At 46.0% G+C, this 63,469-nt stretch overlaps 4 protein-coding genes and 1 pseudogene across 8 annotated transcripts; 4 read left to right on the plus strand and 1 right to left on the minus strand.

The window, feature by feature from the left end:
- Positions 1–17,653: 17,653 nt before the first annotated feature.
- On the minus strand, positions 17,654–21,138 carry LOC136543074 (UDP-glucuronic acid decarboxylase 2-like; annotated as a pseudogene).
- Positions 21,139–23,022: 1,884 nt separating this feature from the next.
- LOC136543063 (peter Pan-like protein) lies at positions 23,023–34,412 on the plus strand. Its single transcript, XM_066535629.1, has 8 exons — positions 23,023–23,148; positions 23,311–23,592; positions 23,702–23,932; positions 24,033–24,125; positions 24,212–24,399; positions 27,713–27,777; positions 33,779–33,907; positions 34,003–34,412. Exons 2-8 carry the CDS (start codon positions 23,365–23,367, stop codon positions 34,113–34,115), a joined length of 1,047 nt encoding a protein of 348 aa, XP_066391726.1. The 5' UTR covers positions 23,023–23,148; positions 23,311–23,364; the 3' UTR covers positions 34,116–34,412.
- A 1,150-nt stretch (positions 34,413–35,562) lies between these two features.
- LOC136496928 (uncharacterized) lies at positions 35,563–36,460 on the plus strand. Its single transcript, XM_066492711.1, has one exon. It carries the CDS (start codon positions 35,868–35,870, stop codon positions 36,258–36,260), a length of 393 nt encoding a protein of 130 aa, XP_066348808.1. The 5' UTR covers positions 35,563–35,867; the 3' UTR covers positions 36,261–36,460.
- Positions 36,461–39,671: 3,211 nt separating this feature from the next.
- LOC136543082 (serine/arginine-rich splicing factor SR34A-like) lies at positions 39,672–44,379 on the plus strand. 5 transcript variants are annotated; one of them, XR_010780792.1, is made up of 16 exons: positions 39,672–39,818; positions 39,986–40,086; positions 40,465–40,530; positions 40,652–40,726; positions 40,811–40,922; positions 41,005–41,051; positions 41,134–41,191; positions 42,220–42,269; positions 42,481–42,537; positions 42,621–42,706; positions 42,779–42,874; positions 43,205–43,251; positions 43,383–43,435; positions 43,520–43,891; positions 43,973–44,047; positions 44,130–44,379. XR_010780792.1 is itself a non-coding variant. In XM_066535641.1 (14 exons), exons 2-14 carry the CDS (start codon positions 40,000–40,002, stop codon positions 44,142–44,144), a joined length of 858 nt encoding a protein of 285 aa, XP_066391738.1. In that variant the 5' UTR covers positions 39,672–39,818; positions 39,986–39,999; the 3' UTR covers positions 44,145–44,379. The 5 variants fall into 5 exon arrangements, 1 of the variants encoding a protein (XP_066391738.1); XR_010780791.1 differs by having other exon boundaries at positions 43,205–43,435; XR_010780789.1 differs by lacking the exon at positions 43,205–43,251 and having other exon boundaries at positions 43,324–43,435.
- Positions 44,380–47,511: 3,132 nt separating this feature from the next.
- LOC136543101 (protein LAZ1 homolog 1-like) lies at positions 47,512–54,622 on the plus strand. Its single transcript, XM_066535656.1, is given in 9 exon segments — positions 47,512–47,621; positions 49,846–49,902; positions 50,683–50,791; positions 52,002–52,186; positions 52,280–52,368; positions 52,567–52,822; positions 53,504–53,718; positions 53,720–53,738; positions 53,827–54,622. Coding segments are annotated over 8 exon segments (1,224 nt in total). The 5' UTR covers positions 47,512–47,621; positions 49,846–49,857; the 3' UTR covers positions 54,133–54,622.
- Positions 54,623–63,469: the final 8,847 nt, after the last annotated feature.

The following is a 63,469-nucleotide window of genomic DNA, read 5'->3' on the forward strand; positions in this document are numbered from 1 at the left end:
GGTGGCATGTCTATTTTTAGCATAATTAGGAAACCCTAATGAAAAGTGTCAAGCAACAGATTTCACATTTTTCCTAGCATCATTCTAGCATAAGAATAGCACTCACCAAATTTTACCTTTACTGGATCTATAGAAAAATTATGAAAATTCACACAATATCCATCCATGCAAACAAGATAATTTTCTATCTCCTACAAATAGTGTCCAAAATTTATGAAAATTTAACTACAAGCTATTCATGATATGAGCAGTACACCATAAAAATTTCATGCCATTTGGAACTACCTAGAAAAAGATATAATTACCCCTATTTCTTGCATGATTAAAAGAGATAAATAGAAACTCCCATTTTCATAATAGAACATGACATGGATTATATTTTTAATAGAAACTAGACATTATCATGAACTCAACAAAATTGGAACCACATCATTTGGATCTACCATCTAAGAGCTACATATTTTTGAATATATACACAAATCAGTGAAAAGAATAAAACAAAACACAAATAAGAAAACCTATCTCAGCTACTGGGCCGGCCCGAAAGAACGGCGGCCCGCGAAGCGCGCGCTGGCGTGGCCCAAAACGCGGCGCAGCCCATGCTGGCTCCCGCCTTCGGCTCGGTGACTGACGTGCGGGACCCGCGCAACAGAGAGATAGACAGGGGAGGAGAAGGAGACGGCGGCGCAACTCGTCGCCGATGACTCCTCCAGCGAGTCTAGCAGTACTACGATGTTCGCCTCATCTGCGCGCATCTAGCGGTGCCCTCAATCGAAACTATTGTTGCGGCTATAGAGGGTGGCAACGAGCATGGCGGCGCACGGCCACGGCAGGGCCGGCTCCGGCGAGACTACCGCGCCACGGCTCGAATGGGTGACCCTACGAGCATCAGTGGCTTGCACTAGACCTAGCGCAAGGCAGAGGAGGGATGGCAAGGGCGCGAGGATAGTTGGCCGTGTGGAGCGCCAACTCTGGCGAGGTCAGCCATGGCGGCGGTGGAAGAAACGACGAATTCGTCCTTACCAAGGCTCAAGTGGACCGACTAAACGGTGGAGGTGGTAGAGGGGATCACGGCGAAGCTCAGGGCGAACTGGGCAACGCGTTTTTGCCAAGGGGCATGAGCTAGGCGAGGGTGAAGGTTCGGCCGGCAATGGCGGACGGCTGTGGCTCGGTGCTGCGCGCGGTGAAGGCGAGAGAGGGGCAAATGGAGCGGGCGAGCGCGTCGGGCAGGCACTGGCCTTCTTCTGGAGTGCGGACGCACGACGTGGTGGCGTCGGTAGACCATGAACGCCACACGGTGAGCGGCTCTTGCGCCGGTCGGCCACCGTGTTCACTGAACGTTTTTTGAAACTTTGCGATTCTGTGCTCGATGACTATGACTGACAGCGTGATTTCAACGATGCATAACTCCCAAACGGTGGCGATCTGGTTCATGGTCTAGTTAACAAAATTGAAGACCTAAGTGAATACTACAACTTCTTCAATTGGAGCTCTAGTTGGTTCGGCCTGATTAGGGAGATACAAGCCTCCAAACATTGGTACACGAAACTGTAAAACACTTAAGGACTTAGAAAAATTTCTAAGTATGAAATCAGCATGAAATTCTGACTTGTGGGCCATGTTTGAGCTTGTTCTAGCCATTTTAATGAGATGATCATAAAACAACTTTTGTTCCTTGATAAATTATCAACAACTTTGGTAAAGAATGCACAGCCATGCAAGATCCCTAAGTTGGACTTTTGAATCAGTCAAACTATGGCACTCTAAGGGTCAATTCCAGTCAAACCTCCACTTGAGGGCATTTTTGTCATTTTGATCTACATGAACAATGTCCAAACAATTACCCTAAGTGTAGTTAAGGTGTATTAGACCATGATCAACCACCTTACACAATTGTTATACCATTTCAAATGATCACATGTGATGAAACAACAAAACAAGCAATTCACCCAATGTTGCAATGCAATGTTTCACATGTTTCATGACTTTGTTGTCATTTTATACTTGTCACATTACTACCATATTACCATGTTTCAAAGTATGAGAAATTCATGTTACATTCACAGGTTGCACTACTACCATTCCTAAGCAAACAAGTATGAAGCAAGCAGAATTTGCGAATGTTGCATATGTGTGTTTCAGTGACAATGGCATGATAACATAGGTGATGCATATGTTTATGAAATGACATGCAATTTAGTGGAAGCCAAACACCTAGGGTGTTACTGTCCTCCCCCTTAGAAAAATCTCGTCCCGAGATTTGGAAAGCGTACCAATCAGTATAGAAAGCCGGATAGTTTTTGCTTTAAATAATCTTCCCGCTCCCAGGTTGCATCCCGTTTGCTATGATTACTCCAAACTACCTTGTATAACTTAACTACTCGCGTACGAGTCACTCTTTCTTGAGTATCCAGAACCTGCACGGGCTTCTCCTCATAAGAAAGATCAGATTTCAAGTTGACTTTCCTTGTTGCTATTCTTTCCTCGGGAATACGGAGACACTTCTTCAGCTGGGACACATGAAATACCGGGAATATAGCTCCCATCTCACATGGTAGATCGAGCTTATATGCTACTCTTCCACTTTTCTCGATAATGCGGTAAGGTCCAACATATCGAGGCTCAAGCTTCCTTTTAATTCCAAAACGCTTGACTCCTTTCATAGGGGATACCTTCAAATAAACATGATCACCTACTTCAAACTCAATAGGTTTTCTTCTCTTGTCAGCATAGCTCTTTTGTCCAGCATGAGCGGCAGTCATCTTCTTCTGGATAGTCCGGACTTGCTCTTCGGCTTCTTTTACAAAATCAATACCATAGAATCTTCTTTCTCTGGGTTCCACCCAGTTCAAAGGAGTTCTACACTTGCGGCCATAAAGAGCTTCAAAAGGAGCCATTTTGATACTCTCTTGATAACTGTTGTTATAAGAGAATTCAGCGAGAGGCAACCAGTCCTCCCAAGAGCCTTTGCAAGAGATAAGACAAGCTCTAAGCATGTCTTCAAGAATTTGATTAACACGCTCAGTCTGTCCTGATGTTTGCGGATGATAGGCAGAACTACGGATTAGATGAGTGCCAAGATTCTAATGTAAGCACTCCCAAAAGCGAGCTGTGAATTGCGGTCCTCTATCTGAAACAATTGATTTGGGTACACCATGGAGACGTACCACTTGTTGAAAATAAATCTCAGCATAATTGTGAGGGTGATAGGTAGACTTGACCGGAATAAAGTGAGCGGATTTAGTTAGACGATCTACGATAACCCAGATGGAATCACAACCCTTTTTGGTAGTGGGTAATCCAACAATGAAATCCATACTAATTTCTTCCCACTTCCAGCCAGGAATAGAGAGTGGCTGCAATAATCCGGGCCTCATGTGAATAGCCTTGACTCTGCAACAGTTATCACACCTTGCCACGTAAGCTGCGATTTCTTTCTTCATCTTGGTCCACCAATAATATAGCTTGAGATCTTGATACATTTTACTGCTACCAGGATGGATGGACAATTTAGAAGAATGGGCTTCAGCCATAATTTGATTTTTAAGTTCTTTGTCTTTGGGTACTACAAGCCTATCATTAAACTAGAGAATTCCTTTGTCATCGACCCTAAAGTGCTTGGTCTCTTTCTCTTTCATCTTTCGCTTGATGTGAAACACACCCACATCAGTCTTCTGGAGTTCAATAATTCAACTTCTAAGAGAGCAATCCACAGTGATATTGTGGAGTACTACAGGATGAAGGAGGTGTGCCAGATGAAAGTCTTCACTAACTAAGGAATTGCAATGGGCCTTTCTGCTTAAGGCATCAGCAACCACATTCGCCTTGCCAGGATGGTAGTGTACTTGAAGGTTGTAGTCTTTGATCAATTCTAACCATCGTCGTTGATGCATGTTCAACTCGGGTTGAGTAAAGATGTACTTGAGGCTTTTATGGTCAGTATAGATGTTGCACATATTACCCAGCAAGTAATGTCTCCAAATCTTCAGGGCATGAACAACCGCGGCTAGCTCTAAGTCATAGGTAGGATAATTGATTTCATGCTTTCAAAGCTGGCGCGAAGCATAAGCAATGACCCGGCCTTCCTGCATAAGAACACACCCCAAACCGGTGCCACATGCATCACAGTAGACATCAAACGGCTTCTCGATGTCAGGTTGTGCCAATACAGGAGCAGAGGTTAGTAAGGTCCGCAAAGTGTGGAAAGCCTCTTCACACTTTGGAGTCCACACAAACTTCTCATCCTTTTGAAGTAGTCGAGTCATGGGCTTGGCGATTTTTGAGAAATTCGGGATAAAGCGACGATAGTAGCCAGCCAAACCCAGGAAACTTCGGACTTCTGTGACTGTAGTAGGTGCCTTCCACTCTAGGACTTCTTGCACCTTAGTAGGGTCAACCGAAATTCCATCTCCAGATAACACATGACCTAGAAAAGGTATCTTGTTCAACCAGAATTCGCACTTGCTGAACTTAGCATAAAGCTGGTTGTCACGTAGCCGAGTTAAAACAATTCTCAGATGTTCAGCATGTTCTTCTTCATTCTGAGAATATACAAGGATATCATTAATGAACACGACGACAAACTTGTCCAATTCCGGCATGAATACTGAATTCATCAGGTACATAAAGTGTGCCGGAGCATTTGTCAACCCAAAGGACATGACAAGGTATTCGAACAAGCCATAACGAGTAGAGAAAGTTGTCTTAGGTATATCTTCAGGACGAATTTTGATCTGGTGGTAGCCAGACCTCAAATCGATCTTGGAGAATACCTTAGCTTTCTGATCAAACAGAATATCGATGCGAGGAAGAGGGTATTTGTTCTTGATAGTAACAGCATTAAGGGGGCGATAATCCACGCACATGCGTAGAGACTCGTCCTTCTTCTTCACAAATATAGCCGGACAATCCCAAGGAGAAGAACTAGGCCGAATCAAACCTTTCTTTAGTAGCTCATTTAACTGACTCTTCAGCTCAGCCAACTCATTGGGCGGCATTCTATAGGGCCTTCGGGAAATAGGAGCTGTACCCGGAATGAGTTCTATCTTGAATTCTACATCATGGTCCGGAGGTAATCCAGGCAAGTCATCAGGGAAGACATCTGGAAACTCACAGACAACCGATAGATCCTCAATGGCTTTAGCTAGGGTAGCATTGGCTGTATTGTGGATAGAGATATCACGAGGTAACTGCACTAGAAAACCCTTCTTATCCACAGGATCCCTCAACATTACCACACGAGTTGATGTATCGATCAACACTTCATTCCCGCTCATCCACTTCATTCCTAGGATTACATCGATTCCTACCCCCGGTAGAACTACAAGATCCATAAGGAACTCTCGATCCCCAATCTCAATCTTTACATCTTTAACTACTTGGTTAGTCAGGATATTATTTCCAGCAGCACTAATACAATAACCACCCTTGACAATTGTAATCACATTCATCTTATGCATAGACGCAAAAGTAGAACTCACAAAGGAATGTGAAGCACCCGAATCAAAGAGCACAACTACAGGGTGATCATTAACAAGGAACTTACCAGCGGTGACCACTTCACCAGCAGGAATTTCCTCCACAGTAGTGTAGTGAACACGCCCCTAACGGACATTTCCCTGAGCATTCTGCTTGGAAGGATAGGGGCACTTATTAGCCCAGTGACCAGGCTGGTTACAGTTCCAGCATGGCCTGTTTGCTGGTGGAACATTGGAGCTGCCCTGCCCAGAGGTATTCTTTGACAAGGAAATTGTGTACCCCTTGCGGAAACTAGTTTTAGCTTGATTCTTCTTCTGAGGTGGGCGGTACCGGACATTAGCATTGGGTGGACGATACTGGGTTTTGGATACCACTGGTGCTTTAGACTGAGAAGCACCACCTCAAAGCTTCTTTTACGGTTCTTGGAAGCAGCATATATCTTATCATTATTCTCCTGAGTCAGGGTGTCACTGATAAACTCATTGAAGGTGACACACTTACAGTTGCCCATAGACTTCATCAGTTTAGGGGAAAGTCCCCTCTTGAAACTAGCTATCCTTTTGGCGTCAGTATCAACGAACTCGGAAGCATATCTCACCAGGTTGTTGAATGCCTAGAGGTATTCATTAAGACTCTTGTTGCCTTGGGTTAGCTTCATAAACTCGGTATGCTTAATGGCCATGAGACCAGGAGGGATAAAGTGTCCCCTGAAAGCTACCTGGAACTGATCCCAAACTATCTCAACATTTGCAGGGAAGGTGGTCCTATGATGGGTCCACCAGATGCCTGCAGGGCCTTGGAGCTGGTGTCCTGCATACGAAGCCTTCATACCTTCTGTCAAACGGAGCAATCCAAACCTTTGCTCTATCATGCTCAACCATTCATCAGCTTGTAATGGTTCTTCTGCCTCTCTAAAGATAGGAGGCTTTGTGTCCATGAAGTCCTTAAAGCTGCTGTACTGGTTCGGCTCGGGTCCCTAGCGGACATGTCGATCATCGCGGTTAGCCATATGGTGCATAGCCTCAGCTAGCATACGCTGACTTTCAACGACTGTCTGCATTAGCTTGGCTGGTGTGGGCGGTGGAGGAGGTGGTTGTTCCTCATCTCCCATGCTACGACCGCGACGAAGGTTATAAGCCATCTGCAAAATGTATAGTCAATGAGCACTGACGATGTGGAAATTTTTGTAGATGAATTGTATAATTATGCCAAACTGAGTCCATTGGAGAGAATGCATTTATATAATCAATAGAGGCACAATCATTCATCACAATCACACAACTCATCAAGCGCATCAATTGACACATAAATGCGATGAACTTAACCAACAACGAGATCTATAGACCGCAAAGACGAAATTTAACAAAGGCTCACATACGTGGAGCATAACACGTTCGATAGGTTACATCCAAGCCATAGAGGTTCCAAACTTACATCATGGGTAACATAGGGTTCGATATTACATCCCAACGATTAACTCATTACAAAGCTACTCGTTCATGCATGAGGATCAACAAAAGACTAGCGCTAGCGCATTAGCTAAGTAGGAAGCTAAACTACGCATCGTCCTCGGAGTCGGTGTCGAAGATCTCTCCTCCATCTTCATCACTAGCAGGCTCTAACTCCTCATCTTCCTCCTCTTTAGGTGGAACGTCCTCAGGTCCATTGACCTCCATGTCATCATCACCTTCAGCCATGATGACACCAGAGCCCATCTCATCCTCATCATCAGGTGGCAGGAGAGGGTGAAGTTGATTGTGTAACAGGTGAACCTCCTCATGGAGATGGTCATTGTACTCTTCGGCAACTGCCAATTGCTGCTCTAGCTCCACCTGTCGCGCTCTCAACACATTCTCTTCGTGCCAGGCTTCATTCCATTGGTTCATCACGTGAATCAACATACGTTCATAGTTGCGGTGAGCAACTGTCAACCTCTGAACCTCTAGGGTCTCTTGGTCCTGTTCCTGTGTTACTTGCTCCAAACGCTGCTGAGCCGCATTCCTCTCAGCAGTCACCCGGGCCAGCTCTGCCCTCAACCTTTCCGCCTCAGTAGGCTCCGGACGGGGCTCATGAGGAGCTAAACGGTGACGAGGCGCCCTGCCTCCAGCGGACTTGCGAGCAGTGAGTTTCGTGCGCGCCATCTGTAGCAAAAAGTTGCAACGTAAGGGGAGAATCATTTAAGGGATACAAAATTTAATTAGTCAGGACAATCATATTTTAAAGGAGGGAGTAATGCAAGAAATGCCATGTATGCTTGAACATGATGCATGCACGATCCGTACGTCCTCACAAACCTAGAAAAATTTAAAGGCTAGCGAAATATACGGTGGCATACATACGTTCTCTCGTATACGGTAGCTAGTCGATCTACAACGATACGTTGTTAGTGTACCTACAGAAAATTTCATTTCAGCCCAATAATTTCCCAAAATGCATGTAAAGTAAGCAGTAAACTAAATACTTTCATACATACATTCCCCGATGTATATATTCTAGTATCACAGCTACCCGTCAGAGATACCCACATTTAAGTACTCTCATAGATACATGATCGAACATGTAAGTATGCGAGCAACCACAACTACTCTCCCCTAGACCGACGATTGGACGGTCATGCTCTCACAACTCCCACTTACCAGAGCGTAGAGGTATTTTGATCCATACATTACCGCCCAAGCGGATGGCATCCATACAATAGCACGCCGTATGGACGACGAAACAGAAACAAGTAGGAACCCCCAAGTTAGTACTTTAATAAGCCACCTAAGAGTCCTTATTTGGGCATAAGGGATATGACCACTGGCAATACTTAGTATTTAATTTAGGATTTTCACAAATACTTTTGTTTTAAATACACAAATGACATGTTTAGTGTTGAATCTTGCTCTGATGCCAGCTGTAACAGAACCGACCAAATCATAAGAACGTAAGTACAAAAACAATCACCGAAGCGATCAAATTCCTGTACTTAAGCTCCCATAATCCCGGTAGTCCAGAAATCACGAAGGATTTCAACCAACTCTCGACATACAAACCAAGACCGTAGTGATTCAACACAACATATCATTCGTTACAACATTTCACAAGTAGCATTCGGAGTACATCCATCAGAGTTCAAATAAATATTACAAACCAAGTTTGAATTTGCGGAAGCAACATAGTTTAGTACATAACTTCATAGTTTCAAATACATTGCCAGACGTCAGTCATGTCCCACAAAAGCATCATCAGGTACGAGAACTAGTAGAGACCGCACCCAACGGTCTAGTCTTCATCCCCAGCTGGGAGAAGGCAGTACTTGCAGCAACCAAAGTAGAACTGGTCATCTACAACAGGTGGGACATAAACCCTAAGTATGAGAAGGTACTCAGCTAGACTTAACCGACAAAACTAGAAATAAAAGACACCAAGGGTCATGCAAGGCTTATGAGGTGGGCTAGCTTGACACAGTTGCATAAAAGAGCTTATGATTATAGTAACCAATTTAAACTTAGCATCAAGCTTATCATCATTTACCTGTCCACTAGATTAGCACCTGTACTAGAGCACTCACTTATTAGGAGCAAACAATATTAACCATAGCAGGTATAATAAGGCTGTCATCATCATATCATCATTTCCGAACCATTAGGTTATTTAGTGTATCTACTTTGGAGATAAGCCCGTCAAGTTCTCACTAACTGGGAGAGACGGCGACTCGAATCGAATTACAACTCAGCTGAGGGGGTATTCCTAACTCTCACCCTGGCATACTTTGCAAGGGTAGCCGTGGGTCACCTTTGGGACAACTCAGGAACCAAATTCGCGGGTTCGATCAACGCCAGCGCTCTCAGGGATTACCCTTCTGCCAGGATGTTCAGGACTTTTAAATCACCTGCCCTTGGACTCACGCCTACGGCTCCCTTCCGAGGCGTACTTTATACTTATTGACTCCCGGCCTGAGTTGAGCTACTCGGCTTCGCGGTCGGTCTTCGGACACGGCCAACTAAGAGAGAGGCATGCGTTCAACATGAACAGGAAAGGCTCCAAGATTCAGTCCTTAATCGACACAGACGGAGTCACTACAAACCGGCAAGCCTCCGTCTGGTCTCCATTTCAAATTAAGACTGGTTCTTTTCCACGATAGCAAATATAGCCAACCGTGCCATATGTATCTTCCTATATCTCACAGGTGACAGGAAATCACCTGACTTCTACCGTGTTTAAGCAGGGCTAAGCACTACATGAGCCTGAACTACATAGGATTCAGGGTAACAATATCTGGACAAGGATTGGATAACCAATGCAGCAAGTGTTTGCATCCAACACCTAAACTTAATGCAACAATATATATATAACAATAATACTTTAACTGCATTTCGGAAATTAGGAGGCTTAATATGCTCTAGGGCTTGCCTTTCACAAAGTTGCAAGGATGGTGATCCGGGCACTCAACGGCGACCTCGTCTGGCACTTCTCCTGAAGGCTGCACCTCCTGAACCTCCGGTGTCGGCTGCTGCTGCTCGCTCGGTTCCTCGAATTCCAGCAGTGTTACTCCCTCTGGTACACCTATTGCATGCTGATGCACAAGATAAATATCATGGATGCATAAGGAATGACATGATGCTCATGATGAATGAATCACAGTAAATGTTTAACGAAAACATCACTGGACACTCGTTTACCGAGTAAAATAGCTCTATTCAAATCACTTTAAAACATGTATCTCACTTAACTTGAAGAACGAGATCTACTTACCTAACTTGCATAACCTAAGATAAATGTGCTCATCTTCAGTTAAAGGCCTAACAGCTAGGAACATTACCACAAACTTAGAAATAGTAAAGGCATACGCAAATTAACATTTAAAGTTTCATATGCACACAAGTAGTCCCTTAATTCAATCACAACAAGAGTTCTACAATTCCAAATGACTTGCATGAGGACATTCTGGAAAGCTTATGAAATTCTCTACAGATCATTTGTAAACATCAAAGCATGATTCTTACGTTAACCAAATCGAATTCCAGTAAACCTAGAATCTGTCCAAAAATGACAGGGTTACTAAATTAAATATTTAGTGATGATGCAAAAGCATAATTGGACCAAACCAGGTTTACCAACTTGTTGTGCATACCAGGGGAACATTAGAAAGTATAGTGCCAACTTCTAAATAAATTATTTAATATCCTTTTCTAATTTATTTAGTTAATTAGGTGATTAAAGCAATATATAGTAAAACTATTTAGAAAAATCTACAAAAATTACAGTAGCTATCTCATGCTTCACATAGACTACCATAAAAATTTCAAAGCCATTGGACAAGCAGAACTTGTTGTATCCAAAATAACAGGTGGCATGTCTATTTTTAGCATAATTAGGAAACCCTAATGAAAAGTGTCAAGCAACAGATTCCACATTTTTCCTAGCATCATTCTAGCATAAGAATAGCACTCACCAAATTTTATCTTTACTGGATCTATAGAAAAATTATGAAAATTCACACAAGATCCATCCATGCAAACAAGATAATTTTCTATCTCCTACAAACAGTGTCCAAAATTTATGAAAATTTAACTACAAGCTATTCATGATATGAGCAGTACACCATAAAAATTTCATGCCATTTGGAGCTACCTAGAAAAAGATATAATTACCCCTATTTCTTGCATGATTAAAAGAGATAAATAGAAACTCCCATTTTCATAATAGAACATGACATGGATTATATTTTTAATAGAAACTAGACATTATCATGATCTCAACAAAATTGGAACCACATCATTTGGATCTACCATCTAAGAGCTACATATTTTTGAATATGTACACAAATCAGTGAAAAGAATAAAACAAAACACAAATAAGAAAACCTATCTCAGCTACTGGGCCGGCCCGAAAGAACGGCGGCCCGCGAAGCGCGCGCTGGCACGGCCCAAAACGCGGCGCAGCCCAGGCTGGCTCCCGCCTTCGGCTCGGCGACTGACGTGCGGGACCCGCGCAACAGAGAGACAGACAGGAGAGGAGAAGGAGACGGCGGCGCAACTCGTCGCCGGTGACTCCTCCGGCGAGTCCAGCAGTACTACGATGTTCCCCTCATCCGCGCGCATCTAGCGGTGCCCTCAATCGAAACTATTGTTGCGGCTACAGAGGGTGGCGACGAGCATGGCGGCGCACGGCCACGGCAGGGCCGGCTCCGGCGAGACTACGGCACCACGACTCGAATGGGTGACCCTACGAGCATCAGTGGCATGCACTGGACCTAGCGCAAGGCAGAGGAGGGATGGCAAGGGCGCAAGGACAGTTGGCCACGTGGAGCGCCAACTCCGGCGAGGTCAGCCATGGCGGCGGTGGAAGAAACGACGAATTCGTCCTTACCAAGGCTCAAGTGGACCGACTGAACGGTGGAGGTGGTAGAGGGGATCACGGCGAAGCTCAGGGCGAACTGGGCAATGCGTTTTTGCCAAGGGGCGTGAGCTAGGTGAGGGCGAAGGTTCGGCCGGCAATGGCGGACGGCTGTGGCTCGGTGCTGCGCGCGGTGAAGGCGAGAGAGGGGCAAATGGAGCGGGCGAGCGCGTCGGGCAGGCGCTGGCCTTCTTCTGGAGCACGGACGCGCGACGTGGTGGCGTTGGCAGAGCATGAACGCCACGCGGTGAGCGGCTCCTGCGCCGGTCGGCCACCGTGTTCACTGAACGTTTTCTGAAACTTTGCGATTCAGTGCTCGATGACTATGACTGACAGCGTGATTTCAACGATGCATAACTCCCAAACGGTGGCGATTTGGTTCATGGTCTAGTTAACAAAATTGAAGACCTAAGTGAATACTACAACTTCTTCAATTGGAGCTCGAGTTGGTTCGGCCTGGTTAGGGAGATACAAGCCTCCAAACATTGGTACACGAAACTGTAAAACACTTAAGGACTTAGAAAAATTTCTAAGTATGAAATCAGCATGAAATTCTGACTTGTGGGCCATGTTTGAGCTTGTTCTAGCCATTTTCATGAGATGATCATAAAACAACTTTTGTTCCTTGATAAATTAGCTACAACTTTGGTAAAGGGTGCACAGCCATGCAAGATCCCTAAGTTGGACTTTTGAATCAGTCAAACTGTGGCACTCTAAGGGTCAATTCTAGCCAAACCTCCACTTGAGGGCATTTTTGTCATTTTGATCTACATGAACAATGTCCAAACAATTCCCCTAAGTGTAGTTAAGGTGTATTAGACCATGATCAACCACCTTACACAATTGTTATACCATTTCAAATGATCACATGTGATGAAACAACAAAACAAGCAATTCACCCAATGTTGCAATGCAATGTTTCACATGTTTCATGACTTTGTTGTCATTTTATACTTGTCACATTACTACCATATTGCCATGTTTCAAAGTATGAGAAATTCATGTTACATTCACAGGTTGCACTACTACCATTCCTAAGCAAACAAGTATGAAGCAAGCAGAATTTGCGAATGTTGCATATGTGTGTTTTAGTGACAATGGCATGATGACATAGGTGATGCATATGTTTATGAAATGACATGCAATTTAGTGGAAGCCAAACACCTAGGGTGTTACAAATCCTCCACACAAGAGCTACTCCTTAAGGTGCACCTGCAACAGGGATAAAATAAACCCTGAGTACACAATATACGCACAGGACTTACCCGACTGGTGTGAATAGTTTCCCGACTCTCAAGGATATGATAGGCAATATAGGTTTGATATTTTCTTTTTATTTGCGAAAAAGCATTACTAATTGTTCATCCTTACAATCAAGTTTTATTAGCAGTCATGATTATTTTATTAGCTAACCATTCTAGGTAAGCACTTGTTCTACTTTCAAGCACGGGTTGAGCAATCGGAACTATTTCACCATTCTTTCATCTTTTAGTTCTTACTACGGTGCTAGACCATAGGCAAGTCGTATCGTCTCACAGAAATGATGATTCACGAACCAATGTATCCTAGCTGGGTACCTAAAAAGAAAGTCAGCAGTTAACCGGAAATTTAGGAAAATTAGCACACGCCCCGTTTGTACCCATTCCACTCATGTCACGGGTCCAGGTCCCCGTCCAAACTTAGACTCCAAGACCCCACACTTAAGACCTAGTCTCAGTATGGTGCTTAGACCTCCACCTTTCCCCGCCTCCAACTAGTCGGTCCGGAAAGAGCCGGAATCCACGACAAGAGCGTAACGAGCCTTCCTGCTCCCATAAGCAAGTATGTGCTCAGAATAATAAGTCTGTGACCTGACTACCATCCACAGCAACGAACGGTCCTTAATCGACACGAGCATGAAACCAAGCTAAGCCCCGTTGGTCACGGGACATAACCTATTACACCGACCAATCCCATACCATATCCCTACCCTGTCTCTATTTTTCTTTTCATCATTTTATTATGAGAATAGTAATAATAATCACCTATTGAGAGTAACGGCCGGTTACTCGCGCTACCGAAAACCTAAGCATAGCAGCTACTCGAACTTGTACTAGTAGGACTCATAGGACATGTATATTTATACAGGTGGTTTTCATAAAATTCCTGTAACGTAAATGCACATGACATATATAAACAGTGATTATAAAAAATAAAGGGTTATGCACCAGGGTTTGCCTTGGGCAGGCGCGGTGTCAGCTGAGTGAGTCAGTGGCGGCTCCGGGACCTCCTCTTGCACGAGAATCTCCTCCTCGTACTCCTTGACGATCTCCTCAAACTCGCGATCGCCGGTGGTCACGATCTCCGCCAACTCGTTCTCTACATACATGCGATGATGATGCAACACTTAGCATTTATGCAACAATAACTCTTAAAATAAGAACACGCATACTAAGCTACTAAGCTAGCTCTAATGACTAAGGTACTAAGCTAACTATCATCTTTTCTAAGCAAAGTGTTGGTTTCAACTAACAAACACCTAGATTTACAAATGAAGGATACATCTTTATTGCTACTAATGATTTAATGTATATTGAAACAAAGAGAATTTAGCTAACCTAATTCTTAGTCTATTCTAAGGCTACAAAAATTATAGTGAGCACATAATAATACCATGAAGCTACTATAAAAATTATCAAGACTAAAGCTATCACCAATTTACCACAAAAATTCCTATAATAATTAACTTAATAATATTGAGCACTCTCAAGCGATTTAATAGCTCCTGGTATCAACATATAGATATATGAACTAAATACACTAACAGATAGAGCACAATTTTAGGAGCCTAACAAAATTTGTTTCACAATTTTTAGACACCTACATGATTTTATTTGATTTATCAAAGATCAGCTCAAAAATTAAATTAGAAAACTATTTGTAATTCCTTATGAAAAAGAAAAATAAATTCTCCTGCGCGGCTCACACGCGCAGCCCACGCGACGCGGTGCGCGCGGCGGCCCGCGGTGCGGCCACGCTAGGCCGGCCTGTAGCGCAAGACGGCCCGTGGCGGGCTGAATCCCACGCGCACTGGCGATTTTCCTAAGAGACCTCATACTTTTCCCGAATTACAACTAAGTACTAACACTATTTCCCCTCCCTCAAAACTTCTCACTTAACCTCCTGGTCTTTCTCTAATTCACCTGCGCGCACCCTCGGCAACTCAGTGCACGGTGACGTGGTGAGCGGCGGCACTGGGCGCTTACGCCGGCCCCCTAGGACCTGCGCGGGCCCACCTAACGAGTCGGTCACCATGTCTGACTCGAGCGGCTATACTAAGTGGCAGTGTAGGGTGACACGACTAGCTGCAGCGGCGCGCGGCCATCCACGACGGCGGCGCCACTGTTTCGATGGGCTAAGGTAGCTACAGGCCAAATTAGTTAGCTCGTGAGCATCAGGAGGCTACCATGGACTAGTCCGAGGTGATGATTGGGGCAGAGGATAACGGAGGAAGGCTAGCCACGTGCGACCGAGCCGTGCAGCGGCGCACCACGGTGGCACGGTCGCATCAACGACGAAGGGGAGGCGGTAGCGGTTCGGCTAAGGCACGTAGGGTGAAGAGGAAGTTAAGACGATGCTAGTGGTGCAGGTGAATTGGCTCGGGAGGGACGGTGGGAGGGCTACCCACATCCACGCCCGGACACAGTCTTATCGGCACGGCGGTAGGAGAAACTCCAAAATTAGAGCTTGGTCGTGCTCGCTTCAAAGCTGGGTGGGGTCGGGCAGCGAGAGGACATGATGGTGAAGCCGTGGATATGCTGAATTGAATGTAGGTGATCGTTCGCTGGGTAAATTGAATGGCGCGGCTCGTGGCGACAATAGAGGGAGAAAAAGAGAAAGAGGGAGATGGGGGTGTTGCAAGTGGCTCGGCTCGTCCTCGCCTTGGCGGGATGCGGTCGGCGAGATCGTGGAGGCCCACGTGTAGGCGCTAGCTGATAGGCATGCGTGCTTCCGACCGGCATGGCTCGTTCGGTCACAGTGACTTAAATGACAAGATGAAGGTGAGCTCGGCCACGTGCGCACGGCAGTGGCGGCCTTGAACTGTGCCGACAGTGGCGCAGAGGGTACAGCGGATAGGCGCGGACGCGACGACGATGTGACGGCAGCGGCAGCATCGCAGCGTGAGGCGGGTCGACAGTGCGGCGAGGCAGCAATGCGCGGACACGACGGCAAGATGATAGCGCCGGCAGTGGCTTCGTCATGGCGCGGGGCGGGTGGCAGCAGCTCTGCGCGGCAGGGCCAACGACAGCCGGGCCACAGCTAGGCCAGAGGCAGCCACGGTCGGCCACGCGCGGTAGTGCGCGCACACGCGACCAACTCGGCGACGTAGAGTGCCCGAGCGTGGTGACCGCGCCCACGCGGCCAACCAGCCCGAGACCGAGTCATGCACGAATTTTAAAGCACATATAAAAACTAAACAATTGCTTCAGGAGCCAAACCATCTTCACCATGCTCGAGAGGGCATATGAGACTACCAAATCGAGCTATAACACTACAATCTCTCAAAATAATTTGCTAAACATAGCAATGTCTAGCTGTTGACAGACTTAGAAATTTTCTAAGTTTGAGCTGAACTTGATTTCAATTTACAATTTCTAGGCTAGTAGAAATATTAGCTCATAATATCATTTTTCAATAGTAAGTATTTTACTGTCATCTACAAAGTTTGTACTTCAAACTTTATTTAAGTACCATACACATATTCTATATTTTTTTTTCTTAATAAAAATTGATTTTCAACCCTACTTGATATATATGAGCTATTGAATCAACTTTTATTTAGCATTTTTATTGATCATTTTAAGTTACAAGAAATTTATCTACACATTCTATCACATACATTAACACATAAACATGATGCTCATGATATGTTTTAGCAAATGATTTAGGGTGTAACACCATTTTCTTGGATTTATTTCAGGATTTAATGGCGCTATGCTTTTAGTGGTAGGCGATGTCTCTGTTAACAGCGAGGCGCCAGTGGTGACTTCGTGAATCTCGAGATCTGTCGACTCAGTCCTTCGGAGGTGCTCATAGGAATAGAGTTTGCGTACGTGTGTTCATAGGGGTGAGTGTGCGTACGTGTTATGAGCGTCTGCGTTATACTGCGTGGGGGGTGTTTGGCAGGGCTCCTCCGGAGGAGCCGAGGAAGAGCCCTGCCAAACAAGCCCTAATTCTAAAAAACACTTTATAGGGTCTTGCTAAAATCCAGATGCCTGAATTTTAGCTTACTTTCAGACGATCATTATTACATATATTTTATACTAAATTGTAATTTTAGCTGTTGCAATTTATGTATGAATAATCTGCAATTTCATATCAAGAATAAAAAAAAACAGTTACACAAAACCACAAATCCGACAAATCATAATCTGGGTTGGCATAAAGACAACTAACAATTTACAATTGTTCTTATAGTCAGACAAGGAAAAAAATGATATGTTATGATATAAAGACAAATAACAAATCATAAAAGTAACAATTTACTTGTAGTAGTTAGTTGTATAAGAGTGTTGATTGAAATCATTTTAAAATCCAGACACTTGAAATATAGGAGAAGTGCTTTTTATATGAAGTCCCAGATCCATTGCCATGGCCAATGCGTCCTATTGTAAGTCATGACATGTGTTCTTGTTAGCATCGCCATTGGCATCCAGCGAAGAGAGCTCTTGTTTTTTGGCAACTAAAGTTACAAAATCATGCTAAAAAGCAAAAATCACATGTCCATCAGGTTCAAATCAACGGTCTAGGTTCTTTGCAGTGGAACACCTGTCCATCAGGTTCAAATCAACATCTCGTATTTTCTAGTTTTATCTTAGCATTTGACGACGCTATTTTTTTAATAATATTCTATGATACATGAAGGGGGACTGACGAACACACGGCCACAACGCCAAGGCATGAACAAATCACAATGGCACAACAGCACAAGTGATTTTTCGTAACTGCTGCCATGCCCATATGTTGCACACTTGCACTACATCCTACTAAACTCAGCATGCGTGCGTGCTGATACATTCCAGCACGAGTTACAATTACGCATGCAATTTGCTCGCTACACATCCACATAATCAAGCACCCCAAGCTCGTGATGCTCGCCACATGCATGATCTTCGAATTGCACTGCATTTGCGGCTATTCTGCTTGCTTGGCCTACCCTAGTTTCTACATATACCCTGCAAATCTTCTGAATTCAACCGATCTTTCCCCCCTCGCACTGCACTTGGCGGTGAGGGCACGCAGGCCGGCTGATGGGACGTCTCACTCTGAGCTGGCCGCGCGCACTTTGAATCGAACCATTGAAGGCCTGCATGCACCGTGTTTCTCATGGCCGCGTCTCGGTCAGGAGCGAGACTGGAGTGGAGTGCGACGGGATTGGTAAGGGAGTACGTGTTGCGTCACTCATTAACATACGATAAGGCTAAGCGAAGGGGCTGTGTCCTGTGTGATCATACTCCTATTAGTTTGTGGGCCTCGAACGCGTGGTTTGAGAGATTGCATTGGCATTACCAGGTCGGACACGTACTGGAAGCTCCTCGTCTGCTTGCCGTCGCCGTACACCGTCAAGGGATCCTTCCTCAGCGCCTGCAGTCCACGCAGCATGGAATGGCATATCAGTCGCTAGCTCGTATGGTTGCGTTCGCGTCCTGCGGCGGCTGTGGAGTGCGTGGCCGGAACCGGAAGCCCGGAATCACGACTCACCTGCGCGACGAAGTTACTGACGACCCGGCCGTCGTCGATGCACATGCGCGGCCCGTACGTGTTGAAGATCCGGGCGATCCTCACCTGCACGCACGCACGAACGTGCCAGCAGCCGGTCGATTAATTGGACGGAAAATGCATCATGCAATTGGCAACCGCAAGGATGGATGCATGGCGACGCGACGACGAACCTCGAGGTTGGCTGCGCGGTGGTAGTCCATGGTCAGCGTCTCCGCCGTGCGCTTGCCCTCGTCGTAGCAGCTCCGAACACCTGCATATATAATCATATATATAGAAGATCGATCGATCGGACGTGCATGCAGCGACGAACGTGTTGAACGAACGAAGCGAGATCGAATGTGATCGATTAGCCAGGCCATTGTCGTGGTCTTACGTACCGATGGGGTTGACGTTTCCCAGTAGGTCTCCACCTGCGGGTGCTGCAGCGGGTCCCTGTACACAGTGGCGAAGATAGAGCAAAATAGAGGGTACGGTGGTGCAATTACAAATAAGTGATTAAGAGGTTTACCAAAAATAGGTACCATTAGGATGGTAAAAAACATCAACAGAGGCAAAATATATATCATTCAACTTCAAATCATGAACATCTTCGACAATTTGATGGCCTAAAAAAAGAAAATGAATGAATCGTGGTTCAAATTTCATTTTTTTCAACCAAATAATGAATAAATGAAAAGAAATATAATCAATTACCTTTAATCTTCATCTTGAAATCTACGTCCTTGCATTTTCATGAAGCTACGAACCACGGCCTGATTCGTGACTTTCATCATCTCTTCTTTCTCCACATAGCAAATAAGGCAATTATTCATAAATTCATCACCAATGCGATTGCACAAATTTGTTTTCACAATCTTCATGCCGGAGAAAATCCTCTCAACTGTAGCAGTTGCAACCGACAACACTAGTACAAGCTTCATGAGTTGATAAACTAATGGATATCGTTCATGTTTTCTAGTCTCCACCATTCTTTGAGAAAGCTCAACGACAGTTTGTAGGTTAGAGAACCTATCATCATCTTTCACATCAGATGTGTAGACACCAAGATGGTGGCCAAGGTCCCTCAATTTCCTAGAATCAAAATCATGTGGATAAAGCTTTGCATGGCTCATCAAATTCTCCAAATTAAAATCATCCAAACAAGAATTCTGGAGATTATTGGTACTACCAGGCTCTGGTGCTTTCCTTTTGTAAAATCGTTTCATCAATTAGCCTGCCATTAACACGTATAAAAGGAGCGTAAATATGTACTGCACTATTGCAAGTCTTCAACCTAAATAGCCTAACGATGGGACACAGTTCGAGCTCTAATTGTATATGAAAAATAGATTAATTTGAGAAAGAGAAAAAGAAAACATGAAACGCATCTAATCTTACCTTAAAATATTGTTGGGTGATGCCGTGCAGCCGTGATGGGGATTGGGGAGCTGTGGTCTCCTCTCGCCCGTGCTCCGCTGTCCGCTCGGATCGGATTCACGGAGCTTGCCGGCTCCTGCTAGATGCGTGATGCGTGAGGGAGAGAGATGAGGGAAGCGAGACGGAACGGCGCAGTCGCGGAGTCGTGAATGCTGGCCGCGACGGCGCAACGGGAAACAAGTGACGAAGCTAGAAATTAGGATTTAGGAGACAATCAGTGTCTTTCCTGGCTTCCTTGATCCGCGTTAGCCTTTGCTGGCTGTGGGTGGTGCAGCTTATCGGGCTTTGGGGGGTGCATATAGGGCCAAAACTTGAGTACTATAAGGTGAAAACAAAAATCAGGGTGGTGCATCTGCACCCACAACACACATTATGCCTTCGCCCCTGGCCGTACACCTCGCTGGTGCTGGTGAGCAGGAACCTGGCGCCGACGCGCTTGGCGAGGCCCAGCATGTTGAGCGTGCCCATCACGTTGGTCTTGATCGTCTTCACGGGGTTGTGCTTGTAGTGCACGGGCGACGCCGGGCACGCCAGGTGGTAGATCTGGTCCACCTCCAGCAGGATGGGCTCCACGACGTCGTGCCGGATCACCTCCAGCGCCGGGTGCCCGGCCTGGTGCGCCAGGTTCTCCTTGCGGCCCGTGAAGAAGTTGTCCACCACCAGCACGCTGTCGCCGCGCTCCAGGGGCCGGTCCACCAGGTGGACGCCCAGCGGCAGCCGCGCCGCGCGCCGCTCCTGCTCGCCCACCGCGGCACCAAGCGCCGCGTTCGCGGACCCGCCGTACTGCCGCCGCGAGAGACTACCACTACTCGCCGCGGACGACTCGCCCGTGGCGGCGACGGCGCCTCCCCCGTTGGACGACGATGGGACCGTGAGGAGGACCGCCGAGGTGAGGGCCATGCCCACCAGCGCGAACAGGAGGCGCTGCTCCTCCAGGAGGTACCGGAGCGGCCACGCCAGCGGCTTGTGAGGCTTGGGTGTGTAACCGGGGGCGCCCGTGGGGAGGGACTCCTCGTGCCCGCGGAAGATCGGCTCCGACGCCATCGCGGAGCCCGGTGGTCGTGCCCTCTGCAGGCTTCGCGCCGTGTCTCCGCCGGCAACTCTCTTCCCCCCCCCCCCCCCCCCCCCCCCCCCCCCCCTCCTGTGCAGCTGTGCTGTGCTTGTTGTGGCCGTGTGCTCGGCCGTGCGATCTGAGACGCGGGCGCGATCTGCGCGGTCGGAGGTGGCGGGTGGCCGATTTGACGGAGCGCGCCGCGCCAAGGGGTCTCGGGTGGGCCGTGGGCGTAGCAGCGGCCGCACACGTGGAATCAGAGGTGATTAGTTTCAATAGATTTGTATAAACTAATAACTAAGAGCATCTCCAAGAGTTTTTCTAAAACTGGCTCTCTAAATCACTATTTATAGAGCCGCATAAAAATCGATTTCTCCGACAACTTTTCTATATCTTGAGCACACTCTACAGAGTCATTTTCGCTATTTATCTTTGGCTAGCGAAAAATACAGAATAAAGAATGACTATATTTAGACAACCATTTAGCCAAGCTGTTGGATGATAGTTTTTCACTAAAATATTTATTCCTAACATCTAGAAAGGATTTAGAGAGTCTCTTAGAGTTGCTCATAAGAGACCCTCTTGATTCAGAGCTCAAACAGTTCGAATCAAAGTGTTCTCTACATTGAAACCTCTTAGTCAAGTTTAATTTCAATGAACTTTCCAGCGACCCTCATGCCCTCTAGCAACTTTCTCCTTAGTAACCTCTATGTTCCCCATGAGTCCCTCGCAGAGTTCACCTTCTGATCTCTAATAGCATTGTCACAGTGTTCATCTAAACGGATTAAACGGCCGTTTAAACGGTAAACGGTGGTAAACTGTTTTATTTAAGGGGTAAACGGAAATGAAACGGTTGACCGTTTAAACGGTAAAAAAACGAGAAAAACGGTCTAAATGGCCTAAACGGAACGAAGATAAACAGTATTAAACGGGCTAAACAGCTGTTTAAACGGTTGTTTAAGCGAACACGAGGTAAATCTAGTTCAGTTTTATATGGATAAATTTGTATACTTAAGTTTATTATATTTATAAATGTGTACACTTGATATGTTACATGCATAAATATCTACACATACCATAATAATTGATTTTTACTCAGATAAATATGTATAAATGCTAGAATACTTGATTTTTTACATGCACATATATAATTATATGTATTTTTTTAAAAGTACAAAACCGTTTAGACCATTTAAGTTTGTGTTAAACACCGTGTAAACAGCCTACAAGCTAAATGAAGGGCGACCGTGTAAAGACCGTTTACCGTTTAGGAAAACATCAGGTGACATAGTTTTCCAAAGGTCCATATAAATTAAAATTCGATGGTAATTTCATGTTTTAATACATTGAAAGCTTGAAAAAAATGCTCCAATTGACTAAATTTGGATGACTTTTTTCTCGAATAACATTTTTTAACGAATTAGAACAATATTTTATTGAGTGGAAGTATGTTCCGAGCTCGCTAGAAAAAACTCAAGCTCAAGAAGAAATTATAAGTTTAGGAGAAAAGTGTCATAGATCATGGGGCAAATTTCTAGGTCTACAAAAAATATTTCAGTTTTATTAGAAAATGTTGCTTGCTTCAATAGGGAAAAGATGTTCCACATTAATAGAATAAAACATGCTCTTTTTGCTCATTTGCGATATTGCGTTAGATATTATTATTATTCCACAAATTTAAAAACCAATGTTTAACTAGTCATTGGAAGTGTTCCAAGAAAAGAATAAATATGAAATCAAGAAGAATAAAAAAGAGAAAGAAAACTTTTTTTTCGAACAACAAGAGAAAGAAAACTAAGAAAAACAAAGTAACTGCTAAAGAATTGCGTGAAAAAGGAACGGCCCAGGAAAAACGGCCCAGGAGAAGCCCGCGTGGGTGCGCTCCCCTCAGACAAACAACCCCCGGAGGCCCGGACTGGGGTTTTGGCTACCGCCGACGCCGCTCACCCCTCGCACTCGCGCTCGCTCTGGCTCTCCTATCTGCGACCACTGGGCTATAAGCCTATAACGCCGCCGCCGCCCTACGCCTGGGCACTTCGCCGGAGACGAGCACCCACAAGGTATGCCCGCCCCTCTCTTCCCTTACCGCTGTGCGAAACCGAGTACCCAAACCCTAAACTTAAGCTATTTGGCTATTTGTATTCGGATCCGATTTCATTACAGGTAAACGTATTATGGCTACTAACTTCGTTTTTTTTTCTTTGCAAAAATATGGGGTGTAGATCCTCAATTAGGGGCTTCTTCCATCATTTGTGTGTTCGTTCAACTGAGCCGCCATGCGCCAGCCACGGTCCGGGCCGGGGAAGAGGCGGGGCCGTGGGCCGCGCATCCCCGCGGCGACGCTTCGGAAGCAGAAGGCGGCGCTGGCGAACGTTGACCAGATCACCGGCGCCAAGATTCCCAAGAGCTTCGTCTTCTCCCGCGGCAAACTCCCCCCCACGCTCCGCCACCTCCAGCAGGACCTCCGCAAGGTCATGCTCCCCTACACTGCCGTCAATCTCAAGGTCCATCCCTAGTTCCCTGTCCCTATGCCATACTAGCGTATATTAGCACTGGATGGATGATTGCCCCCATTCGTGTGCCTCACATGCTTATAAAACAATTAATTGGCAGGAGAAGAAGCGAAATAACCTCAAGGACTTTGTCAATGTTGCCGGTCCGTTGGGTGTGACACATTTCCTAATCCTCTCAAACCCCAAAAGCCTGCCACATTTGCGCTTTGCCAAATCACCGCAGGGCCCAACATTCACATTTCAGATAGAGGAGTACTCACTTGCGGCAGACATTGCAAACTCCCAGAAGCGCCCAAGGTGCCCACCAGGGACATTCCAGAACTCACCATTGGTATATGAAACTGCTGTGGATAATTTTGTATCAGGGTAGCTCTAATGTGGATACTGTTCACTGATACCTTGTTTTAATGTTGAACTCATGGATTGGGTAGGTTGTACTCGGTGGGTTGACAGGTCTCGGCAACCCTTTCAGGAGTTTGGTTGAATACTTCCAGCATATGTTCCCTGCTGTTGACCCAAGCACTGTAAGTATCGGACGATAACATCATGATGAAACTTAATGCCTTCTTTCTGGCATAATCAGATAATTAAACAGTATTTTGCATAATAGGTCAAGCTGGCAACATGCCAAAGGATTCTGTTGTTAAAACATGATAAAGAGAAGGATGTTATTGAATTCCGGCATTACTCCATCAAGCTCCAGCCTGTTGGTGTCAGTCGCAGGATTAGAAAGCTCATGCAAAACAATCAAGTGCCTGATCTACGAGAATATAAAGATGTTAGTGATTTCGTGACAAAGTAAGTACTATCTTGCCATTTTACTATTATATTGCAATGATATATTTTTGATTTCCGAGAAAAGATGATTTGCATAGAAAAACCGTGAAAGCTAACAACACAGATTTAAACTAGTACATGGGATGCCAGTAAATGTTGTGATAAATTAATGCTCCTTGGGGGCACAATAGAAGTTCAACATAACAACAGTCAGAAGTGCAGATGGTTTCGCGAAATAACATGAAATACTTCATATTATGTCAATATCATTATCATCTTCCAAATATTATGTAAGTGCTCTCTGGTTTGGGTTTTTTGTTGCGGGTTGGGGGTGGGGGTGGTTTTTTTTTTTGCTTTAGCTTATTTATTAACATCTCTCTCAGCTAAATAGGCAATACTCGCCCTCATATCTCATCTGAATAACGTTGATAATATTATTTTCATACTATTCACTTGTTACTAATGTTTGTGAAGTTTGTAGTAGTCAACCCAGTTAAGTCCAAAAAACTGGTAGAAAGGAAGTTACTGTAGAGCATAGAATTTGGGGAATGTGCTGTACTAATGCAGCTCTAGTTTTATAGTAGCATAACTTACTCTAAAAGAACAACTGAGATGGGCTCTGCAACTTGAATAAGTTGGTGTTTTAGTTTACAAGTTGTTATAGCACTAGAAGGGTTGCACAGGCCTGGTAATGGATCATGATCCAGCCCTAACCCCACCTCAGCCCTAAATATTTCAGAAGTGCCTTGATCCTAATCCAATTCATATTTTAATGGGTATATAATCCGATCCAGTTCTATCCATTTAAAAGTATATCCTGCTCCCGTCCTGGCCCTTTTAGATCCTTGGGCACGATCCTTTTCTAATGTTTGAGTCCAATCCTTTTACAATGTTTGGAATCCATCTAGTCTGCACTCGCTGGTTGATGTGTTGTTAGGGCTGGCCAGCCGGCTGGCTGCATACTAGTAAATCTATGCGTCCGTTGATTACCTATGCAGCGCATTGACTGCCTGCTTTCAGTTTGAGTAAGTGCTTACTTTATTAGTCACAAACAAAAATACAAAAGTGCTTATTTGCTTACAATCACAAATAATATTATGAAATTACTACAGCAGTCTGCTTAAATTTTGCATAAATCATAATAGCAAAAATAGAAGAACGAAAGGCCATGAATGCTCAAAGTTTCACTCCTCCTAAGCTCCATTTGAAACTGAAGAAAGGGAAAAGAATGAAATAATAAATTAATACTTGCTGGCTATAAATAAGGCACAGATTTGCCTGAATGTATAGTAAGGCATACCTTTGTACTTAGAAAAATGACCACTAGCGAGTTACAATGTTTGCTGTATTAGTAGCATTGAAAAAGATCAGCAAGGCTGTGCAAACATACACATCTTCTTCATGACCATGAGTGAGGTGGCAATTGGCTCCATCACCAGCAACAGTACATAACATGTAGTCCTTATTAAAACATTTAAAAATATAATTTCAAAACAGCATCCCAAAAGGCACCAGGGAAACTGCTTTGTGGTTTTTGAACTCCTGGAAGGCTGGAAGTGCTAAAAGCCAGCTCCAAAGTCTGAACAAATGAACAGCAAAGAACAAAGACAAGCTGGAATGTATGTTTTATGGACACATGAATACAATACAAGATCCTGAAGGAAAGAAATAGCTTTTACAGAAAAGGATATGGGGAAAGAGTACAAGTACTTCTTAGACATCACCAGACCTTGTTTTAATTTTTATGCCAACACTAGAGAGGAAAATAGTCTCCCAGCTCTAAATTGCTAAAACATGGTCAGGGGATCAAGAACACGCAGTTGGATTCGTTCCCCGTTCAAGAACATGGGAGCAATTATCTGTACCTGGGTTGGTCACTAATGGTGGAGAGGCCAAGCCTGCGGACGGAGGAGCTGACACCCTGGATCAGATGGCAAGGGATCTCAAAGAGGCAATGCCTCACTGCGATGCGCTGTCGCCACTGTGATGCCCTAGCACTGGGAGGCTTATCTCCTATCGGAGAGGATGGAAGAGGCACGAAGGCCCATAGCTCCGATCCAAGGGCCGACTCCTTGTAATGATCCACGCGGCTACACGGGCCAACATTGAGAATCCGATCCATGTAGAGTCCTTCCAAGTTCCAAGACAGTCTGATCCAATCCAGCCCTTTCTTTGTATGCCCATATATAATTCATAAAAGACGGTCCACGAGTTGGGGTTCGAGTTTGGCCCTCGGATTTTCACAGCCCATTACCAGGCCTAGTTGCATGGTAGTCGGGTACTACTGTATTTGACATTGCCCAAACAGATACTGATCAATTATGTGCATTCGCTATATTTGACACTGTTCTGCTAACACACAAGCTCTTCATACAAGAAGTCTTGAAGGCCAAGCAACTGATCAGGCCTTCCATTCATTAGCTACAGTGGTGGCATGTTAAGCTCTACATGTAAAACTACACTTGATCTCAAGTTCTCAACATAGGTGGCATATGCAGAAGGCTTCAGTCAAAAAGAGTAAATTAGTAAATTGTGTTCATGAATGCAACGGAAACTATCAAGTGCTTTAGTTTTGAGAATATAATATTACTGACACCTCTATAATCTGAACTTATGATCCAAATAGATTTGCTATGACCACCTATTTGTCGAATTCTAGAGCTATATATGTTGCACCCATTGCCTGAACTTTAAGAAATAGGATATGTTTTGTTTTTAGCAAAGAACAGAGGAGTAATAAAGTAGAAAAAAGGAGTAAAATATATGGCCGACATGATTTAGTTACTATAATATAATCATTCCATTCAATGGATGCAAATTAGCAAGCAAAATTTATATTTAGATTAGACATGATAAAATATTGGAAATACCAAAGTAGGATCATGTCAGTGTATGAGATGGAAGCTACGAGGTAATCACATGGCTAACTATGTACAGTTGAGCATACCTTTATGAGCCAGAAAACTAAGTGAAAAGACTAGGCATTGGACTCGGCACCTAGCAGGCATTGAACTTCAGATAGTGAATTTTATGTTTTAGAGAAATGGTAATGGGTAAAGATCTTTTGACTTAGAGTCAGCAAGTGTCTCGTTTTTCATCTGAAATGCTCTCTGGCTGTGCATGTCCTATAAACCATTAATGCCATTATCTTTTACCTTTCAAATTTTCATTTGCTAGTTTGCTGTCCACAGATTATTTTGGTCCAGGTTGTTACTTTTATAGGTTCAATAACTGCGATCCAACAAATATCATCACCTGGTGCTGTGTTTTTGTTTAAAAAAGCAGTGCACCAATATATTTTGCTCAGATTTAATTTTGTGTACACATTTGCCAGAGCTGGGTATGGATCAGAAAGTGAAGTAGATGATGAAGCAGCAATGGTAAGCCTGCCAAGTGATGTTGACTGATGGATAAGTCTCATGTGTGGCTGGTCTTTGTGGGGCTATGATGCTCACATGGTCATGGTCCTTGTGGCTGTTTTTCTGTTTTTAGGACAGCATCTTAGACTAGAGGACAGCATCTTAGAGGACAGCATCTTAGACTAGAGGACAGCATCTTAGCTAGGACAGCATATTAGCATCTTAGACTAGCATCTTAGACTAGCATCTTGGCATATGCTTGGCTGGCTAGCAGCCTATAAATATGTAACCCCAACCCCTTGGGTTGGTATGGCATTTGTGTGAGCTTGTGTGAGAAATAGACAAGAAAATTGCCCCAACTCCTAGTGTCATCCTCTCTCGATGAGAGTAAGAATTCTCCTACTACCAAGAGTGAGAATTCAGCGACTAACAAGTGGTATCAGAGCCGTATTATCCTGTAGCCTGAGCATCTCTTGCTCATCTTCTCTCTCAGCCCCACAACAGCCCCAGCCGTTGGCAGCAGCAGCTCCTCCGGCCGCTCCTGTTCACTCCTCTCCCAGCTCGTCTGAAGCAGCCCTCTCCCCACGCAGCAGCCCCCCGGTAGCGCGTCATGTCCGCAGGGCAGTCTCAGCGCTCGGTCGCCTCGAGCACGCGGCGTCGGCAGGAGGCCGAACTTGCCGCGGCAGAGGAACGCGAGCGAGCGGCGGCAGAGACCGCTGCGGCGGCGGCAAGGGCGTCGAGGCTGGCAGCAGCGGAGCTGGCAGCAGCCAGAGCGGAGGCGGAAGCAGCGGCGGCGGCGAATGCAGCGCGTGCGGCGCGACGGCGGAGGTCGAGGCTCTGCGCGGCAGCATCGGCAGCTCCATTTCCGCTGATGACACCGCCGACGCGGACCTCGAGCTGCTAGAGAGGGACGCAGCGCGAGCGCGGGCGGCGCAGTGGGCAGCCGCACACGTCCACGAGCGTGGCGGCAGCCCAGACAGGCGCGGACGCGCTGGCGGCGCTCCTGGAGGAGGCGCGCACGGCGGTGGCGCTCCTGGGGCAGCCGCGCACGCCCACGAGCGCGGCGGCAGCCCAGACAGGCGCGGACGCGCCGGTGGCGCTCCTGGAGGAGGCGCGCACGGCGGCGGCGCTCCTGGAGGAGGCGCGCACGGCAACGGTGGCGGACGGGTCGATGGAGAGCGCGGCCTTCACAGGCAGCGTGGCTCTCTCTCCCCGGATCGGTACCGACGGGTCGATGGAGAGCACGGCCTTCACAGGCAGCGTGGCTCTCTCTCCCCGGATCGGTACCGTGGTTACCACGGGCTCCAGGCTGTTGTCAGGGACGTCGGTCCCGGCGGTGGGTGGCCTACCCTCACCAAGACCAACTACGTCGAGTGGGCTGCGGTGATGAGGGTAAAGCTCCAGGTGCGGCACATGTGGGAGGCAGTCCGGTACGGCGACGTCGACTACGACCTAGATCGACGGGCGCTGGATGCTCTCATCGCTGCAGTCCCGCCCGAGATGCAGTTCTCGCTTACCAGCAAGCGGACTGCCAAGGAGGCTTGGGACGCCATCGCTGCGGCACGCATCGGCAGCGACCGCGCCCGCAAGTCCACGCTGCAGGCACTTCGCAAGGAGTGGGAGAACCTGGCCTTCAAGCCAGGTGAGGACGTTGATGACTTTGCTCTCCGTCTCAACACTCTGTTGCAGAAGATGGTGCAGTTCGGCGACGACACCTACGGCGAGGAGAGAGCTGTCGAAAAGCTCTTCCGCTGCGTCCCCGAGAAGTACAAGCAGATGGCTCGCTCGATCGAGTCGCTGCTGGATCTCTCCACGATGTCGATCGAGGAGGCGATAGGTCGCCTCAAGGTCGTCGACAGTGATGAGCCACAGTCCCTCTCGGGGCCCATCACCACTGGCGGGAAGCTCCTTCTCACTCGGGAGCAGTGGCTTGCCAGCCAGGGTGACCGGAGGAAGGGGGAGCCTTCTTCCGCGACAGGCGGCCGCAAGCGTGGCAAGCCGCGCAAGGCGCGCAGAGACGCCCAAGCCGGGGCGCGAGGACGTGCCGAGGGTGATGCCCGCGGAGGCGCCCAGGGCGGCGCCGCCGGCAGGCACAAGCCGGCACGAGACGACACCTGCCGCAACTGCGGCCAGCTTGGCCATTGGGCCAAGGACTGTCGACAGCCACGACGCGGCCAGGCCCACGTCGCACAGGCGGAGGAGGAGGAGCCGGCTCTGTTCATGGCACATGCCAGCATCGAGCTACCTCCAGCGGCACCGGCCGCAGCGGCTCTCCTCCACCTCGACGAGCCAAAAGCACACGCCCTCCTCGGCGACAGCTCCGGCAACGACAAGACTGACGGGTGGTGCCTCGACACCAGCGCCACCCATCACATGACCGGTCGACGGGAGTTCTTCACCGAGCTTGACTCTAGCGTCCGAGGCTCCGTCAAGTTTGGGGATGCCTCCGGCGTGGAGATCAAGGGCGTCGGCTCCATCATCTTCACCGCCGTGTCTGGTGAGCACAGGCTGCTCACCGGAGTCTACTACATCCCCGCGTTGAGGAACTCCATCATCAGCTTGGGACAGCTGGATGAGAACGGTTCGCGCGTGGTGGTTGAGGACGGAGTCATGAGGATTTGGGATCGTCGTCGTCGCCTTCTTGCCAAGGTATCCAGAAGCGCAAATCGACTCTACGTCCTTAACGTGCAGGTGGCACAACCCCTCTGTCTCGCTGCTCGTCGGGACGACGAGGCGTGGCAGTGGCACGAGCGTTTCGGGCACCTTCACTTTGAGGCCCTGAAGCGGCTCAGTGCCACGGAGATGGTGCGAGGCCTGCCGTGCCTCGACCATGTGGAGCAGCTCTGCGACGTCTGCGTGTTGACGAAGCAGAGGCGACTCCCCTTTCCCCAGCAGGCGAGCTTTCGAGCCAAGGAGAGGCTCGAGCTCGTGCACGGGGACTTGTGTGGCCCGGTGACACCGGCCACACCGGGAGGACGACGCTACTTCCTGCTGCTCGTCGACGACCTCTCCCGCTACATGTGGGTGATGGTCCTCGGCAGCAAGGGAGAGGCTGCGGACGCCATCAGACGCGTGCAGGCTTCTGCGGAGGCGGAGTGCGGCCGCAAGCTGCGCGTGCTGCGCACCGACAACGGCGGCGAATTCACGGCGGCTGAATTCGCGTCGTACTGCGCTGACGAGGGCATTCAGCGCCACTACTCCGCGCCGTACAGCCCGCAGCAGAACGGCGTCGTCGAGCGGCGCAACCAGACGGTTGTGGGGATGGCTCGGGCCCTCCTCAAGCAGAGGGGGATGCCGGCTGTCTTCTGGGGAGAGGCGGTGGTGACGGCCATCTACATCCTCAACCGCTCGCCTACCAAGGCGCTCGACGGCAGGACGCCGTACGAGGCTTGGCATGGGCGCAAGCCGGCGGTCTCCCACTTGCGGGTCTTCGGCTGCCTCGCGTTCGCCAAGGAGCTTGGCCACATCAGCAAGCTCGACGACAGGAGCACTCCGGGAGTGTTCATCGGCTACGCGGAGGGCTCGAAGGCCTACCGCATCCTCGACCCGAAGACACAGCGTGTGCGCACGGCGCGCGACGTTGTGTTCGACGAAGGGCGAGGATGGGCGTGGGACAAGGCGGTGGACGATGGCTCGGCTCCGACTTACGACGACTTCACTGTCGAGTACGTCCACTTCGAGGGAGCTGGGGGAGTAGGCAGCTCTTCTTCGGCGAGCGCGTCTACCCCAGTCCCCGAGCCTCCACCGACCCCGGCGCCTGCTACTCCAACAGCTCCACGCTCTCCAGCCAGGACCTCGGCTGCGATGAGTTCTTCGCCGGCTTCACCACAGCCGGCAACGCCACGCACTCCAGCACCGACAGGCACCTCTCCGGGCACGTCTACTCCAACACCAGCTCGTGTCGAGCACAGCCCGGTTGAGCTCGCTACTCCGCTCTCTCACGACGAGGAGCGCATCGACGCGTACCACGACGGCGAGCCGTTGCGGTACCGTACGATGGAGAACCTTCTCGGCGACCAGTTGGTGCCGGGACTGGTGCCTCATGACCTGGAGGACCTGGAGGCGCAGTTGCACCTTGCGTGTGACGACGGCGAGCCTCGGTCGTTCGCAGAGGCCGAGAGACACGCGGCATGGCGCGCCGCGATGCAGTTGGAGATGGATGCGGTTGAGAAGAACCGCACCTGGGAGCTTGCTGACCTTCCTCGTGGTCATCGCGCGATCACCCTTAAGTGGGTGTACAAGCTGAAGAGGGATGAAGCCGGTGCCATCGTCAAGCACAAGGCTCGCTTGGTGGCACGAGGTTTCGTGCAGCAGGAGGGGGTCGACTTCGACGACGCCTTTGCTCCCGTGGCACGGATGGAGTCCGTGCGACTCCTCCTTGCGCTAGCTGCCCAGGAGGGCTGGCGTGTTCATCACATGGACGTCAAGTCGGCGTTCCTTAACGGCGACTTGAAGGAGGAGGTCTACGTGCACCAGCCGCCGGGATTTGCGATCCCCGGCAAGGAGGGCAAGGTGCTCCGCCTGCGCAAGGCCCTCTATGGCTTGCGGCAGGCACCGAGGGCGTGGAATGCCAAGCTGGATTCCACGCTAAAGGGGATGGGCTTCGAGCAAAGCCCGCACGAGGCGGCCATCTACCGACGGGGCAATGGAGGTAATGCCCTGCTGGTGGGTGTCTACGTCGACGACTTGGTGATCACCGGCACCAAGGATGCGGAGGTGGCGGCATTCAAGGAAGAGATGAAGGCCACCTTCCAGATGAGTGACCTGGGGCCTCTCTCCTTCTACCTGGGAATCGAGGTACACCAGGATGACTCTGGGATCACGCTTCGACAGACCGCCTACGCCAAGCGCGTCGTTGAGCTAGCTGGGCTCACCGACTGCAACCCAGCTCTCACTCCGATGGAGGAGAGGCTGAAGCTGAGCCGCGACAGCACGACGGAGGAGGTGGACGCTACGCAGTACCGGCGTCTTGTGGGGAGCCTTCGCTACCTCGCCCACACACGGCCGGACTTGGCATTCTCCGTCGGCTACGTTAGTCGGTTCATGCAGCGACCGACGACGGAACACCAGCAGGCTGTGAAGAGGATCATCCGCTACGTTGCGGGGACTCTCGACCACGGCCTCTACTACCCGAGGTGCCCTGGGGCGGCACACTTCGTCGGGTACAGCGACAGCGACCACGCCGGCGACATCGACACCAGCAAGAGCACGAGCGGGATCCTCTTCTTCCTCGGCAAGTGCCTCGTTAGCTGGCAGTCGGTCAAGCAGCAGGTGGTGGCCCTGTCCAGCTGCGAGGCCGAGTACATAGCGGCCTCCACCGCTTCGACTCAGGCGCTCTGGCTTGCTCGACTGCTTGGTGATCTCCTCGGCAGAGACACTAGAGCGGTGGAGCTCAGGGTGGACAGCAAGTCCGCTCTGGCCCTGGCAAAGAACCCCGTGTTCCACGAACGCAGCAAGCACATCCGGGTGAGGTACCACTTCATCCGAGGCTGTTTGGAGGAAGGGAGCATCAAGGCGAGCTACATCAACACCAAGGACCAGCTTGCGGACCTGCTCACCAAGCCCCTTGGGAGGATCAAGTTCCTTGAGCTCTGCTCCAGGACCGGGATGGTTCAACTCTCCCACAAGACGACGCACAAGACTTAGGGGGAGAATGATGGATAAGTCTCATGTGTGGCTGGTCTTTGTGGGGCTATGATGCTCACATGGTCATGGTCCTTGTGGCTGTTTTTCTGTTTTTAGGACAGCATCTTAGACTAGAGGACAGCATCTTAGAGGACAGCATCTTAGACTAGAGGACAGCATCTTAGCTAGGACAGCATATTAGCATCTTAGACTAGCATCTTAGACTAGCATCTTGGCATATGCTTGGCTGGCTAGCAGCCTATAAATATGTAACCCCAACCCCTTGGGTTGGTATGGCATTTGTGTGAGCTTGTGTGAGAAATAGACAAGAAAATTGCCCCAACTCCTAGTGTCATCCTCTCTCGATGAGAGTAAGAATTCTCCTACTACCAAGAGTGAGAATTCAGCGACTAACATTGACAAATTAAACCGGGCATCGAGAAAAAGCGCTGTCAGACTCCAGGAGATTGGACCAAGGATGACTATGCGCCTAGTTAAAGTTGAAGCTGGGCTATGTTCAGGAGATGTCTTATACCCATGGCCTGGTGAGTTCCATTTAATGCTTTGAACACCTTAAATTGTTCCCAAGTATTGATGCATCTTTGTTATTTTTTTGACTGATTTCCTTTTTATGATACAGTGGAGAAGGAAGTGGTGGGAAAGAAAGGAACAGAAACTGGGGAAGAAGTAGGACAAGAAGATGAGGATGATGCTGATGCCACAGATGAGTTCGAGGATGAGATGGAGGTATAGGATTTTAGATGTATCCGACAATGCGAAGGCAGACGCAGGTGTTTTGACAGTCCTGGATGTTTCATGCTGAAACCAACGGGCCTTGTGCCCTACAATGTGATGCATTCATGCCAATTTTGTGACTGAAGGTGCATTGCATTCCTTGCCACAAAGTGTAAACATGTTTTGCGGATGCTTACCTCTTGAGTTACGACTCAGGTTTGGGAATAGTTTTTGGTTCGCAGTCTAAGATTTCTTATTCTTGTCGGGGTTTCAGAGGGACGGACATGATGCCCTACACAACTACAAAGGCTTTGTTTGGTTATGCTGGTACTGGTAGTGGGTTGGCATGATGATCTTCCTCATGTTTGTAGGGTTTGTTATGGCCATATGGGTGTTTTTTTTTTCTCTGTATTCTTTGATGAGTAAGCTGAGTGGGGTGCTTTAGGTTCTGTCTGGGACTTCACCAAATTTTGCTCTGCTCAACTCCACCATGGAGCAGCTTTTAGAGTTTTTGGAGTACCATTAGATGTGCTCAAGGCCAGGAGATTATGTCCTCAACAAACCTATCTACTACTAAATCACAATTAAAGGGACGCCAACCAATAAAGTTCTTAACTCCCATCTTTTTTATAGAGCAGAGTTCGTTGAGCATGTTTGGCTACGAAATTGAAACCAGAGCTGAAAAAGATAGAGCGTTAGCGGTCCTAGACAAGCTCTTGGTTTCAGTCTCGTGACCTGGTAGGTGTTTAGCCGCCGCCATTTACTCTCTCCGTCTCTAAATATTAGTCGTCATGATTTACGTGTTGATAATTTTAACTTGATTTATAGAAAATACGTGTAACATTTCTATCTTCAAATAAATTTATTAAAAAACTAGATTCAAATATATATCCAATAATACTAATTATGTATCATAAATATTAATATTTTTTAATATATATTTAATCAAAATTGTTTATCAGAAGCGAGATGGAGGGAGCGTATCCTTATATTTTACCCTGAGAAGCCCTATGGGCGACGAGGCAAGCCCACATGCTGTATATTTACCCCGAGAAGCGCTAGGGGCGACGAGGCAAGCTCACATGCTGCAAGCCTGAAACTGACAGGATCCGAGATCTGAAATGTCATGCTAATTGTCGGCTGATCTGACAGGTAAGGACTGCTTGTGCAGGCAATGAGTACAGCATGTTCGGTTGGCTAATTCATATCGTTGCTGGTTCGTGAAGAAGTATTGCTGGCTGGTTTGTGTGAGAGAAAAATACTGTTCCGGCTGAAAATTTACGATCGTTTACGACAAGCCACAGCCAAACGAACAGGCTGAGGTTCTCAAGATTCTCAAGCTTGAAGGCCTGAACTGTCCTCACTCCTCATCAGAATTAAGAAATGCATGCAGTGTAACCCTGCGATTCAGTGGTGCATTGCAAATTTGCATTGTACTCCTACTTGTATATACACACGAGAGAATTTGGAACGAGCCATCGCCCGGCCACTTCTCTTGGTCGTGAGGGGTGGGCCTGGGCTCGCAGCTCGCACCGCCCCCGGCTCGCACGCTGTCTCACTGCGGGTGGGCTACCTGCACGGCCGCACCACCAACCTGTCGTCCTCCCTTTCCCTCGTCCCCGTCCCCGTCCCCGTCCCCGTGTGATCTACCACTGGTTTCTAGGCTGCTGGTGCTGGTTTGACACGAAATCTTCTTCACTTCCCAGTCTCCCACCATCACCACCACCACCACCGCGAAAGCGAGCGAGCGAGAAAGAGCAGGCAGCGGCAATGGCTGGCGCTGGGGACGAGTACTACTACGGCGGTCCAGGCCCGCGCGGCGCGCCTCACGGCCTGCTGCTGGCGGTGGTGGTGGGCCTGGTGGTGGCGAGTCCGCTGTTCCTGGGCGACGGCGGCGAGGCGCTGACGGAGGCCGTGGCTGAGCTGCTGAGCCCCGTGGGGCTGCTCCTCCTCCCCGTGTGCCTGCTGTTTCTCATCCGCCTCCTCTCCTCCGACCGCGGTGCCGCGGCGCTCGCCGACGTCTTCGCCTTCGGCGGGTCCCCCGACGCCGTCCACCGCGTGGGAGGCTCCCCCGTCGGCGTCGCGTTCATGCTCCTCCTCATCCTCGCTCTGCTCTACTACCGCTCCTCGCTCTTTGGCGGCGACGGCGGCGACGACGAGTAGGAGGAGCCGAGAGCGGCGGTTGCAGCGGGGCGGCGGACAGGCGGTGGTCGGCGCGATCTCCGGCCGGGCCGGCTGTTGGGTTGTTTTGTGTAATGCGTGGTTTGCCAGGGGCGTGGGTGCAAAAGCGCGTGTGTAAATCGTGTGGAACACTGCCTTGTTTAGCTTCTAAGTATTACATATAGACTAAAGAAATAATTAATTATAAAGATTGCGACTAATTTACTAGATGAATTTTTTAAACTCAATTAGTCTATGATTTGACAATGTGGTGCTACGGTACCATATACCAATGAAAGATTAATTAGGCTTAATAAATTCGTCTCATGAATTACTGAGGACTTCTGTAATTTGTTTTATTATTACTATCTGAACACTCTCATGTGATACCTTGATATAACATCCAATGTGACATCTCTAAACTTTACTTTCTGGTTTTAGGCCTTTTTCAGTTTCTCTTCAAAAGTTTATATCTTATCCCATTAAATGTTTGGACATACGTACGGAGTATTAAATATAGACTAAAAAATAAACTAATTGTATAGATTACGACTATTTTGCGAGATCAATCTTTTAAGCCTAATTAGTCCATGATTTGATAATAAAGTGCTACAGTAACACATGTGCTAATGATGAATTAGTTATGTTTAATAAATTCGTCTTATGATTTACCGATGGATTCTATAATTTGTTTTTTTACGACACTCCATGTAACACTCGAGGTGACATCCAAAATTTTATCATCGGAAACTAAACAAGGCCTTAAACCTTACCTTTAATCTACTGTTTGCTTCGTCGTTTTGTGATGAGGGGCTGCTGAAGCTTCTGTGCTGCGTCGGGCCATGTGCGTGCTTGTACTCTTCTCTTCCCCTGCCTCTCGTCTCGTCGGTGGCCTCTGTCTGTTTCGCTCCGCCATTTTTACTCCACCCCAGAGCCAGAAGCAGTCTACGCGTACACAGTACAGTACACGCTGTACGAGTGGACTACTCACTCCGTCCTATAATATCTATCGTTCTCGCTTTCCGAGAAATAACTTTAACAAAAATATATATTAAAAAAATATTATTATTTATGATACATAATTAGCATCATTAGAAATGTTTTTGAATCTAGTTTTTTAACAAATTTATTTGGAGACACAAATATTGCATATATTTTATATAAATTGAGTCAAAGTCGTGGCACGGACACCGAAAACGACAGATAAATTGGGACGGAGGGAGTAGGAGTCTAGGACTACTGATCGCATCGTTCTGGGTCTTGTTTAGTTGCCAAATTTCAGATGTGCAAAGTTGGCAAAATGCACTGTAGCGTCACTGTAGTATTTCGTTTGTATTTGGTAATAATTGTCCGACCGTTGACTAATTAGGCTCAAAATATTCGTCTCGCAAAGTACAACTAAACTGTGCAATTAGTTTTTAATTTCGTCTACTTTTAGTATTCCATACATGTACTACAAATTTGATGTGACAAAGAATCTTCTTTTTACATAAGGTCAAAGTTAGAAATATGGGAGAAACTAAACAAGACCCTGAACACCAATGCGTGCCCGTGAATTTCATGTTTTACCTTGCAGTACAAACAAGCAAGGACCGCTCCTATAAAGTGTGCCTCAGAATTTCAATTTTTCAATCAAAAAACAAAAAGAAAGCGGTAAAGTTGTCCTGGTCGGTGCCTCCGCGGGCTCGTGTGGTCATGTCCCTAAAGCTTTTTGTACTTGTTCTATACTACTGGTACTGTCCTCTAAAGTGTTGTTGGTTAATTGAGCTGAAACGAAATCATCGACTTGCTGCGAAAAGCCGTCGATGGTCGTCCCGTTCGTTTGGACTTGTTTTCGTTTATAAATTGTATTTTTTTAGTTAATAAATAATATTTTTCTTTTACATTAAATTAGTCAACAGTACTTTTAGTCATGACTTATTAGCTAAATAAGTCCAAACGAACAGAGCGCATTTCTACGTTGCAACTTTCGACCTTATTGTCCCGCTCGTTTGGCTTATAAGTCGTATTTTTTCAGTCATCAAACATTATTTTTTCCCACAACAAATAAACCAATAATACTTTCAATCATGATTTATCTACTGAGCCAACATGGCATATGTTGCATACTTATTATGGTCACGTGGGACGGCTGACGGCGCATTTGGTTTTGGTTTTTATTTTTGTTCATGCCTTGTACGTTTCATCTGCATAAAAATTGGTTCAGTGCCCTCGTGCAGACTTCCTCGTTTACAAATTGTTACGTTTTTACTCATCAGTGGCCAAGGATACTTGAGAGTTGTTGGAGCCGAAACCCGAAAGTTTACAACTTCGCCGTCTCTTACTTTGATCCCACTCCAGTCTCACCGATACTTGATAGTCAGTGGTGCTGGTTATACGATGTATTTTGTGATGTGATGTTCTGCAGAGTATTTTGTGATGTCCGTTTATTATACATATGATGTTATTTTAGATGTCCACGTAGTATACATAGATCTATGAAGTATTATCTTGTAATATTCACTTAGCATGTGATGTTCTACGATATATTTTATCATGTTCATAGTATACATGGGTGATCTATGATGTATTTAAGGATCTCCACGCAATATAAATTTCTTTACGATGTATTTTCTTTATTTTTGTAACTTTTATTAAAAAAAGAAAAGTTGCAAAAATAAATTTTCACGATAACAAAAAGTCTTTAAAAAAAAGTTATGGAAATGAGTCTGTCTTCCCAACAACCATGTGTTTTATGTAGTTTCAACACATGAATTTTTTTACACTATAGAATTAAGATCCAACAGCCTCCATTCTTATTCTACCTCCAGCTTTCTTCTACTTCCAGACAATCACAAATTACAAGATCATAGATTCACAGATCACAAAAAAACAATTTTTTTCTATGAAAAAACAAATCACAAATCGTAAAGCAAGCCTGGAGCCGGACACACGAGGCGTCAGCCGTCTCCACACACGAACAGCCGAGCGATCGATCCGAGCGAACAGCCTGGAGCCCACACACGAACACACACGAACACGTACATGTGTTTTGGATCCGCTGCTAATCACACTCCCATACACGAACACGAACAGCCGAGCGATCGACACGCGCGAAGTGAAAAAAAGAGAGAGAAAAAATTCATGTGTTTTTTTTCTTTAAACCACGTGTGTGTTGTATAGTATTTCTGATCCGAGAAAGGTGACCGACCAGCGGTTGTTCACAGAATAGTAGCGTCGGTTTCTTACCTAGCCGGGCAAAGCAAGCAGTGGAAAGGCAACAGACCTCCAATATCGGCCAACCTGACGTTCCCACGGCCCATCTCCGTCTTACTGAATGTGGCCCGACACAGAAACGATCCCCAAAAATCCATAAGAGTGAAGAGGCGAGCGGGCTTGCCGTACCTGGCCCACAGTCATTGAGAATTCGGACCCAAACCGATGCGCTCCGGTCCCGGTCGTCTTTCTTTCGGGTCTTCCCCTTCGACTTCGAGTGGTCATAAACCATCCGTCTCGACCTCGCAGCCGCAACAGCGAAACCCTAGCCTCGACCTCTATCTCCCTCCGGCCCCAGCTGTTCAGGTAGGAATCTCCTTTCCTCATCGTTCCTCGGGTGGTTCGTGCCCCGCTGCCTTCTAGATTTGTTTTCTTGTGGGGTGTCGTATCGGGTTGCGTAGATGCGGATGCGGACGCGGACGCGTCGGGGGATGTTTTGCTGATTAATTCTTCCCTTCTTGCTTTGTTGGTAGGTCAGCGGTGAAGGATGAGCAGGCGCTGGAGCCGCACGATCTACGTCGGCAACCTCCCCGGCGACATCCGGGAGAGGGAGGTGGAGGATCTGTTCTACAAGGTGGGGAATTTTTTTAATTGTTTGATTCCTTGCTACCCTATTAATCATTAGCAAAGAGCGCAACCCGTCTTACCGTATTAGGCTGGGCTCACTTGCCGTGTGCTTCTTAGATTCAGTACCTCCGATGCTTATACTACTTTCCTAATGCAATAGGATGCGATGCACTGCCGTGCTCTTATGGCCTTGCCCATAAATCGTAGAAAACTGGTGGCTTGGATAACCTTGTGCTATCAGGGTCCACCAAGTTCCTCTGCTACATTCACTATGAACCTCAAGCTATGCTTGCGCTTGAGAATGTTGCTTATAGTTGTTGTTCATTTGAAAGGTTGCATGGTTTTATACTAATAATGTCCAATTTTATAAAACTTGTGAACGCAGTATGGTAGAATTGTTGACATCGACCTGAAGGTCCCCCCAAGGCCACCTGGTTATGCTTTTGTTGAGGTAAGATTCATCTGAATGTGTTGAATAACATGGTCATCTTTTCCCCTCAAAAGATTATCGTGTTTTGGTTGATGACTTTAGTCACGAACAGCAAATTTAAGGTACTTTGCTAATCTTGTAGTTTGAAGATCCTCGTGATGCTGAGGATGCAATTGCTGGGCGGGATGGATACAACTTTGATGGAAACCGTCTAAGAGTAAGCTAATCAGTGCTCTGATAAGCTACATGATTGCTCTCTTTCTCTTCAATCTGTTGATCCAATGCCTACTTCTGTGGTCAGGTGGAGGCTGCTCATGGTGGTAGAGGTAATACTTCCTCGTATGATCGTTCAAGTGGCTTTGGTGGTGGTGGTGGAGCACGTCGTGGTGTGTCGAGACACTCAGAGTATCGTGGTATGGTTTCTATTCATGTTGAACATCAGTGATTGCTCTTCTATTCTCTGTCTGCAACCTTTAACTTGAATCATGGCAACAGTTCTTGTCACTGGACTGCCTTCTTCTGCATCATGGCAGGATTTAAAGGTCTGAGGCAAAACTTTTTCCCTCGTGTTCTTCCATAAGACTGTATCGTTTGTCTCATTAACACCAAATATATTCTTCCCAGGATCATATGCGGAAGGCTGGTGATGTTTGTTTCTCTGAAGTGTCTCGCGAAGGTGGTGGTAAGTAGCATTTGGGTTAAAGCCGCTGCCTTTATTACAATTTGGAAATGTTCAACAGAAATATTTAGAAGCAGAGGTGCACAAATATTTTTGGGGTGCATTTTTTTTTCAAAAGCAATAAGGTTTGATCTTTCTGCCCCTTTGGTGTCATCGTCATGACAAAACTAATGGCACATATCCTGTTACATACTGGGGATCCATATATGGCTATACGAAGTGCCCTGTGTTCCATTTTATTTCTCTCTTAGTATTTTCATTTCCCAGAACAGGAAACTATTAGCTCTTGATATTTTTAAATATTGATTGATAAAATACTAATGTTTAGTTAAAGGTAATTTAGGAACAGTTGAAAAATGCTTGGGATTGCAAGAATGATACTGCCACAAGAAAGTTCAAGCTTGCTTGGGTACATAATAACCCAATGTACTACAGTAACAATTTTAACATGCTAGCACCACTTGAATGGATCAAATGTATTGGGACAATAACTAAAGCTCATAGCCATTATTGAAGTAATGTGCTTGCCACACTTAATGCCTATGATTCAAGCAGCTTGAGAACTGAATGCTTGAGGATATTGCGTTCGAAATTTGCAAATGAACTTATTTTGTTGGTGAAACTGTAAGCTGCCCACAATTTATAGGGACATTCATCACACATCCTATATTCTCAATCCCCATAAAAGACCATCGTTTCATCAATAATCTCTCCCCTTGATCTGGAATACGGACACGGCCATTTTGATGACTTCTTATCAAGTTTTAAAAAGAGCACCAACTTAGCCTTCCCATATCTGCTGTGTCCAAAAAAAGTACTCATCATTGCTGTTTATTCTAGGATTTGGGCGCATATAAATGCCACATAACATGATTACTAGCATCTCTTATTATTTATTGTGAAGGTTTATTTCATTCGGTTGCTTGGTTTTCAACCTTATTTTCTTCAAGGAATGTGATGTAAAGCTATCTATGTTCTTAACACTTCTTTTCTTTTTCAAGTTCTTATCATATATTTCTATTTTGTTACAGGCACCATAGGAATTGTGGACTACACAAATTATGATGATATGAAATATGCTGTAAGTCCATAATACATTCCCTTCTGTCTTAGGGTGAATCATTTCATTCTATAGTTTTTTTTTTCCATGTATCTACTTTTGACCTTCTACAATACCTGATCTTTGATTGCTTCCCTATCTGTCATTGTTAGTTCGATCTCTTCTACAATAGCCCTAAAAATGTGCTCTTAATGCTTTGAACTATGCTCTTGTCATTGACAACCCGTTGTAGATAAAGAAGCTGGATGATACTGAATTCAGGAACGCCTTTGGGCGAGCCTATATAAGGGTAAGCATCGCATCCTGTTACTGGTTTAGTCCTGGGGATCATTTATGTAGTTCGTTGTTAAGCATGAACCTTATTCTTTACAGGTGAAGGAATATGATGCCAAACGTGGTCGCTCCTACTCACGTAGCCGAAGCCCAAGTCGTAGCTACAGCAAAAGCAGGAGCCCGAGGTATGCTGCGGTACTGAGATGTCATGGGTAACCTTGTTGATAACTAATACTAACACGGAATATACTTTGCAGCAAATCACCCAGGACTCGCCGTTCAGCATCTAGATCCCGGTCGAGGTCTGTTTCTTCCCGTTCAAGGTCTGCATCAAAAGGACGTTCTCCATCTAGGTAACATACACTGTTCCAGATTTTGAGCTTTGAATCCTTATGTGTCAAGTTCTTTTCTACTGTTTTTTCCAAAGCACAATATATATGCATCAGTAGAATATCTGGCCAAATTACAAATATGCCTACTTCTGTATCGTAATTACCTGTTGCCTACTCTGGGCCTTTTTTTTTCCCAAAGATTGCTGCTGTTTTAGTCTAAAACAGTGGTTAACAATCTTTATTAAAGTATCATCTTTGTTCTGTAACCTTCATTGGCCTGAATATTTGGTATCTAATCATTCTCTAATAAGCAAATCAGTTAAGTTCAAGTTAACACAGTTACACTCCCAGGCATGTATCAATGATGATGGCTTGCTGTACAGTCTGATTGTTTTGAGGTTCCTTCTCAAGTGCTCAGAGTCTCAATGAACGATATGAACTGCTTAGTCTGTTCTGTTTTGTTTTTGAAGACTCAATAATCTCGCCCTTTTATCTGGGATTGTGCGGTCATCTGGGGATTGCGCATTAGGATATTGAGGATGGGATTTTCACGATTTGCTACAGTTCAGTTGGTTTTATAAGGTATGGTTATTAATTGAGAGCTTGTATGGAAAGCTAAAATCGTCCCATTATTTTACCTAATGTCCTGTAACTGACTGACATCAGAGCTTGGGCATAAGCGCATTGTTTGGAATACTGGACATAGGAGCGTTAAGGATTGGTGATCTGGATTATGGTGGTACAGTGACTAGGAATGTACTTGGAGTTCAATGCTTGGGGAATGAGTTTTCTTCCTACCTCGGGCACACTTCAGATGGTTGCTGTAGTTCATATATGCACTTTTGACATTATTATACAACAATGTTACACTTGCATGGAACTGAACGCTTCAATTTTCGTGAGCTTTTATTGCTTTCGTTCGACGCGGCGTCATGGCTTTTGGAACCAAGTTGTTAAAGCTGCATTTTGGATATTGAATCAGTTGTTTCTGGAACGTTTTGCAGATCACCAGCAAGATCCAAATCTCCTAATGCTTCTGTAAGTTCCCTTCATCATTTTGATAATATTTTTTTGTTATTTTTGTTGCTTAATTTTATATCTGCTAAAATGTCTATGTAGCCCGCAAATGGTGAAGCAGCAAGCTCCAAGAAGCAGAGTCCAAGCAGGAGCCCATCTGGCTCACGCTCTCCTGATGTAAAATGATTCTATTCTTATTTTCTGTACTTGTTAATAGCAAACACAGCTGAACTGACAACAATTCGATCAAAATTTGCAGGCGAAACCTGAATAAAATTGATATGCTGTCGAGGATTGCAGATGGAGTCCAGAGATCTTCTTTTCTGGACACTTGTCCTCCATATTGTTCTACTTCCGTCTTTGTCTTAGCAACAGTACCCGATTCGATGATATTAACTATCAGTGTCAACTTGTATCGATGGACCCCTGTGTTGTCACTGTTGTGTTGAATAGTGCGCTGAAGTGCCCATTTACTTTGCTTAATTTTATATTAGTGATTGTTGAATGCATGCTATGTGGATTTGTGCTATTGTTGACAAAATCATGTTGTTCTGGACCTCATGCATGTTTTCTTCATTTCCGTAATTTACTTGGCAGTTGCTGCAGATTATGCTTAATTTTGCACCGTGTGAAACATAGGCTCGTTGCAAGTTCTGTAATCTTTAGCTTTATTTGACTAGTGAAATAATGCTGCCCTGTCAGTATAGTTAAACAGCATATACTTGCACTTTGGGACTGTTTCACTCATTCAAGTTACTCCCTCCCTCCATTCCAAATTGTTTGAGGTTTTGACTTTTCTAGATGCATAATTTTTTTTCTATGTATTTAGATATACTATCACTAGATACATAGGAAAAAAACAATGTGTCTAGAAAAGTCAAAATGTCTTATAATTTGAAACGGAGGGAGTACTTGCTAGTCCGATTTGCAGTTTGCCTAGACTTTGGCAGTCGGATCAAAATGAGGTTTGCCTAGACTTCGGGAGTCGGATCAAAATGAGGTAGTTCAAACTTGCTGCCATTGATGATGGGGCTAGGTCTTGTTTGGTTTGTGCCTTCTTTAGAGCTAAACACTATGACTAAAAGCCATTTAGTCATCTAGTCACTAAATTGTGACTAGAAGGGACTAAACACAACTTTGGACAGAGGATACCCCTCATTTATTGATGGCGCCAAATCTTTAGGGGTAGCAGTTAGCATTAAATAGGGGTATTTTGGTCATCCTAAACATGTTAGTATCTTTTAGTCAACCAAACCAAACACCATATGAATAAAGTTTAGTCCCTAATTTAGATAACTAAAGTTTAGGAGGTCCAATTCTAAAAAAAAAAAAGTTTAGGAGGTCCAAACCAAACGAGGCTTCGGTGACCAAGGGCGTGATTTGTAGCTGGTATCTACCCGGCAAAGCATCAGTTGGAACCTGCGTGTGTACCGAGCCTGCCCGGTGTTGTGCAGCGTGAGATTGTGCGGACTGAGAGAGGAGACGTGCATACAGACTGCCTAACCAATCACCATCCTTTCTTGTCCTTTTTTTTAATCTCCATCCTTCCTTGTCCTGGCTACAAGCAGATGGTAGCCAAACAAACTCGTGTAGATGTACTGATCCCGGCCAACAAGAGCCTGGTGCGAGCCAGCCTACGATGCGCAAGGAACCAGTCACGCCCGAAATGTTATTCACGGCAACGAAGCTGCAGCGGTTGTCTGACAGCAACTGATACTCTAATGCCACGTTGTTTTTCTAGTTATATGGAAATTGTATCCTTTAACTTAAGTCCCCTTTGGCACGGCTCATCCAAAACAGCTTCACCGGTGAAGCCAAAGCCGGTGAAGCCAGAAAAACTGACTTTTCCCGGCTTGTAGTTTATTTTAACCTCGGCTTACAAAACGGCTTCACGCTACAGTGCCTCGATTTGCGTAAAATAGATGAAGCCGAAGCCGACATAAGCCGTGCCAAAGAGGCCCTTACACTGATCTTAAGTCCCGCAGCCATGTTAGTACATCAGAAGGCCAGTGTCATAAACAGACACAAGCAACGTTGTTGTTTTCTATGCTACTCATTTCGTTCCAAAATAAGTGTTGTTATGATTTTTGTGCCGATCAAATTTTATTAAGTTTGACCGAGTATATAAAAAATATTAGCAATATTTGTATCTCCAAATAAGTTTATGATGCTAATTATGTACTATAAATATTATATTTTCTTGTATATATTTGGATAAAGTTAAAAACATTTGACTCGTCGGGAAGCGAGAACGACACTTTATTTTGGGACGGTGGGAGTACTTCTATGATGCAGTATTTACCAGTACACTAGCAACATTAATTAATTATTAGGGCATGTATGTACTCAGTCTTAAACTCTTAATAGACTTTAACATCCCGATAGAGAAAAAAACATAGAATCTCATAACATCATCCAAACAAAGCTAGATCATAGAAGATTCCAACACACATATATTCGAAGAATATCAAAATCTAATGAAACACGGCTGATAGGAGATACTTTACTGATATAAGAATCACCGTACAACCCAAGGTTCTTATTAATTGAATTGAGAGAATTACTTTCAAGACCTAAAAAAAATTCTTTTGAACTAACATATTTGGTCCGAAATCCAACTTTAGTTTCTTATTTGGCCATTCCGTTAGATTTGGCCACTAGCGGTGTTCAGTGGGGCACGAATTGACGCTCTTACCCCTGGGCAAGACAGACAAAGATTAGTTTTGTTATATTTCATTTTGAGGATTATTTAGACTATTTTACATAGCTTGTGCAATTATGATGTCCTCGACGATGCAAAATTAGTCTAAATAATCCTAAAAATGAAATATACCAAATTAAACTCTGTATACTCTTTACCTATCTCACCTTGAGGTAAAAGCGTCATTTTGTGTCGCACCTAAGGTGGTGTTTGGTTGTCCCTTTTAAATTTTAGTCGCTGTCACATCAAATGTTTAGACACATGGATGGAGTATTAAATATAGACTAATTACGAAATTAATTACATAGTTTATGACTAATTTGCGAGATGAATCTTTTAAGCCTAATTAGTCCATGATTTGACAATGTGGTGTTACAGTAAAAATGTGATAATGACGGGTTAATTAGGCTTAAAAAACTCATCTCGTGAAGTACCGACGGATTATGTAATTTATTTTTTTATTAGTATCCGAACACTCCATGCAACATCCTCCCAACGTACCTCCTAAATTTTAGTCACAGGATCCAAACACCACCTAACACCGTGAGTAACCAAACCTAACAGTAGTGCTAAATAAGAATCAAAGTTGGATTGAGCCAAATAGGTAGGTTCAAAATTAACCGAGAAAGGAAGTGGAACTTTTTTAGGAATAAGAAAGTAACTATCTGAATTTTGCTAAAAAAAAAGTAATTATCTGAATCGAATTTGCTTCGGACAAGACAAGAACGAACTCGGGCCGCAACGCACGCCTTGGATAGAGATCCCTGGGCCCACCCGCAGAGTGCAGTGTTGCCCTTCTCCTTTCGGTTGCCCTGCACTGCACCGCACGCCATCGTTACCAAGAGGAAAGCGGCAAGCGTGGAATGTCTTCTGCCGTCCCGTTCCGCCGAACACGCCGCCAGGTCTCCTTCCGCCAGAGCACGCCACCTCGGACCCCCCCTTCCTGCTCACGTGCCCGGCGACTCGGCACCTCCGCCCCCCGCCCTCCTCCACCGACCATCTGCCCCCACCCCTCCTCGAACGGCGTCGAGTGGGGATTCATCAGGACTGGTTGGTGAGCCCTTGACTCGCTCGGATCGTTCTAATTTGTTCTGATTTTTTTTCTCTCTCGTTTGCTTCCGCGAGCACTCGACTCCGATTCTTCCGTCCTAGGGGTTACTCCAATGCATGCAGTTAGTAGTTGTGGAGTTCTGGGGTACTAACCTGATCCTTCGACGGTTGTGCAAACTTGGAAACGACCGTTAGATGCCCATCCAATGGATGGGTTGAGGGGCTTAAGCAAAAAAAAAAAAAAAAAAAAAAAAAAAAATCCGGCGGGTGGGAGGCTTAAGCGTAAAAAAATCTCTTAACTCTCACCCCCATCGATTGGATCAACATCTGATTGGTAGTTTTCAATGCGTAGATTCGGTTCGTCTTCTTTGCACAAGATCGTTCTGAGTGTTCGAGTTCACGGATTAGGGCGCCATTACCCTGAACTAGATAAACTTTGTTGTTGGTTTAACTGAACCCCCATGCCCCACGGTGATGCTGCAGCTACTAGTTTGTGTTGATTTCATGGCATTCTATATTTGGCAACATGGTGTTTACTATGAGTATTATGTTGAGGAAGCCTCAGTAGTTACAATTGGTTTTATCCCCACTAAGGCCTTGTTTGGATGCACATATATCCATCTCAATCCATGAGTGTTAGAGCGTATTGGGGGTGGAAGTGCTGGAGCGTATTGGGGGTGGAACTTAGTTTAATTACCACCCCAATCCACTCCAACACGTAGATTCAGTTGAATACATGTGCATTCAAACAAGTAAGGATAGGTATTCAACTTTTACCATGCAATCTGCATGTAGAGCAGTGGGCAGTGCCGCAGTGGCTGTAGTTTTCTTAGATAATGGAACTAAAATTCCCAACCTTCACATCATGAGATGTTTTTTCCGTTTCTTATCACAATATCTGCACTTGCAGCGAGAGCAAACAAATAGTTCATATAGAGCAAAATGCTGACTAAAAGAGATCCATAGCCTTAGTTGTTTGGTGTGTTTATAAGGTTGCTTTTTGCCCCTGTGCCTGGAACTCCTTTCCTGATTGTAGGTTCTGTTTTTTACTCTTGGTATAACTGGAACATGAGATCCTTCAACAGTCACTCATAAACCCCGTTGTGAATGTTACCATTAATTTGCCTAGCTACAGTAGAATACTGTGTCGCTGTTCACTGATGATTTGCTTGTGCCATCTTCTATAGTACATAAATGCAATTTTTTTGCTAGTTTTTCTGTAGACATTTATCCAGGAACATTGATAAAATCTTTCAGCCAGAAGGATTTATTGATTAGCTCAGCTGTTGCATCGTTGTACCCGTCAAAGAATCCAACTCCTGGTTATACTGAAAAAGAGCAAACTCGTATACTTCATTCTTGCATTTTTTTTGCTGGAGAATAGAATGCACACCTACTAACCCCTAGTTGCTTGAAGAATAAACCGTAGTCATTAAAATACGTTAACATATTAGGGAACATGCAGTTATTTGCTGACCTCATAGTGAGTTGCCATAGAAATATAGCATTTCCAACAATTTGTTGGCCGTGTAGGTTTCAAATCCTATAGGACTACAATATAATAGGACAGACTATCTCGTCTGGAAGAATTGTTCAATCTTATATGCAGTTGCTTACCAAAGATTCTAGTATGCTGCGTTCTTTGTTGTTACACTTTAGAATTTTTTAAAGAAATCTGCTTTTCTATATAGGGAAGGACCAGCATGCTCTACAGAGAAGTGTTGCAGAGCATTAAAAGCAGTTTGGGAAGACTACAGAAATACCAAAAAAGATTGCCCCTTAGCTTCTGAATCCTTCTGAATCCTCTAGCCTTTAAAAGAACAAAGCCAGGAGTAGCTAAAGACGACAATCCCAACACTTCGTCATTATCTTTACTGACAGTATGGCACTGAAAAATGTGATCCGTTTCATTTTGGTGCTGGCCCATGTGAGCAGTTGTCTGGCTCGATCAGGGAACATGTTCTCTCCTGGCTTCGTTTCAGCATCAAAGCCATTACCAAGCTGGCCAATTTTGAGTGCAGGAACATCTGTAACTGTGGCTCTTGTTCTGTCGTTGTTTCTAACCTTTGAGCATCTGTGTGCATACCATCAACCTGAGATACTTTGCTTTCATACCTTGGTTTTGATTTATTAATATTGTCCTAATAAAGATTTTATATGTGTGCAAGATGTTCGACTATTTGCCCTGTTCTTCTGATTCAGTTAATCACTATGCATATTTCAGGAGCAAAAATTCATGATTGGTCTGATTCTGATGGTTCCAGTATATGCTGTTCAATCAGTAAGTAGATACAGCTACTTTTGCTTTCTATCCCAGCATTTCTGCCAATAAGTTGCCATCACTTCCTAAATTAGTTTAATCTTCATATCATAATTATGATACTTGGAGAGAATCTGAATGCTGAATATATTCGGATGGTACAAAAATACAATCTTCTTGTTATTTGTCTTTGTCTTACTTATGTAATTTTTTACAAAGTTCTCTGTTCTCCTTGTTGTTTATTGATAGTCATACTATTATGTTATTTGGTCCACCCCTCTTTAGTTTTGTATATAGTGATATAAGATGAGATCACATTAACCTTTACACACATGTTCAGCAACTGCAACCCACTCTTTAAAAATATGCTGTCTTTGATACATTTTATAATATTTGTATTTGCTTATTGTAACTTGTTTTGGCTTTCACCAACTTGAACTTATTTTATGGTATTCGTCTGTTCAAGAATAGGCGATTGGACCATATATGTCACTAATAAGCAACTTCGACTGAGCTTCTGGAGTAATGCATATGTACAAAGTTACAGACTCTTGAGATATTGTACACTTAAAGTTGTTTTCATAGCAAACTTATAATGGTACTATTTTCATAACATGCAGCTAAAAATTTTCTTTATATATCAGCGGTCAAAGTTGAAGTTTGTCTGCTAAAATTTTTAGACATCATATATTTCTGAGTAGAGGGAGTAAATTCTGAAACAACCTTGATTTTGTTTCTTCAGTGTTGGCAGCATTCTTATTTACTGTTGGAAATATATAATGTTTCTTGTGTTTTTTGCAGTTCTTTTCATTACTGGATTCGAATGTCGCATTCATCTGTGAACTGATGCGTGACTGTTACGAGGCATTTGCCATGTATTGTTTTGAGAGATATTTGATAGCATGCTTAGGTGAGTATTTGAGTATCTGTTGGAATTCTGCACAAGTGAAATATCTTCAGTTAACCAATAGTTGGAAGTAAGGCACACCAATACTTCCATTCTCAGCAGCAGAATAAAGAGGAATTTTGCTCTTAGGCAGAAGGTTCTTATTTGTGTTCTCATCTGTGGTAACGACCAGGAGCAGCAGCTGGTCTGGCGTGCTGTACAGTTGTGGTGTGTGCCCAACTGTCCATAGGCAGAGCTTAATGTAGATCAAGGGTCCCTACTATAGAAAGTTCATCAGGAAATACTCCCTCCATTACAAATTATAAGACGTTTTGGCTTTTCTAGATGCATTTGCCTTTCCTATGTATCTAGAGATATTGTATATCTAAGTGTGTAGCAAAAGCTATGTATCCAGAAAAGCCAAAACGTCTTATAATTTGGAATGGAGGGAGTACTAGTTTTCATCACTTGAGTAATACAAAAAAAAAAAAACTAATATAGGTATATGTATCTGAGTTTGGTCCCCTTAATCTTTTTCAAGCTCTGCCATTAGTGATGATGTAGAGTCCCATTACATGCTGATAGCATGTGATGTTTCATTTTTACTGGCAGTCACCCTTCAATACGATGCAATTTCAGATTTTGCTTTGGTTACTCCATTTCTTAAATATTATGGTCCTGTTCATGTTGAATACTTGCTCTTAATACTTAGGGCACACCACTAAGTTGTCCTGATGCAAGATAAGCCTTTTCACTTCAAAAAATTGACTGGTCAGGTTCATGTTATTTTCTTTCTTATAAAAATAAAATAGCTGATTGTTCTGCACCTGCTATATTGTTTCCCGCTATGTGCTACCAAACCACTTCAACTTGACCCTTGCATTATCTGCTACATAAAACATTGTGGTGTCTTGTCCATCACTTGGTTAATGTCACAACTTACAAAATATATGTGATCATAAAAGAAATATAACTGTATCAAAGTATTCATGTGGAATGATATCCTTTACGTTCTTCACTATTCAAATTTACAGAAATAAAAATTTGATCATAAATAAGTATGAGAACTTGGTGAAACTCCTAAGTCTATTCCCTGTTTTAGTTTGATCATGCATGGGCCTGCATAGTTTGAATGATGGTTGGCTCAAATCTTGTTTTCTAACTTATGTATTTATATTTTAGCTTCCTTTTTTCCTTTCTCATGTTTATATGACCAATTTTTTTGTCATTTAAGGTGGGGAGGAAAGTACCATTAGGTTTATGGAGGGTCGGCTCCAAATCAGTGAGAGCTCACCTCTGCTAGATATTGATTATGATTATGGCATTGTGAAGCATCCTTTCAAATTGAGCTGCTTTATGAGAAATTGGTACCTTGGTCCCGACTTCTACCATGCTGTGAAGATTGGTATTGTGCAATATGTATGTATGCATGAGGGGTCACATTTCTCTAATTTGCTTAATCCTGTTTAATCTGTTCTTATTGATTGTGGTTTCCAGTTTCCTACTTTCTAGATGATCCTCAAACCTATCTGTGCTGTCTTGGCAATTTTCTTTGAACTTCTTGGAATCTATGGAGAAGGAAAGTTTGGGTGGAAATACGGGTACGAGTATGAATCAATTCCATTGCTTGTGCGCTATTGTTCTTTTGAATACTTTATTTTTGGAATTATAAGTATACTTCTGTCAAGAACAGTCTAACACCTAGTCAAATACTTGCTTAAACTTTTCAAAATTTGTATTCAAATGACTGAAAGGTTTCAAGTTCTGCATCCTCATGAATTTTGTCGATTCATTTGCAGGTATCCATATTTGGCAGTTGTCCTAAATTTCAGCCAGACGTGGGCATTATATTGTCTTATACAGTTTTATACTGCTACCAAGGAGAAGCTGGAACCTATAAAGCCCCTGTCCAAGTTTCTTACTTTCAAATCTATTGTATTTTTGACCTGGTGGCAGGGTGTTGCTGTTGCATTTCTTTTCTCAACTGGGCTTTTTAATGGACATTTGGCACAAAGGTTTCAAACACGTATCCAGGATTACATTATATGCCTTCAGGTGTGTTTTATCTGACTTTTTTTGTCCACTGTCATGGTTTAGCTTTTGCCCAATTTTGGTTGGTTCACTTTTCCATAGCAATCCGCCGCTTTAGTCCACTCAGCCATCTGAGTCTACGCTAGTCTCTTGCTTTTTGCACTATTAAGTGATTAAAAAATTGATTCAGCTAGCTCTAAGCTAGACCATTAGAGACGCCCTTAGGAAGTTATATCTATCCATTAGTTAATTATATGAAAAATCTAGATCAGTGCTAATACTCGTGTACCTGTTTCTTGCCTGGAAAGATAAATACTATATACTTGTGCTAAGTATTATCTTGAATTGTCTTATGTTATTCTATTTAGTCTGTTATCCTGATATTAGCTGTACTGTGTCGCTGTTAAAATTTTGGTGTGCCTCCATATCAATGAATATTTGCTGTAAATTAATTTACACTACTTCCCTTTATGCTCTGTGCAAACATTGTGAAGATAATGGCTGCGAAAACCTGCTAATTTCATGTGTCAATATTGTTGGGTTGTTTTCCCCATGAATTTCTTGTCTCAAGTAGATCTTGTCACGATAATACTTTTTTTTGGCATGCGTACATCCATTCTGTTCATCGTGTTGATGATTACTATTGATACTCGTATCCTGGCGTGTTTAAGTTCATTCCTGTAACACAAATCTCTTGAATGACAGATGGGGGTTGCGGCAGTGGTCCATTTAAAAGTGTTTCCAGCTAAACCTTACAGCCGTGGGGAAAGAAGTGTTCGCAATGTTGCTGTCATGTCTGATTATGCATCACTGGGAGCTCCAGATCCTGAAGAAATCGGAGGAGGGATTGACAGCTTAACAGTCTTGCAAACTCCTGCCACTAAAGACAGGCGGTTGAGTTTTTCTCAGAGTGTTCGTGATGTTGGGCAGCGGTGAAATCGTATGCTTCTGACACACAAGTTGCTTCATCCTGACATATTCAACCCATCCTAACTATTGACTCGTTTGTTTATGTTGCAACTTTTCAGATGGTTGATGACATCAAATATACAGTTTCCCATGTCGTGGAGCCTATGGTGCGGAGTTTTACAAAGATAAATAAGACAATTCATCAAATCTCAGAAAACGTCAAGCAGCTCGAGAAGCAAAAGAGGAAGGCAAAGGATGACAGTCATCTTATTCCCCTAGAACCATGGTCAGAGGAATTTTCAGAAGCTCATGATCATGTTGTGGGCGGTAGCGTCAGTGATAGCGGATTAGCTAAGACAAGGTACAACAGGATGTCATATAGGCCCAGGAGGTCATTCGAGTCCAGATTGCGCAGATGGTTCTAGCGGCAAGTCGGTGCTGGTGGGTTAATTGATTTTGATTTTTGATCAAAAGAGGGGGTTAACCTTTTAACTCCGGTGGTCTATACATTATACATCAGAGGACATAGCGAGGACAAAATGATAGAAATTCTGACATTTAGTAGTTGGCACGAGGTGGAGGCAGTAGCTGCTTCCTGTTGTTTATAGCTGACCCGGGGCTCTTTCCCATTCTGGAGGCAGTAGCTACATGAGTTTTTGATGTTAGCATCCTTGTTTAGAACATAACTTTTAGGACCGGCAAATACGGGTGTAACCCGTTGCTTCCCAGAGTTAGTAGAAAGTACCATGCATTAAACTGAGAGACTTTTAGAACTTACCTTTTAGGACTGGCAAATACGGATGTAACCCGTTTCTTCCCAGCGTTCGTAGAAAGGAACATGCATTAAACTGAGAGATTTATAATACGTGTTAAACATGGTTTAAATTGAAATAAAGAAATCAAATACTCCAGTTGGTTAAATGCTTACATTCTCGTGTATGGGAGCACGACGATATTTACGGTATGGTTAATTTGGTGCCTCATTTACGACAAGTTTGGCGTGTCTGCTTTCTTTTTTTAGAAATCCAACGGATCCAGTCCGTTAAGACTTAAGAAGCCTTAAGCTATCTAACTAAATATTGGGATCATTGCACATATTTGCAAAATTGTGCCTATGGTATGTACGCGTTTGAAGCTCTCATAGGCTGCTGGCTTTCTTGCGGTTATCTAAGAGCGTCTTCAATAGATTACTAATTAAAAAAAACTGCCATTTAGGAGATTTAAGGTGTATTTAGTAGCGATCTGGATTCTTCTAGCAATGTTTTAGATTTAGATTCTCTAGAAACATTTCTCTGCAACTAAAATCAGGAGAAACCAGGTTTTTGGATGTTTTTTAGACTAAGTACGAAAACGAGAATCGGTTTAAGTGATTCTTCCTAAAACGTTTTTCTCTTTGTGACGTTTGATAGCAATTCTAATATTCCTACTAATAATCCAAAACGTTTCTCTCTCTTAAACGCACCCTTAAAGTGCTCTAACAGATCACTTATCACCAACAACTAATTTTTTTTTGAGTAATCTCTAAATCACACACCCTCTCTCCCACAAGTGAGGGGATGGAAGCATCTCCCCTGTCCGTCTGTTGGTGCTTGAGCCATGAAATGTCACGTGCACAGTGAGGTGGGCGCGGACAAGGCCACAAGGAAAGTGTTTTTTATTGATTTTTAATGGTATTTATACGATATAGGATTAGTTTTCCTATTAGCTTTCCCCTCTTTTGTTCAATATTTTTTTTTCGATTTTATCTTTCTTTTTTATCTCAAAAGAAGTATTGATTTGGTTGTAAATGATAAGCATATTTGACTAAAGAAAAAGTCATATAAAATAGTTTTTTATCTTTAATTTATCATCTCAGTGACACTTTAAATATAAATCTATTTATCTTCGGAAATACTCAGACGCGGGCATCGCTTGCGTCGGTTTGGACGCGGTTTCCACTCCGCCTCGCCTGTCTTTGTCTCTCCGCTCCGTCTCGCCCTCCCATCTCCGTTCGCTGGCAGCACCGCCTAATCTAATGTCTCCTAGGAGTATTTGTCTTCCATTAGGCACTAAGTATTCAAGAGATGACACTAAACTACGCAGTTCTGTCGAGCACACCCTAAGGGAGAACTCGAAAAATCTACATTTTTCCATTAGGATAATAAATAAGAGAATAAAGCTTAGAACATTTTGAAGTCATTTCTTACATCACTTTATTACAGTAGTAGAATATTACCTCAATTGATTATAACAACGGAATATAACAATGTTATCAGAGTTACAGAGGAAACAAAGATTAATTTAATAATATGGTGAAGTATTAACATAGTGGATATTTATATACAAGAGCTCCTAGCAGATTTTACATCTTTTCTTATAAAAACCTTTAGTGAGGGTTATAAATAAACACTACGGTCGTATCGTGAAAGGAATCTTCTCTGAGCCCACCAGGAGGTTTCCACACACAAGTGTAACACCCTCGATGTTACACTGTAAATCATTTGCTAAAACATGTCATGGGTATCATGTCTATGTGTTAATGTATGTAATAAAGAGTGTAGATTAATTTCCGCAACTCAAAACAATCGACGGAAGTACAAAACAAAAGTTAATTCTATAGTCATGTTATATCACTTAGGGTTTAAAACCAATTTTTATTAAGCAAAAATGCTATAGAACATGTATGTGATACTTGAATAAAGTTTGAAGTACAAACTTTACAGATGACGATGAAATACCTACGGTCGAAAAAGGATATCACTAGCTAACATTTCTAATAGCTTGGAAATCGAATTTGAAGCAAATCCAGCACAAGACAGTTAATTTCTTAAGCCTGAAAATAGTTTGGCAAAGCTATGTGTTGGGTTCATTAACCCGGGGTCTCTCGGGGACCGACTTCCACGCCAAGGCTCGGCCCAGAAGAATGGCCTTTTCTTCTTCTGGACCGGCCCAAGAGTCGAAACTCAACAGACCGGAGCACTCGCTTCAGGCCTAGGCCGTCTTCGGCCCATGTCTCTGACCGGAGCGCTAGCTCAGGCTCAGGCCGGCTCCAAACGGCCTCTCCGGTCGGAGCGCTAGCCGCCTCCGCACGGCCTCCACTCGGAAAGCCTGATCCGAGGACCGCCTCCGACTCTGACTCTGTGTCTCCGACCGGGATTCATAGAAAACCCTGCTCATCGCTATTCTCCGACTGGCGCGCCAGAACCGACTGGGGACCATCCGACCGGGGACGCCCGCTCGGAAAGAACCAGAAGGCATGCGGAGAAAGGCAAGGCATGGCTCATAAGTCAACACCACTGTACCAGGGACCATACCCTGTACGAAGCAGTGCTCTGCGGCCACCCTGACACAAAGTATTGTAGGGGCCGCTAGAAACTCCCATATGGTAAGCCCCCTCCGCGTGTCTCTGGACACCGATTGCGATATGGGCTCCAGAATTTGCCATATCGGGTGAACATAGCACAGCTCCTCACATGCCACCAGGCATCCAGAAGTATCTATAGGTACCGGCGTCATCCTTCCTGAAGAAGATAGCTCGACCTCCCGTGCACATCCGACATCCTACAACGACATCAACAGTATTGGGGGGCTTCAACCATTATCCAGTTTTCATCACCGTAGGCAGCAAGACTTAGAAATATCTATACTCTCTCCCTCTCACCTGTAAAGAGCCATCTCCTTCATCTATAAAAGGGGATGCGCTCCCTCCCTCGAAGGAGAGATCGACTTCTTGAAGCTCAGACTCACTAGAATGACATCAACCCCTTACAACCGCAGGACCACCAAGTTCCGACCGTGACCCTTCTGGTCGGAGCCGACCGAACCTCTTGTACACCCCCTCCTTTCTCCCTCTCGTTTGTACCCCCACTACAGACTTTGAGCACTTGGGCTCAGGAATAAAGTCGTCGACCGACGCCGATTGGACATAGGGCACGTTGCCTGAACCAGTATAAATCCTGTATCATTGAGTGCTAGGCCACCTCCGATCATAATATACAACAAAACTACAAATATTTACTAGTTGGTCACTTTCTGCACTGGCAGTTGGCGCCGTTCGTGGGGAAGACGTTGTACGTTCAACACCTTTTGGTCATCGGATGGCCTATTTTTCCGCCACTCCCGCCATGGCGGGCTCGGGCGCTACGATTCGCTGGAGTCCCCCGCACTCTCGCCCGCCGAGATGCGGGTTCCACCCATCTTTGAGCCATTCCAGGTCTTCCGCTTCAGGAGCCTAGACTTCATCGTCGACTGGCTCGACGTACTCCACCTCCGCGAGGAGGCTCGTGACCCGGCACCTATCGGAGGGACATCCTCCATCAACTCCGAGACGCGCGACTTCGACGACGCGGCATCTGCACTTCATTCCGAGCAAACTCTCTGCTCAAACCCCACTGTAAGTAATATGCGTGCTACTCACTCTTTATTTGCTATCTCTCACCAGTCACCCGAAGGAAATGTACCGCCCACGCCACAAACACCATACGATCGGTTCCCCTATGGCCTTGCGTCCTCCGCGGATGCCTACGCTCGGGGGCTCCGAAGGATGCTGGCACCGTCCCCCTCACGTCCGAGTTCGTGGGAGTAGTGGGCTTCATTCTTGCCATTCCTCACAAACTTCCAGATGATGATGGCGAGAGCGACGGTTCAAGCATCGGTGACGTGGCACCCCGCCACTGTCCGTCCCGGGAGGGCGCTATGGCGGACGCTCCACGACAACCGCCGGTGGTTGTAGAGTCTGTGCAGACTCACACCCCTCCGAACCCATGTGCGGGAGCCCTCGCATCTGCGCAAGCACACGATGAGGAATTACGACAACGACGGCACAATCAGTCGTCGTCTGCACCGGCGCCATTGGTGCAGCACGTTGCGCCCCACGCGTCTGGCCTGGCGGGTGGCGCCCGGGGTCACGCTCGTCAGGTTCAGCACGACATCGTGAGCGAAGGGAACGATGTCCCACAATTCGCCTGGGCCGGCCAGAATATCACTGCTGCAGCAATGCTTCTCCACGGTGTTCCCGAGCCCATCGACCCTCAGGAGCAGACAGTCTACCGAAACCTCCGGGTTCTAGTAGAGGCCGCTGCCGTCCAACAGGTGGAAAGCTCCGCATCGTGACTTTGACCCTCGCCCTCTCTCCCCACTAGGGGGACGGGGACGCGCCATCCGAATCAATCTGTTCGCTCGCCGCCACAGCCGGCAGGCTCGACTCAGGGAGTGGCAGCCGCGCCACAGTCCAACTAGGCGCCTGCTCCACACCGACCGCACCAAGATGCTTGTAGCGTCGATAGCGACCGTCGTCGAGCCCGACATAGTAACAACGTCCGCCATACGGTAGCAGGCGACACAGACCCTGGCCAAATCATCGAGGGAAGCGGAGAAACACGCCGTAGGTGCGATCGCCAGCCAGATGATCGGAGCCCCAGCCCTGAGGGCCTAGGGCCATGGGCCTTCAGCCGGCGCATCCGGAGAGCGCCGTTTCCGCAGCATTTCTAGCCTCCCACCAACATCACCAAATACATCGGGGAGACAAACCCAGGCATTTGGCTTGAAGACTTCCGGCTCGCCTGTCGAGTTGGAGGAGTGGATGATGACTTTCTCATCATCCAATATCTTCCCATTTGTGTAGGGGAGCATGTTCGGGCATGGCTCGAATTCCTTCCACACGACAGTATCCGCGACTGGACAGACCTCAAGAGGGTCTTCATCGGGAATTTCCAGGGGACGTACGTCCGCCCGAGAAACTCCTGGGACCTCAAGAGCTACCAGCAAGAGCCCAGCGAATCCCTACGGATTACATCCGCAGGTTTTCCCAACGTTGTAACTCCCTTCCTGATGTCGTCGACGTAGACGTCATCAGCGCTTTCCTCTCCGGGATAAACTGCGAGTCCCTGATCCACAAGCTTGGCTGCCTAAAACCCTGCACCACCCGTGATCTACTTGATGTCGCCACCAACCACGCCTCTGGTGAGGAGGCAGTCGAAGCAGTCTTCAGCGGAGGTCGGGACAATGGCAAGCCCAAGCGCGTGGATCCAGACGAAGGCCCCTCCACTCAGAGGGGCAAAAAGAACAGGGAGGATCGACGCCGAACGGATGACACCGTGTTGATCACCGCAGCCGATCGCGCAACTAGGCAGCCCCAACGAGGACTGCCTGACCACTTCAACAAGCTCATGGATGGTCCATGCCCCAACCACAACTATCCCATCAACCATCGCTACAAGGACTGCCAGCTCCTCAGGCGCCTGCTGAGATAGGCCGGCAGGCCAAGGGAAGAAAAAGGCGAGGAGGCAGCGACCGAAGAAGGGGGCGCAACGGACAAGGATCCAGACGACTGGAGCATGAAGGGATCCGACCGGAAGCCTACCAACTGAAGGACAACGACGACGACGCTCTCTCCGATGACCTTGGAACGGCTATGTCTTTTCTTCTTTTCCTAAGTTTCAGTCTTACCTTACTTAGCGAACGCTCCTACAAGAGCACCCCGACCCGAACACTGTTTGGCTCGGAGCGCTCGGGGGCTCCACCAGGGGGCTCTACTACCCCTTTGTTATTTTTTACCTTAAGTACTCTTTTGCTTTTGTATAAAGAAACTCCTTCCTACCTAAGTAAAAGGGTAGTTCGTTCCTTTGTTTTACCTTACGTAACTTTGCTTTAGAACATTTCGACTGATCGCACCCCGCCTTTTCCTACGGCTACGACCGACCGAGCCTTGTGGGCCACGCCCTGAGCTTGTAAAGTTGCAGCCCACGGAACAAACGGGCAGGTATGAGATAGAAAGAAATTTTAAACAAAATTATGCTAAGGGAGAACTAAGGAACGCAAGGGAACAAGCTTCCCCGAATGGAGCAACTCCATCACAAAAACAAAAACTGATTGCAGTCATTAAAACAAACACGAAACGTCTTACACGGGGGCTTCCCCACGAACTTAAAACTTCCTACATTTGCTAACTACTATTATATTTTTACATGCTATTGGGCCGACCTGGCGACATCCGACGACGGTGCAACTGATGAAGGCTCGAGCTACTCACTTCCCAACGACGTGGCATCGGCCAAGACCGGGGTGACATTCACCTCCAATCCAACATCACGCTCCGGTTTTGCAAAAGGATCCATAAGTCCTCCCCCTCGCTCACTCTTCCTCTCACTAAGGAACCACCGCAGCGTACAGGCACTCTCGGTGAGAAAGAAGAAGGAAGGAAGAGCGAGGAATCTCCGCTAGAAGAGACCACCAGACCTCCCTGAGTCGATCGAGTCACCTAGGAGAGATCAACCAGCCTCCTGAGTCGATCGATTCACTCAGAATAAGCACCTGAGATACAGGCAGGAAGCGAAGGGGCGCCCCATGCGGGCCATGCCGACTCTGTCTCGAACGACGAGCATGGGTCCTGGTCGGACATTTCCGATTGAAGCTCTCCAAACCCCGTCTCTCAGGTCATCAAGGTAAGCATATGTTCATTAAACACAAAACTGTTCATGCGAGAGCTAACCCACGATTGACAAGCGTAGGTCTCGGACGGGCGTTTCCGACTAGAGCTCTTTGAACCTCGTCGCTCCAGTCTTCAAGGTAAAACACCATCAAAGCCCCTCTATTTCATTACAAATCATTCATACATCCATATGCGCATTCATCTCATACGCCTGAACCCCCCGGACGGTTAGGGCATGAACCGCCCAGGGGCTCGGGAACTAAGCATCGCACGTGCAGCGAAATGCACCAAAACGCTCCATGTTGCGCCACGAAGCGGTGGTTTTGCCTCATTCGACATGAGCAACCAAACAGAGCCAGGGGAGAAAACCATAGATGAGCACCGTGCGGCCTTTGCCCGATCTAGCAAACTGGGTCATCTCAACCTTCTCGTTCGATCCTGAACCTCTCAGGCCCACAGAATCTCCATCGAGGGGGAGGCCATCAGGCCACCCGAGTCGGTCTATGGAACAACCTAGGCATCTGCCGGGCTAAAGGTAAAGGAGTAGTGGAATGTCATAAGAGGGCTATGCCGACCCCGTCACGAATGACGGACCCGGATTCCACTCGATCACACCCGTTAGTGAGCTCACCGAGCTAGTCTTCGAGCCCGAGCGATCGGGGCAGGCGACGAAACTCAGCCCCTCCGGTTGTGAGGAACCGGATGGGGTAGCGCAAAAACGACTCATAGCCCCCACGAAGGCCCAACAGGGCTCGAGGGTTTAAACGCCATGGGACCGTGACTCCGAATTCGTGTCGACGGGATAGGCGACATCCGGCTATGGCTTGGGACCGTGACTCCTTAACTCGCATCGACGGGATAGGCGACATCCGGCTACGGCTTGAGACCGTGAATCCTTAACTCATGTCGACGGGATAGGCGACATCTGGCTACGGCTTGGGACCACGACTCCTTAACTTGCGTCGACAGGATCGGCAACATCCGGCTACGGCTTCTGGGACCGTGACTCCTTAACTCACGTAACGGCTTCAGACGGCTTCACTAACTAAAACTAACTCTTTTGATCCACGGCGAGCACCGACGCCTGGGTCTACTCACGACTCCACCTTACCCGATCCCACGACGTGCACCGACGCCAAAGATCGAACTCTGTTGCATCCGAAACTAAGTTATTTCCGTTCACGACGCGCACCGACGCTAGGGCTTGTTTCAAAAACTAAAAACTTCCTCGTCCGATCCCCGGCGTGCACCGACGCTGGGATCATTAAGTTCTATCTCAATCCAATCCCTGCGCTTAAAACACCTCGACTGCACAACGACGCCATAGTTAAACAAAATTCCATCTCAAACTAAAAAACATGCATACTCTCCTACTGAGACAACACCCCCAACCAGTTCGGCCCGAACCGCCTGGGGCTCGGGGGCTACACCTGCGGGTGCACTCACGCGCACCCGCCGGCAAGACAAAAATCCCCCAGACGATTCTGTCTGAATCACCCGGGGGCTCGGGGGCTCCTGTCGGGTTCATTAACCCAGGGTCCCTCGGGGACCGGCTTCCACACCAAGGCTCAGCCCAGAAGAACGGCCTTTTCTTCTTCTGGACCAGCCCAAGAGTCGGAACTCAATAGACCGGAGCACTCGCTTCAGGCCCAGGCCGCCTTCGGCCCATCTCTCTGACCGGAGCGCTAGCTCAGGCTCAGGCCGGCTCTGAACAGCCTCTCCGGTCAGAGCGGAAAGCCTGATCCGAGGACCGCCTTCGACTCCGACCCCGTGTCTCCGACCAGGATTCATAGAAAACCCTACTCATCGCTATTCTCCGACTGGCGTGCCAGAACCGACTGGGGACCATCCGACCGGGGACGCCCGTTCGGAAAGAACCAGAAGGCGTGCGGAGAAAGGCAAGGCATGGCTCACAAGTCAACACCACTGTACCAGGGACCATACCCTACACGAAGCAGTGCTCTGCAGCCACCCTGACACAAAGTATTATAGCGGCCGCTAGAAACTCCCATATGGTAAGCCCCCTCCGCGTGTCTTTGGACACCGATTACGGTATGGGCTCCAGGATTTGCCATACCGGGTGAACATAGCGCAACTCCTCACATGCCACCAGGCATCCAGAAGTATCTGCAGGTACCGGCGTTATCCTTCCTGAAGAAGATAGCTCGACCTCCCGTGCACATCCGACATCCTACAACGACATCAACATTATTGGGGGGCTTCAACCATTATCCAGTTTTCATCACCGTAGGCAGTAAGACTTAGAAATATCTATACTCTCTTCCTCTCACCTGTAAAGAGCCATCCCCTTCATCTATAAAAGGGGATACGCTCCCTCCCCCGAAGGAGAGATC

The sequence above is a fragment of the Miscanthus floridulus genome, chromosome 1 (assembly GCF_019320115.1).
Source record: "Miscanthus floridulus cultivar M001 chromosome 1, ASM1932011v1, whole genome shotgun sequence".
NCBI lineage: Eukaryota > Viridiplantae > Streptophyta > Magnoliopsida > Poales > Poaceae > Miscanthus > Miscanthus floridulus.

Bases quoted from the DNA above. Each gene is read 5' to 3' on its own strand.
- LOC136543063 (XM_066535629.1), top strand. From the start codon at position 23,365: ATGCGCCAGCCACGGTCCGGGCCGGGGAAGAGGCGGGGCCGTGGGCCG. The intron at 23,593-23,701 runs GTCCATCCCTAG...ATTAATTGGCAG, and splicing joins ACACTGCCGTCAATCTCAAG to GAGAAGAAGCGAAATAACCT. The intron at 24,400-27,712 runs GTAAGTACTATC...CACATTTGCCAG, and splicing joins GTTAGTGATTTCGTGACAAA to AGCTGGGTATGGATCAGAAA.
- LOC136496928 (XM_066492711.1), top strand. From the start codon at position 35,868: ATGGCTGGCGCTGGGGACGAGTACTACTACGGCGGTCCAGGCCCGCGC.
- LOC136543082 (XM_066535641.1), top strand. From the start codon at position 40,000: ATGAGCAGGCGCTGGAGCCGCACGATCTACGTCGGCAACCTCCCCGGC. The intron at 40,531-40,651 runs GTAAGATTCATC...CTAATCTTGTAG, and splicing joins CTGGTTATGCTTTTGTTGAG to TTTGAAGATCCTCGTGATGC. The intron at 42,707-42,778 runs GTATGCTGCGGT...TATACTTTGCAG, and splicing joins AGCAAAAGCAGGAGCCCGAG to CAAATCACCCAGGACTCGCC.